We start from the raw sequence: 59663 nt of genomic DNA on the forward strand, positions 1-59663 counted from the left end.
TAATGCTGATGATCTTTTAATTACCCCCCCCCCCCCAGTTTATCAGCTCCCTCTACTTCCATGACCCCCATTTAATTTCTTTTCATTATATTTCATTCATTCATCTCATGATATTTCACTCATGTATTCCTTCACATACCATGTGTTGGGCATAGTGGTGGGTATCTGGGGATTCAATGAAATGGTACCTGCCTTTAAGAAGTTTATATTCTAATGGAAGTGATAGAGGAGGCTAGATGTACTATATATATATATATATATATATATATACACACACACGCATATATATTTTACTGAGATGGGCCACAACATGACTGGCCATGGCTACCCTGACCCCAACTACCTAGACAATGTGCGGGCTGAGCTGGCTGCCCAGGGAGTGACTGAAGACTGTCTGGGCCAGTGACAGAGATGCCCAGGAGCCCCCAGGACTGAGACACTTGCCCAGTGGCCAAGGCTCTCCCTCAGAGAGCTGCTCTCCCCCAGGGAAGGACCCACTTTTGTTGTCTAGCTTGAGCCACCTTACTTCCCCATCTCATCCCTCATCCTGTTTGGAGTAATAATGCACTGGGGGGTTGGCCACTGATCACACAGTCGGTCCACAGGTCATTTTTATCTAAGGTCTCAATATTTTTCCATGACATGGATGACTAACACCCAGGGTATCTCGCTACACTGGATGGCTGGAATTTTTTCTAGTCTGCACATCTTGACTTCTTGATTTGTCCACAGAAAAGGCCATAAGCCTGGGTGATCAACTGGTGGGTCCAAAAGATGCAGCTTCCTTGATTCCTCCAGACCAGTACTGTCTTCAGGTTATGGTTGGCTCCAGATTGGTGGTGCTGCAGATCTGAGATGGCGGGCGTTCTTCGAGGGGATGACCTCTTGCCCACCCTCTTTGATGGGTTCTGGATCAGCCCTTCCTTCATACCTCTCTGCTGGTTTTAGGAATTTCTATACTTTTTTTTTTCTGGCAATAAACTCAAAATACTGATTAAAAAAAAAAAGCTAAGCCAAAATATTTTTCTGGGAGTAGGGCACTAGTTACTGGAGGTAGGGAAGAGGAATTAGAATAGATCTTCTGAGGAGGCGATCAGAGCTGAGTTGTGAAAGAAGCTAGAGTTTTCAAAAGACAAAAGTGAGGAGGAAAATCTTTCCAGATATAAGAGGTAGATAGGTTTGGTCAAGCATAGATATGGGAAATCCTGTGTATCCTGTGTGGGGAACAGCAAGATCATTAGTTTACATGGAATAAAGGGTATTTGAAGGGGAATAATAATATACAGTAAATCTGAAAAACCAGAATCAGATTGTGAAAGATTCTGCATACTAAACAGAGGAGTTAATAGTTTATGCTAGAGCAGTAGAGAACCACTGGAGTTTCTTGAGTTGCAAGCTGCTGTGATTGCTTTAGGAAAATTAATTTGGTAGATACATATTGGATGGATTAGAAAGGAGAGGAAACAATATGGGAAAACCAAGTAGGAGACCATTGCCATTTTTTAGGTGAGAGATTATGAGACCTTGAATGAGGGGAGAGATGAAAAATATGGTGAAAGAGGAACTGCCCTGCCCTCTAATCAAATTGGGAAATGAAGAATAATAGATAACTCTGGTTTCAAACCAGGGTCACAGGAAGAACATGGAGGATTCCCCTATAGATAAACCATTCAACTGAGCATTCCCAAGGTTGTCAGAGCATTTCTTCCCTGAATTAAAATTCATATAAAACACCTTCCCCAGCCCCACTACCCCCACCCCCACAATATTGCGATCCTCCCTTCCTGCTGAAGTTCCCTAATTACCCTCCCACAGCTCTGTAGTGTTCTTTCTCCAGTTCTTGAACCCTGCACTTAATCAGAGATTCCTTTAAGGGTAGAGATATCTTTCAGTGCATCCACAGCTCTCCTCACATTCCTGGACAAGTGCTCCAAATGTGATTCAAAGATAAAAATATTTCTTTTTTTTATGGAGATGAAGCTTTGGCACTAGCTTCATGACTGCTCTAAAACTATGATCTTTCTAAATCAATGATTGTTTTAAAGTAACAAGAATCCTTAAGAGTTTAAAGGAATGAGAGAAAAAAAAACAGGAAGAGAGAAGGAGGAATAAGAGAGAATAAATTAAGGAAGGAATTAGTTTAAATGACAGAGATCCTAAATATGTCTGGGAATATGTATGTTTTTCAAGGAGGCCTGCTTGGACCTGGGTTCGTACTTACCGAGGTCTACCCACATTTCCACTGCTTTTCGCTGGCTGTTATTTGTTCTCAGCTCTTCTCTGTGTTCTACTTCAAATAAACTGATCCACCTACCACAGTTTTGATTTTGCCTCTCTATGAATTATTCCCAAATCTACATATCACTCTATGGAGGGCTTCCTATCTGGCAAGGCCCCTCAGAACTCCAACTCCTTTCCAACAACTCCCAACTGACATCTTTTCATTCACCTCCAACTCAACATGTCCAAAACTGAACTCTTCTTCTTCCCCAAAGTGGCTTTCCTTTCTCTTGTCTCCATTTTCATCATATGCTTTCCTGTGCTGTTGCTTAAATGCTTTCTTCATGCCTGTAATGCCCTTCCTACTGCTTAAAACCCTTCAATGACTTTTGTGGTTCACATTGGTGCAGACTGTTACCCTGTCTGAAATGCCCTGTTCACTTCTCTCTGTCTCTGTCTCTCTCTTTATCCGCCCCCCGCCTCAAATCCTATCCTTGACTAATTAGTTCAAACTTCACTTCCTTCATAAAGTCTGTCATCGATGCCATTACCCACACATATCTTATTTATGAAACCTTTTTTTAAAATCATTGATACCATCTAGATAACCTCCTAATTATTCTTTCTTCCATGAAGGTAATTGGATCAGTACCACAGGGTGAGTCTATAAAGATGAGTCTGGACCTCAATTGCTCACTAGATAGGAGCCATGAGGTGCCTTGTAAGCCCCAGGGCAATAAAGAATATTATCCTAATTAGCAACATTATGTAAATCAGAGGTGGAGTTCATGGCTGTTTTGTTCCTGCAGATTATGTATGTCCACATAGTTCTGTCTGAAATAGCTTTCAGGAAGGCTAGAACAGATATCTCTGTGGTTTAAATACCTCCTTCCCCCAACCCTTCTCCAAGGGAGATTGATTTCTGCCTTGAAGGGAAGCAGAAGGTTAGGACTAAAGGCTGCCTACTGTGCTCTCCAGGGAGAGAAGGGGTGCCTGGCTAGAATTATATCTATTTGTTCCCTTAGATGGATGGTATTTGTTCAGGGGATTTAATCTTTAGGTTTAAGCTAAACTCTTAACCATTCTTCCTTCCTTCCTTCCTTCCTTCCTTCCTTCCTTCCTTCCTTCATTCCTTCCTTCCTTCCTTCCTTCGTTCCTTCCTTCCTTCCTTCCTTCCTTCCTTCCTTCCTTCCTTCCTTCCTTCCTTCTTTCCTTCCTTCCTTCCTTCCTTCCTTCCTTCCTTCCTTCCTTCCTTCCTTCCTTCCTTCCTTCCTTCCTTCCTTCCTTCCTTCCTTCCTTCCTTCCTTCCTTCCTTCTTCCTTCCTTCCTTCCTTCCTTCCTTCCTTCCTTCCTTCCTTCCTTCCTTCCTTCCTTCCTTCCTTCCTTCCTTCCTTCCTTCCTTCCTTCCTTCCTTTCTCTTTTCCATCTTAGAATCAATACTGTGTGTTGATTCTAAGGCAGAGCAGAGAACAGAAATAAGGGCTAGGCAATACTGGTTAAGTGACTTGCCTAGGGTCACACAGCTAGGAAGTATCTGAGGCCAGATTTTAATCTAGGACTCCCCATTTTGGTGGCTGACTCTCAACCCACTGAGCCACCTAGCTGCCCCCAAACCCTAAGTCTTAATGGTGAGGAAAGACCCCAAGATTTATATGTACAAGGTTGCATCCCCTTTCTACCAAAATGCCAGTTCCATAATGAACACAAATAGCAAATAGCAAAGAAACTCACTTATCCAAATAGATAGTGAAACAAGAGTCAGAGAAAATGTGTTAAGTCAGAAAAACCCTGATTCACTCTCCTCTTTTACTCCCCATTGTAGTAAGAGATTTTAGGAAGGCAAAAGGATTACTAGGAGAGCATCAGAGAATGCAGTGAAGCAAGACTGACAGGGGTTAAGCCTGTTAGAGTTTTGGAAGGAGAGGGGATGCTGGGATTCCAACCAACCAGTGGGGGAGTTACTTCTGGACTTTGGAGAGACAGCCAGCTCCCACACCCTGCTCCTACCTTTTGGAAAGTGAAACTCATTCCTGTGTGTGAACTTGACAAGATCCTGAAACCATGACAACTTTCCTGTGACTCAGTGAAGAACAAGATCTAAGAGGGAGCTGATCGAACTCGTTCGTTTACCTTTGGGGGTCATCCCCAGAGGGAGACTGGATCACTCCTGAAAGCCTGTCTCCACTTCTATTCAGTCTATAATCTAGAAACTCATTCCTAAGTGAATTTAGCCTAGGTTTAGTCAAGAATAAAAGGAGTTTATCAGGCAGAGAGAGAGTATAGCATAGCCTCCGCTTTAGTTGAGGTCTGAAGAGACTTGCCATCTGAGTCAGGTGGTGGCAAACAAGTTAGATTTTATTAGCTATAAGGAATAAACCTCAACCCACTTCCCTCATTCCGTGTCCAGTTATCATCATGATTAAACCTTGTTATTCCTGAGAAGCAGTCATATTGGTTACTCACTGGCCCAAGGCCAGAGAGCTCAGCCATCTTTGCTCCATAGTACACTGAGTAATCAATCTTTACCAATAAGGAGAGTTGCTGCTGTTCAGTTGTGTCCAATACTTTGTGATCCTATTTGGAGTCTTCTTGGCAAAGATACTGAAATGGCTTGCCATTTTCTTCTCCAGTTCATTTTACAGAGGGGGAAACTGAGGCAAAGTGAAATTTCTTGCCCAGGGTCACACAGTTAGTAACCTCTGTAGCAATGGGAAGTAGAGAATGCAAGAGAATGATTGACCAGGCTTGAGACTCAGAATCTTCCTGAGCCTGGTTGAGTCAGAACTCCTAGGAACAGACTACCAAATGTCACTCTAGAGCTGTAAGGTGAAGGAGAAAGGTGTGTGGCTGAGACTTCCTGGAAATCCATCCATCCAACAACTGGCCTTGAGGATTTACTGGCTGTACTGAGAGAATATCTCCAGTCTTCCTGGTGGACAGTGTGACTGGGAAAAGATCTCTACCTTGCTGGGACATCTGAGGACATCAGCTGGACTCCTGTACCTGACTCGCCAAGGACCCTTTGTTTGTGACATTCTGGTTCCCTTAGGAAATTTATGTATTTAATTAAGCTATTTCGATGGGTTTAATTAGTGGGTACAACAATTCGATACCACCCTCTCCCATTTTCCTTCCTAATTCATCCCTTCTCTGTTAATAAATTCAAATTTATTTATATGTCATTCCCCTTGTGTTTAACTCTCCTATTTCTCCCCTCTTCCTAAAATATCAAAATAACACCCTCTTTCTATTCTGAATTAGTAACTTCATTGACCTTTAAGTTGTACAACTGATAGGAAATGAAACTCCCCAATGGTGGGAGTTTGCCTAGTCTAAAGTCAGTGGGAGGAGTCTTGCATCCCCAGGGACTGGCACTCCATCCCCTCTGCCTCCTACAATTGGCCTTTCAAGCCAGGAGTTACCATTTACTACTAGTTAATCCTGACCCTCCTCCTGCGCCTTTTGTCCCTCCTCATCAGCTAGTCAAACTTGGGAAGTTTCGCTTTCTTAGCAGTTGATAAACTTAATGGTCAATGAACTCCAGCTGTTTTCATTGGTTACTCAATCAGAGTGCAAAGAGGGATGAAAGTCCACTAGGAAGAAAAAGCTTGTTTTCTCAACCTTTGGCTAAAATAAGAATGCACCAACTAAAGAAAGCCTAGGTCTGCAAGTTAGTAACAATAAAAACTTATTTAAATCCTAGATTTGCTTCTTTTTTTGAATCCAATAGAGAAAAGGGGGCATGTAGGTAGGTGGTACAGGGGATACAGTCCCATTTCTGGAGTCAGGAGGACCTGAGGTCAAATATGGCTTCAGATGCATACTAGTTGTGTGATCCTGGGCAAGTTGCTTAACCCCATTTGCCTCAGTTTCCTCATCTATAAAAGGAGCTGGAAAAGGAAATGGCAAAGTTCTTCAGTATCCAAGAAAACCCCAAATAGAGACATGAAGAGTCAGATGACAACAAAAAAAAAAAAAAGAGGAAAGTTGAGTCAAGCAAAACTTTACATTATGAGAAGAGCAGAAAGTCCGGGCTTTGTGTATGTAGGCACTTTTACAGAGCAAGAGCCCTGCATATTTGCCTGAAAGAGTGGCCAAGATACTGTTCAAAAGAGAGGGAGAGCCCACATGTACCAATTGCTTTTAGCCATCAGAGCTGTCTGTGATTTCTCAATCTCTCCCTCTCTTTTTCTTTAAGCAGACTTGTGGGACATCATTAAAGCCACTCTGGCACGCTCTCAGTCTGCAAAATGACAACAACAACAACAGCAATTTTCTCTCTTTTTTGAGTCTGAACAAAATTTTAGCTCCAAATTTCATGCTATCTTTTTGGAGAATTTTTCTCCTTTTTATCTTTTGTGTTTTAGACGTCTATTGTAAAAGATAGTTTTATGTTTATTCACTGAATGTTTCTGTTCTGTTCTGATACTGAAATCTTTGATTTAAAAATATTCCTTGTCTTGCTTTTGTTTCACTCTTGTTATTCCAACAGGTAGAATAAATACAAAGCTGTGATTTCCATCCTGGCGGTTATTGCATTAAATATATGTTGATGGTTAATGTGTGTGGGATACGAATTTTTATTTATTGGGACCTATTGCCCAGTTATATCCAAATTGTTTACATATGAATGTAGCTACTGTTAATTCTTTCTTATGACCCTATCATTGCCAAGTAGTGTTGTATACTTGGTTTATTTTTTTTTTACTTGCAATCTATTAATTACAGCATTGTTTCATCATGTGGTTGTGGTATAATACTGTCTGTCTTGCTTTAATTTAGAATTTGATCATTCAAAAATTCCTGGCACATTGACCTTAGGAAACAGCACCTGGAGATAAATCTCCATATTCTCTGTCATCTAATAGGAATTTCTTGGGAAAATAAAGACTTCATGAAGGATGGCTGGTGATGAGAACAATATCTACTATAGTCCCAATAGTATCTGGTAGGTTAATTTACCCCTAAAAGTCAGGGAATTTGGAGAGCAATGTAATGTATATAGTGCCAAATTTGATGTCAGAAAGACTTGGGTTCAAATCCCACCCAGACACTAGCTGTGTGACCCTGAGGAAGTCATTTAGTCTCTTTGTGCCTCACTTCCCTCACTATGTATTGGATTCCCAAGAGGACTGTACCCAAGGGCCTTTAAGAGCCCTTCTAGGGGGCAGCTGGGTAGCTCAGTGGATTGAGAGCCAGGCCTAGAGATGGGAGGTCCTAGGTTCAAATCTGGCCTCAGACACTTCCTAGCTGTGTGACCCTGGGCATGTCACTTAACCCCCATTGCCTAGCCTTTACCACTCTTCTGCCTTGGAGCCAATACACAGTATTGACTCCAAGACAGAAGGTAAGGGCTTATTAAAAACCCCTTCCAACTCCAAAACCAAGACTCTATGGTCCATATAGAGATAAAGGACTAAAGGGCTTCATCTACCTAAACCAGAGATGTATTCTTATTGAATTCCATTTCTAGGTCATTGAGTAAATTTCTTTTTCATAAATGATGGATAAATTATGAGAGTCTCAGTGACTGGAAGTACCAATCAAGCAGTGTCAGGCTTGGCCCACAACATTTTGTGAAAATGGATGAAACTGAATGGCAATGAGAACTCACAACAGTCAAAGAGGACATAATTATCAGAAACAATCTTGCCTACTTATATGCTAAAAGAATCAACAACGTAGAGGAAATAGATGAATACTAACAAATATTTAAAATACTCGGACTAGCAAAAGAAGAAATAGACTATTTAAACAACTTAATATCAGAAAGGGACATTGAATAAGCCATAAATGATCACACAAAGAAAAACCTTCAGGATCAAATGAATTTACAAGTGAAATAGAACGTCCAAAAATATTTAATCATTTGACATATTTAAGAAGCTGGTTGTAATAACAGGAAATGAGGATACTTCTTTCTGTGATACAAATATGATCATATGCCTCTGATAGGAAGAGATAAAGCAAAGAAGGAAATCTATAGACCAATATTCCTAATGAACATTAATGCAAAAGTGTTAAATAAAATATTAGTAAGCAGTCTACAACAGTATAATAGAAAGTTATACTCTATGACCAGGATGGGTGCATGCCAAGAATGCAGTATTGGCTCAACACAACTTTATATAGAAACCATGTAAATACAATAAATAATAAAAACATTATTTCAATAGATGCTGAAAAGGCTTTTGGCAAAATCCCACACTCAGTTCTATGAAAAACTCTAGAGGGGGCAGCTGGGTAGCTCAGTGGATTGAGATTCTAAGATGGAAGGTAAGGGTTTACAAGAAAAGAAAAGAAGAACTCTAGAATTCATAGGAATAAACAAAATTTTCCATAACATAACAAATATTTATCTAAATAGCAAACATTGGAGAACAGAAAGATTAATAATTTATGTGGATTTCTTCTCTATCCTGCTACTTCATTGAAGTTAATTTCTTAGTTGACTCTCTAGGGTACTCTAAGCATGCCATTGCTTAATGACACCATCATGTATGGCATGGATATGTAATAGATACTCAATTGCCAATATAAACCTTTTTCTATTCTTCTTTGTACATTGAACTGTTCATGTCTGCTGATATTTATCAGGTTTATAATAAAGTAAGTTCAAAATAAAAAACTTTCCTGTTCTTTCTTTCTTTCTTTTCTTCTTTCTTTCTTTCTTTCTTTCTTTCTTTCTTTCTTTCTTTCTTTCTTTCTTTCTTTCTTTCTTTCTTTCTTTCTTTCTTTCTTTCTTTCTTTCTTTCTTTCTTTCTTTCTTTCTTTCTTTCTTTCTTTCTTTCTTTCTTTCTTTCTTTCTTTCTTTCTTCCTTTCTTTCTTCCTTCCTTTCTTTCTTCTTTCTTCCTTTCTTTCTTTCTTCCTTCTTTCTTTCTTCCTTCCTTCCTTCCTTCCTTCCTTCCTTCCTTCCTTCCTTCCTTCCTTCCTTCCTTCCTTCCTTCCTTCCTTCCTTCCTTCCTTCCTTCCTTCCTTCCTTCCTTCCTTCTTTTCTTTCTTTCTTTCTTTCTTTCTTTCTTTCTTTCTTTCTTTCTTTCTTTCTTTCTTTCTTTCTTTCAATCCTTCTCTTTCCCATCCAGTTGAGCATGTTCATAATCTTCCCTTCCTTGCCAAATTCTTAGTTTCAGTAATTTTATTTTGCTGGGCTCTTTTCCAAGAAGTTTTCTTTCATTTATTCATTCAAGTACCAAAACGAAGCTCTCTGTCTGTCTGTCTGTCTCTGTCTCTCTCTGTCCCTGTCTCGTTCTCTCTTTGCATTTGTAATTTCTTTGGTCCTCATTGTCCCTATTGTTGTACCTCACTGAAAATTGTGATCCATGAAAGATGCTGTATTGTATGGTAGGACATCTGGTCCTATCCACTGCCTGTGGTCAGACTCTACCCCTAAGGCTGTATCATTCTATCTCTGATACTGTTTTCCCCGCTATCTGATTTCTGACTGCCCTTGGAACTCGTTTCACCCTTTTTCTGGGGTGAGATGAAGTTATTTGAGAAAAAATCATTTCTCAGAGAAGGTGATCTCCTAATGTGCAAATTCCCTTTAGACAAAAATCCATCACAGTTTCTTGTCTCTCCCCACAGATGCATGCTTTGGTATTTTATAAAATATATGTTTTATATTTATATTTTATAAAATTTTATAAAATATATGTTATATTATATATATTCATGCTACCTTTCCTTTCCCTCTTTTCCTGTAAAATTCTTCTTTTACCATTCTCACCCTAGCCACTCTATTCCATTGTTCCTATATCATTCTATGCCTTCTTCTCTTGTGGAAAAACTAAAAGAATTTTTATTATTCCTTCACTGACAACCCACTACTCACTCACTATGTTTCACATTCCCTCTCTGCATTCACACATTTTTCACTGTATTTTCCATTCCTATCAAAATATTAATTCACTTATTGGAAATCAAGAGAATATTCATTCATCTTTTTCCTTTTCTTCTGATTCTTCTGCTTAAATCTTGAATTCTTTCATCCTTTTTGTCTCTTGATAATATCCTTCTTTCTTCTTCCCCATAGCTTAATCTCTTTTAACAATAACCTATAAACATGAAAGGACAACTAGGTGATGCAGTGGACAGAACATTGGATTTGGGATTAGGAACTCTTCCTGAGTTCAAATCTGGCCTCAGATACTTATTAGCTGGGTGATCCTGGGCAAATCACTTAACTCTACCTCTATTTCTTCATCTGTAAAATAAATTGGAGAAGGAAATGGCAAACTACTCTAGAGTCTTTGCCTAGAAAAACCCAAATGAAATCACAAAGTTTCTGACAACTGAAAAACAACAGAAACAAGAGACGATTGATTTAATCATTTAGTCTTTTCTTTATAATTATTTGTATAGTTCTTTTATTTCCATTGTTTGAATGTCCCCCAAGTCAATAACTTTAGGGCTCTCTTTTCCTTCCCCTCTCCCTTTCTCTCCCTCTCTCCCTCTCCCTCTCTCCTCTCCTCTCCTCCCCCTATTCTAGTCTGCCTTCAGACATTCTTTTAATGCAGCTAAACAGTTGTTATGTTAGGTCTTTTTTCCCCTTTTTTTTGGTCTTGTAAAACACACTTCTGTGTTGGTCATTGTTGTAAGAGCAAAGTCATATATAACTAAAACCCCCCAAATAAAACCATAAATACACTGATGTGAAAGACAACTGCAGCAATTTTTTCTCTGGAGGTAGATAGCATTCCTTGTCATTAGGATTGTCCCAGATCATTGCATTGCTGAGAGTAGCCAAGTTTTCACAATTGATCATTGTCCAATATTGTTGTTATTATGTATAATGCTCTCCTAATTCTGCTTATTTCGCTCCGCATCAGTTCGTGCAGATCTTTCTAGCTTTTTCTGAAATCATCTTGCTTATCATTTTTTATAGCACAAGAGTATTTTGTTACCAACACATAGCACAATTTGTTCAGCCATTCCCAAATGATGGACAACCCTTAATTTCCAATTCTTTGCCACCACAAAGAGAACTGCTATAAATATTTTTATACAAGTAGGTCCTTTGCCCTGTAGGTCTTTTTTTTTAATGACTCCACAAACTAGCCTGGATTTTAGTTCTAATCTATTTGTTCAGTGTGTGACTCATTTCTTCCCCTTAGTTGCTCCATCTGTTTACATAACTACTAAGAATCATTCTTTCTTCATTGGGATAGTGTGAAAATTAAAGTGAGAAGTTAATAGATGACAGAATTTATACCCCCAGCCGACCCTTCAGAGAGACAATCCTATTTCTTCCGTTGATCAACTACTCTCTATCTTAAAGAGATCCCCTCCTTATCTTAGACTCCAGGCATCCTGTAACTCACCTACAATTGTCCTTTCATATAGATTTAATAGATTTATAAATTTTTCTAAATTTTTGTTGTTTGGTTGCTTTTCAGTCTGTGTCAAACTCTTTACAGATCCCATTTAGGGTCTTCTTGGTAAAGATACTAAGGTGGTTTGTCATTTCCTTCTCATTTTACAGATGAGGAAACCTAGGCAAACAGGGTTAAGTGACTTGCCTAGAGTCACACAACTAATAAATGTCTGAGGCAAGATTTGAACTTCCTGACTTCAGGTCCAGCATGCTATCCACTGAGCCACCCAGCAGTCCCTAAATCTTACTCTTATTATGTTACTCAGTATATTATGTGACTCTTTCCTAATGTAGACATCCAACTGTTAATTATATACACTCTCTACTGTATACAAAATTCAAATGAAAAATGTTAAAGTTGAATTGGGACATGATTTCAAAATCCCAGGAAGACTTAAGTTTAAATCTGGCCTCAGGCACTTACTAGCTGAGTAACCCTAGACAAGTCACTTCTGTTCACTTCAGATTCTTCATCTATAAAATAAAGATTAAAAACCAGCACCTACTTCCCAGGGTTGTTGTGAGAATTAAATGAGATAATAATTGTAAAACACTTAGTGCAGGGTCTGGCAAATAGTAAGTACTATGTAAATCTAAATATGTATATATATATATATATATATATATATATATGTTAACTTTTTATTAGTAATATCTGTCTCCAAGATAATGAATTCCTTTCCTTGCCCTACCTTGCTTTTCTTTTTCTTTTTCTTTTTTTTTAAAGTCTTTTCCTAAAGAAATTGAACAAGCCATCAAGGAACTTCCTAAGAAAAAATCCCCAGGGCCAGATGGATTCACAAGTGAATTCTATCAAACATTTAAAGAACAACTAATCTCAATACTATATAAATTACCAAATTCTTTTTATGACACAAATATGTCATTCCAAGGCCAGGCAGACCAAAAACAAAGAAAGAAAACTACAGACCAATCTCCTTAATGAACATAGATGCAAAAATCTTAAATAGAATACTAGCAAAAAGACTCTAGCAAGTCATCATGAGGGTTATTCACTATGATCAGATGGGAATGCAAGGATGATTTAATATTAGGAAAACCATCCATATAATTTATCATATCAACAACCAAATCAATAAAAATCACATTATTATCTCAGATGCAGAAAAAGCCTTTGACAAAATACCACACCTATTCTTATTGAAAACACTACAAAGTATAGGAATAGAAGGGCTATTCCTCAAAATAACAAACAGTATATATGTTTGAAACCATTAGCAAGTATCATCTGCAAAAGGGATAAGTTAGAAGCCTTCCCAATAAGATCAGGAGTGAAGCAAGCATGCCCATTATCACCTCTATTGTTTAATATTGTACTAGAAATGCTAATGATAGCAATTAGAGAAGAAAACTAAATTGAAGGGATTAAAGTAGGCAAGGAGGAGACCAAGCTATCACTCTTTGCGGATGATCTGATGGTCTACTTAAAGAACCCCAGAAAATCAACTAAAAGGCTAGTGGAAACTTTAGCAAAGTTTCAGGGAACAAGATAGACCCACATAAATCATCAGCATTTCTATATATTTCCAACAAAACTTGGCAGCTGGAGTTAGAAAGAGAAATTCCATTTAAAATCACTCTAGACAATATAAAATATTTAGAAATCTATCTGCCAAGACAAACACAGAAATTATATGAACAGAACTACAAAAAATTTTTCACACAATTAAAACTAGATCTAAATAATTGGAAAAATATTAATTTCTCATGGATAGGATAAGCTAATATAATAAAAATGACAATCCTACCCAAATTAATCTACTTATTCAGTGCCATACCTATCAAACTACCAAAAACCTTTTTTATAGAATTAGAAAAAATTATAACAAAGTTCATCTGAAAAAATAAAAGACCAAGATGTCAGGGGAAATAATGAAACAAGAGTGAAGGATGGGGTCTAGCAGTATCAGATATTATACTGTATTATAAAGCAGTCATCATCAAAAACAATATGATCCTGGCTGAGAGACAGAAGGGTGGATCAATGGAATAGACTAGGCATAAATGATCTCAGCAAGCTAGTGTTCAATAAACCCAAAGATCCCAGATTTTGTGATAAAAACTCACTTTTTGACAAAAACTGCTGGGAAAATTGGAAAACAGTATGGGAAAAATTAGGTTTAGATCAACATCTTATACCCTATACCAAGATAAATTCAAAATGGGTAAATGACTTAAATATAAAGACTGAAATCATAAATAAATTAGGTGAACATAGAATAGTATACCTGTCAAATCTGTGGGAAAGGAAAGAATTAAGACCAAGCAAGAGATGGAGAAAATAACAAAATATAAAATGAATGACTTTGAATTATCAAATTAAAAAGGTTTTGTACAAACAAAACCAATGCAACCAAAATTAGAAGTAAAGCAACAAAGTGGAGAAACATTTTAATAACAAAACTTTCTGCAAAGGTTTAATTTCCCAAATATATAAGGAATTAAGTCAAACTTTTTAAAAAATCAAGCCATTCCCCAATCAACAAATGGTCAAGGGACGTGACTAGGAAGTTTTCACTCATAGAAATCAAGACTAACAATAAGCACATGAAAAAATGTTCCAAATCCCTCCTGATTAGAGAAATGCAAATTAAAATAACTCTGAGGTACAATCTCACACCTAGGAGACTGGCCAATATGGCCATAAAAGAAAGTGATAAATGTTGGAGGGGATGTGGCAAAATTGGGACACTAATACATTGCTAGTGGAGTTGTGAATGGGTCTAGCCATTCTCGAGAGCAATTTGGAATTTTGCACAAAGGGTTTTAAAAGAATACATGATCCAGCTATACTACTACTGGGCTTGTACCCCAAAGAGATAATAAGGAAAAAGACTTGTCCAAAAAATTTTAGAGCTGTATTCTTTGTGATGGCAAAAACTTGGAAAATGAGAGGGTATCCATTGATTGGGGAGTGGCTGAACAAATTGTGTTATCTGATGGTGATGGAATACTATTGTGCTAAAAGGAATAATGAACTGGAGGAGTTCTATGTGAACTGGAAAGACCTCTGAGAATTGATGCAGATTGAAAGGAGCAGAACCAGAAGAACATTGTACACAAAGACTGATACACTGTGGCACAAGTGAATCTAGACTTCTCTACTAGTTGCAATACAATGATCCAGGAAAATCCAGAGGAACTTATTAGAAAGAACACTATCCACATCCAGAGAAAGAACTGTGGGAACAGAAATGCAGAAGAAAAAGAACTGTTTGATCCCATGAGTGGATGGGGATATGATTGGGGTTTTGACATTAAAAGATCACTCTATTGCAAATATGAATAATATGTAAATAGGTTTTGAACAATGATACATGTATAACCCAATGGAATTGCTCATCAGCTCTGAGAGGGGGAAAGGAAAAGGGGTGGGAAAAAATCATAAATCATGTAACCATGGAAAAATATTCTAAATAAATAAAATTTTTAAAAGGATGAAAAGATTTAAAAAGATAAAGAAAAGGATGCTATTAGAATAAAAAAAAAGTCTTTTCCTTCTGCCTTAGTATCAATTCTAAGACAGAAGAACAGCAAGAGAACATGTAGGTGTCAACTTGGGAAAACACAGAACCACTAAAATGGCGTGAATTTTAAAATTACTCCACCCTACTCAGACAATACTTTAGGGGAAGATAAAGTTGTAAACTCCTGATTGAACAATGAAGGTACTTAACTCATACCTTATAGTGAAGCTAGAACTTTAAGCTAAGTCTATTTTTAGATCTAATACAAAAAAGTGTTAAGGAATTATAAAGGTTAAATTAATCACAAAAAGGTCAAGCAACTCACAAAAGGTGAGCTTAACAAAGAAGTGTGAAGCAGCTCAAAAGATATAATCTAACCAGAGAAGGTGAGAACTAAAGAATCGGCAGTCCTGGAGAAAAGCATCTGCTATGATTGGTAGACATGAAAATTTAGGGGAGGTGACATAAGATAAAAAGATCTTTAAAAGGAGGTCTATATGAGCAGCCTAAAGTCAGTTCAAGTGGAACTCAGCCTGGAGGATCTCCCTCAGACAGCTTCCTTGAGACAGTCTCGTGGTGAGTGATAAGACTGACTCCCTTTCCCTTGAGCTCAGGGAGGCCACTTTGGCCAAGGCCTTTAACTCCTGCCTGGCTCAGCCTGAGCTGGAGTAGTTTAAATTAACTCTTTACTCTCCCTCTCTCTTCTTCTTAATTCCTTCTCTCTATATTAATTAAAATCACCATAATTTCCAGGTGACTTGGGTAGTTTATTATTTGGGATTTTCCCTGATGACCAAATTAAATAGATTTTAAGTCACGATGCTAAAATTATCCTTACAATGGTCAGAAAAAATAAATCTTTAATCAGATAAGAGATAGGATCTTAATATTTGGCCACCACACAGAGCCAAAGCTCTGGGACTATGGGAACAATGTCTCTGAGAGAATCACTGCCAAAGATGATTCTCCAAAGAATAATAGAACTAGGGGTCTTATATACCTTTTCAGGGGAACAAAGAGTAGGGAAGAATGATTGACTAACTCCACATTGGATAAAAGGAAAGGAGCAGCCCAGGGCTTGACTGACCAGAAAAGACCGATGTTTTGCATTAGCTACAAAAAGATGTTTCCAGCCAGCAGCTGGCCTACCCAGTTAATGTCAATAAACTTTTAAAACAAAACAAGGATACCTAAGGTTTGATTGACTACTAGTCTTGTCTAAACTGGGATCATGAAGTACCTCAAAGTCTATTGTTCCGTTCAGAGGAAGGGTCAGTCAGGTCAGTTAGGTCAGTCAGGGGCTTCTCCCACAAGGCAAGTTCCTAAAGGACAAGGGGCAAACTTGAGTTTTCCAGAAATAAAGTTGACAAAGGCAATTGTGGTTATTCGACTTGCTCAACTAGACTAGACACAGGTAGGAATAGGAAGTGTCTGAGGCCAGATTTGAACTCAGATTCTCTCAATTCTAACTTGGTGCTCAACTTGGTGTTACCCAGCTGTCCTGCTGCTCAGTCTTAAAGAGTTACCTGGAGGCACTGAGAAGTTAAATGGGATCACACAGCAAATATGCATGAGAGGCAGTACTTGAAAGCAGATCTTCCTAACTTGAAGGCCAGCACTCTGACCTCTATAACACCATGTTTTTCTGTGATTCAAATCATTACAATCCCATAGTTCTGGTCATTTTACCTTCTGAGACCTTGATTATGCTATTTCCCAAAACTTAATTTCATTCTCAGAGTTTGGCCAAATGACCCAGGTAAAGGACTTTCTCATTCCTTTGGTTTACTCTATGATTAAACCATATTTCCAGTTACTTTTCTTCTTAAGGAGGAAGTACCTGAAATTGAAAGAAGTTCCTCATTTTGAGTTTCTTTCGACATCTGGAGGCCCAAAGAAAATTCTTTTCTTCATTTCTTTGGCACACTGGGTCCAGTTCCCTCTTCTTTCTCCAGTTGTTCCTCAAATGTTTTAATTTGAAGACTCCATTAATATTGAAATATATATATTTTTTGTTAGTCACTGGTACTTATAAAAAAAAATATTGGGGAGGGGGAAAAGAGATCAGCTTTTAGGAGAGGGTTAGATTGAGAATATGAAGCTGGGGGCTAGAAGAGTGTAAGATATTACCTCCTTTCTGTACCTCTGCTGTTTTTTGCTTCTCCATGCCTGTGGGTGGCATCATTACCTTGCTCTAGTAATGAAGATCTAATTGGATAAGAAGATGCCTCTTATCTAAAAGTTAGCAAAGGGGGTAGCAACAGAACCCCAAGTTTCTAGTGCTGTCAAACACTACTGGTTAGTCTCCAATTCATAAGTTCTTTAGAGATGCCTCCTGTAATGGGGACAGGCTTGTTGTGGAGCACCTCTGGAAGTCACCTTAAGGAGAGGGAGAGGATAGGAAGTTGGCCTCTGGGAGAATCATGGCAACATGCAATAGAAGTGCCTATATATATATATATATATATATATATATATATATATTTTTTTTTTTTTAACCTCACCTTCCATCTTGGAGTCAATACTGTATATTGGTTCCAAGGCAGAAGAGTGGTAAGGGCTAGGCAATGGGGGTCAAGTGACTTGCCCAGGGTCACACAGCTGGGAAATGTCTGAGGTCATATTTGAACCTAGGACCTCCCATCTCCAAGGCCTGACTCTCAATCCACTGAGACACCCAGTGGCCCCATAAATATCAATATTCTGCAACTTGTTTTGGTCAGCCAATCATGTGAGAAGTAGGAGATCCTTTGCAGAGTCACTCAAAATGGCCTAGCAGACCAGAGCCTCTGACATTTTGTTTGGTCTTTACCTCCTTGTTCTTGGCTTGACTCCTTTGCTGATAGCCTTGGAATGTTCAGGTCATTCAGACTGTTGAGGGGCACAATTAGTGGTATAATCAACTTTCAGGAGCTATCCTTTCTGGAAAGATAATGTAAGGAAAAAGAATTTGGCCCTTATCCTTGTTGAGGCTGATATGTAGTCCCATAACTAAAATCATATGCATTCTGGAAAGAAAAACAAAACAAAACAAAACAAAAAAATTAAACTGTGCAGAATCTTTGATCCAACAATAATGCTGCCAGATACATACCCCAAGGAGATCAAAGAAAAGGACCCATATTTAACAAAAATATAGAGCAGCTCTTTTTGTGGTAGCAGAATTGGAAACTGAGAATATTTGAAACTGAGATCAATTGGGGAAATGGCAGAACCAGTTATGATATATTAATGTAATGGAATACTATTGTGCTGTAAGAAATGGTGAAAGGGAATAGTTTCAGAAAAACCAATGATAATTTATACGAATAGATACAAAATTAAGTGAGACTAAGAAAACAATTTACACAGTAATAAAAATATTGTAAAAATAATCAGTTGTGAAAGACTTAATAACTCTGATCAGTACAATGATCTGTCACAACTCCAAAGGACTCCTGATGTAAAATGTTATCTCTTTCTTTGCTTTTTTAGTGAAGATTAAGGAATTTCTCCCCTTTATTTTCCTTGCTTCCTCTCACCTCAAACATAGCTAATATAGAAATATGTCTTTTATGGCTACATATTTTTTTACTATATTTTTTGCCTTATCGATGGAGGGAGTGGAGTGGAGGGAGGGAGGGAACTTGGAACTGAAAATAAAAACAAAATAAAAAAGACTTCTTCCAGGATGGATGGGTCCTGGAATCTGATTACACCAACAGTAGAGTACTCAACAGCTTGGAAGTCATGGGATTGTTGCTACCATCAGTCTCATCTTCAGCATATAGTTCAAAATACTCTCTTGCTGCCATTAGAAAGATCTCTTTACCTCCAAGCTCAAGACATAATATGGAAGCTCTGCTACATATCTCATAGTTCTTCTTCCTCTTTTCTTCTTCCTCTTACCAGTGTTTCCTACTCTCCTAAGCAATAACTTCTAAGTGGGTTTAACCCAGTGCACTCTGTGAAATGGAATCTTTCTCCATTATCATCATGTTTTGCTACACATTTTGCACATGGTCTCCTCTTGCCTTCTTTCTTTGCTCTTATGAAAAGATTAGGAAAAGGAACTAAAAGGCAGTAAAAAGTATTTTTGCCTGCCTATGTCCAATTCCTGGTTCTTTTTTTTTTTTAATCAGGGAGTCTAATTCCTTTATGGGAAATAAGTGATTGTAGAAACCCAACCATTCTCCAGAGCTATTTCAAAGAATAGCAAATTGCTCAAACTTTTCTCTACTTTCCCTGAGATGAGTTTCTACTAGTCTACTACCTTGTGTTTCCCTGGAACAAGAAGATTTCATACCATTATTCTATAGTCTAGGAAGGGTTCTGTGAATTTTAGATTTACTCCACCCTACTTAATCTTTAGAATTCTAGTAACCAGGAATGTCTACACCCCCACTTAAGGATTAACTGTGAGGAGGATGGCCCATGACTAACAAGTGACAAATCAGAAACAACTGACAGACCCTCTGGGCTGTTCTAAGTCAAGCTTAAGCTACCATTGGTATATGTGAAACACAGGAAGTGATGTAAAGAACTGCTTATTTATTTTGCATCACTTCCTCTCTCTCTCTCTCTCTCTCTCTCTCTCTCTCTCTCTCTCTCTCTCTCTCTCTCTCTCTCTCTCTCTCTCTCTCTCTCTCTCTCTCTCTCTCTCTCTCTCTCTCTCTCTCTCTCTCTCTCTCTCTCTCTCTCTCTCTCTCTCTCTCTCTTGTTTTGGTGTGCTTGTAGGTTTTGGTTCTATAGTGTGGTTTAGGTGAGGCATCTTCCCTGAGCGACCTTGACCTTGGTGAGTGGTTAGGCTGATTCCTCCTTTCCTTGACCTCCTGAAAAGGCACTATCCTCTGAGGAAGCTCCTCATCTTGGAGGAGACCTCATGGAAGCCGAGCTAAATTTAATCTTCTGAGAAGGCCCCTTGACTGAGGCCTCTGAACTTCCCTTGGCTTAGTCTATACTGGAGAAATCTTATACCCTTTCCTCTATCTTCTTCTTCTTAATTTCTTCCTTCTATTGTAATTAAACCACAATAAAAATCCCAAACTGACTTGAGTATTTTATTGGGATTGAATTTAAATCCCTGGTGACCACTAATATAATATATTCAGTCAACAACCCTAATTTTACCCTAACAGTTCCTAACAGCAAAGTAAACACCATACCTTTATGCTCCTCTGAGTTGAGGTCATAGGCAAGGGACTGATCTCAGGTAACCTTTCAGATAAGGTATTGGATGTGAACTGTTATATATGCCCCATTCTTGAAGACTCCAAAGGATAGGTCAAAGAGAGCCATGACTCATGGCTAAACCTGTTGTAAAACCCGTGTGGTCTTTACTGGTGGCATCATGGGCTAACAAAAGAAAGACTGCATATAGAATTCACCGAGACTTCTCTGTGGGACTAAGCATTCCCAGACTAATCAGCAGGACATAACTAAGATGCCCTTGTTATGGGCCTCCTTGCTTATCGATTATCTGCTTCCACTAGAATTTGGCTGATGGTTTTCTTCTCCCCTTCTAGGGACATGATAGCAATGCATATCAGCTCCAAAATTTTGCTGCTGCTCATCCTTTTTCAGTATGCAGTTTGAGTTGGCAACGCTATCCTTTTCATGGGCAATGCACAAGACTCACACTGTCACATACCTGATGCCTCCCAGGACCAGTGGAACTTTTTCTGTACCAGCTCAAGAATTTTCTTTTAGACTTGATACATAGCATCACTGGGGAGAGCTCTCATAGCTATGAATCAGTAGGCTTCTGGTGGCACTGTTTAATCATACTTAATGTAGTAGGACTTATAGTGTGGTACGTTACTCAATATCAAAGCTCCAACTAACTGTCTTGATATTAAAATGTTCTTAGGAGAATTCAGCTTAAATCCCTGAGGCCTGTCTCTCTTTCTAGGTAACAGTTCTCATTCTGTGGTTAAGCTTGCCAATAGCTGACCAGGATCACGTTGGATAGATCTAGTGGAACCTGAAAGGTTTGGGTTCAACTCCTACCTCTGATTCAACTGTGACACAACTAGCAAGTAATTTCACTACTTTACTACTTTTTTTCTCATCTGAAAAATGTAGACGATAATTTCTTGTAGGACCAGCTTCACAGAGTTGTGGTAAAATTCTGTTGTGATACTATATTCTTTTTTTTTTTTAAACCCTCACCTTCCGTCTTGGAGTCAATACTGTGTATTGGCTCCAAGGCAGAAGAGTGGTAAAGGCTAGGCAATGGGGGTCAAGTGACTTGCCCAGGGTCACACAGCTGGGAAGTGTCTGAGACCAGATTTGAACCTAGGACCTCTTGTCTCTAGGGCTGGCTCTCAATCCACTGAGCTACCCAGCTGCCCCCGTGATACTAAATTCTATAAAATATTATCATTTTTATATAAAGCTTTTTTATACAAAGTACCATATATATAGTTGTTGTTTAGTTGTATTCAGTCATGTCCAACACTTCATGACCCCATTTGTAATTTTCTTGGCAAAGATACTTAGTGGTTTGCTATTACCATATCTACATCATTTTACAGCTGAAGAACCTGAGGCAAAAAGGATTAAATGAGTTGCCCAGGGTCACATAGTTAGTGTCTGAGGTCAGATTTGAACTCAGAAAGACTCATCTTCCCAACTCCAGGTCTGGCACTCTATCTACTATGCCACCAGATTCCCCTAATACATATACTATATTTGTATATATGTATCATATATGTTTTAGTATGTACATATACACATACTTAATTTTGTTGTATTTCATTTTATTGTGTTTCACAAATATTATGTTCTTTACAAATTGAAGGTTTGTGATAACCGTAAAAATAGCCTCGAATTCAGGACTCCAATCCCCAGAATCCTTTGCTCCACTTCCCCAGAGTGCTTTGTAATCACACTGAATTCTTGCCTGGGCGAGAACACAAAAGATTATTTAAAGGAGTCCTCCACCTACTGAGGGGTCTTTTTGGACTTCTGTTTTGGAGCAGATGGGGCTCTTCCATGATGTGAGATTATCTTGTCTAGGGCCCTCTGGCCTAGGCACTTGTTTCTTATCCTGTATTTTCTTTAATCCTTAATCTTTAATAAACCTCATAAAAATATAATACTTCTTACAGAGAGAAGCTAATTTCTACCTGCCTCAGTCTCCTAAATTTTAACTGTTACATAACCCTGCTTCGAACAAGTTCAATGGCTGCCAGCCTCTCTCCTTCTCTTTGGATCTCCCTATTCCCTGAGATCCAACAATTTTAAAATTAGACCAGTTAATAACCCTAAAATGACCTCTAAGGTATTCAAGTGAAAGGATGAGCCTATCCATGCAACAAACTTCATTATTGCCTTAGTTTAAGAAATTGCTACAGCCACCTCAAACTTCAGTTCTTACCATACTGTTCAGTCAGAGCATCAAGAACATCAAGGCAAGACCCTTCATTAGATTATAGCTTCCTGAAGGATCAGATGATCATTAGTATTTTTTTTAAACCCTTACCTTCCATCTTGGAGTCAATACTGTGTATTGGCTCCAAGGCAGAAGAGTGGTAAGGGCTAGGCCATGGGGGTCAAGTGACTTGCCCAGGGTCACACAGCTGGGAAGTGTCTGAGACCAGATTTGAACCTAGGACCTCCCATCTCTAGCTCTCAATCCACTGAGCTACCCAGCTGCCCCTGATCATTAGTATTTTTAAGAAATAAAGTGTTTTTAATTGACATACATCATTTTTAGAAAGAATACTGTTGTGGACTTAATAGATTATAGTATAATATAAATACAACTTTTACATGCACTGGAAAACCAATGTGACTATTGAAATATTTACTTTATTATGCTGGTCTAGAACTGAGCCTGCAATATCTTTAAGGTATGCCTGTAAACAGGGCTTTGTAAAAGAAAACTTTCATATAAACTCTAATACAATTATTATGTTGTGTGGAGGGTTCAGGGAGGTCTAGTATCTCTGGTGGAAGAACTTGCCCTTTCTCAGGGCTATTCATGCACCTTTGGTATCAAACTTTTCAACCAACTCTTACCTGTGACTCCAAGAAGTTGTAGCATGTGCAGTAGCCCCGCCCCAATCAAATGATCTCAGCAGATGATATAAACCAGGTTGAAGGTAAATGACAATCCCCCAACCCATTGGTCAATTAGAGTTAATGTCTACACCAAGAATGTGAAGACTCTTCTCTTGACAGAATGGGCAGATGAGAACAATTTATTCTGATAGCCACAAAGGTTGCTGCATAGAAGATGCTATGGAGGATTCAGAGCTTGGTCAGACATCAAAGATGCCAAAGATATCTACTGCATCCCAAGCCATTACCAATTATCTGAATTTATGTCCTGTCACTGAATTTTGATGACTCTGGGAGAGTGAGGCTGATGACTTTGTGCAACTCCACTCTACTTAAATTGAGTTCCCAAACAACTCATCACCTCTTGATGTTACTGGTCCTTTCCAAAAACATTCCAACTACCACATCTGAATTTTACTGGTTCCTTCTCTTGCCTGGAACTATATCCCCTTTTTTACTACTATTTATGATATGCATATCCATACATTTCATTCTTTCTATTTCCTGGCTTCCTTCAAGTCTCAGCTAAAATCTAACTCTATGTAAGAAGTCTTGCTCAGCCCTCCTCAATGCCAGTGCCTCCTCTATGAGTTAATTTCTAATTTTTCACACACATACACACACACATATGTATACACTCACATATACATTTATACATATACATATGCAGTATTATTGTTGAATCCTAATTACTTCTTAGTAAAAGTGAGAGAGAAAAAGCAAGAAAAACGTTACCAGGTCACCCTAACTACCAAAGTCTCCAAGCCTAAAATTGCTTTTTAAAGATCTTAGATTATGGACTTTTAGGATAATTACACAATCTACCTTCAAGAAGATAAGATATTGCTCAAGATCTAATCCTAAAATTAGCTGAATCTAACACATCAACAATAGACTTGGTGTAGGATTTATGACTTATTAAGGCATTAAAATTGTTTATTTTATATATTGTTATAATATATGTAAAATATATTAAATTAGAATTAATTAATTAAAGGTATTAAAAGGATCACTTCTCCCAAAAAACAGAGGAGAGAGAAATTAAATTAAATGTATAAAAATATATAAATAGAAGTATAAATTAAAATCATAACAAGTCCCTGATACATATTCAAGATCTTGTGGAGGTAGTTTGTATCTTACAAGCATGTAGGACAGGTGCAGCAATATTGCAGTTCTCCACCATCTGCCATGACTAAAGGAAGTTGCCATATGTTGGTGATGGAATACTATTGTGCTAAAAGGAATAATAAAGTGGAGGAATTCCATGAAGACTGGAACAACCTCCAGGAGGTGATGCAGAGTGAGAGGAGCAGAATCAGGAGAACATTGTACACAGAGACTGATACACTGTGGTACAATGGAATGTAATGGACTTCTCCATTAGGGTCAATGCAATGTCCCTGAACAAACTGCAGGGATCAAGGAGAAAAAACACCATCCATAAGCAGAGGACAAACTGTGGGAATAAAAACACTGAGGAAAAGCAACTGCTTGACTACAGGGGTTAAGGGGACATGTCTGAGGAGAGACTCTAAATGAACACTCTAATGCAAATACCAACAACATGGAAATGGGTTCAAATCAAAAACACTTGTGAAACCCAGTGGAATCGTGTGTCAGCTATGGGGGGAGGGGGGAGAAAAGAAAATAATCTTTGTCTCCAATGAATAAGGTTTTGAAATGACCAAATAAAATATTGTTTAAAAAAAAAAGAAAGTTGCCATACGAAAGAAGAAAGGGGACAGAAATTGGACAAAAAGCAGAATATGATCCCCTAGTCTGATTTCTACTCTAATCTTCAGGATAACAAGCCAGAGTTAGAACCAAGTAGAACCAAATATATTTTAGTCTTAACTTATAGACTGAAACAGGGAAGTCCAGTTTCAAAAGTTGCTGAACAGTCATTTCCCTGAGTCCCCTAAAACAGCTCCCTTACTTTGGTATTGCTATTTACCACCCCAAAGGCATTGTTGACATTCTTGATCCTGTGCTCATCAGCACTGATCAGTGGCTTGTTAGCAGTCCCTTTTTCTGGAATCAGACACAATATTATGTTATATCAGTTATAGTCCCATAATATTTAACAACCAATAGCAGGTTTCAATGGTCTTGAGCTTTGGGTTTGCAGTGTTCTCAGGACTGTTAGACACTGAGTTACAAGAGTTACAAGAATCATCTCAAGAATATGTAGGGATATACACAATTTAATGTTATTATTGAATGCCTTTTGATTTCTCTTTCCTGTTTACCTTTTTTATGGTTCTCTTAAGTTTTGCATTTAAGAATTAATTTTTCCATTTAGCTCTAGTTTTTTCATCAGAAATATTTGAAAGTCCTTTATTTCTTTGAATATCCATTTTTTCCTCTAGAGGATTATGTTGTTTTGTTGGGTAAGTGATTCTTGGTTGAAGTCCTAGCTCCTTTGCCCTCTAATGTAGAAGATGCTAAATCTTGTGTTATCCTGACTATGGCTCCATGATATTTGACTTATTTCTTTTTTGGGTGCTTGTAATATTTTCTCCTTGACTTGGGAATTTTGTAATTTGGCTATAATATTCCTGGGAGTTATACTTTTGGGATCTCTGCCAGTAGGTGAATTCTTTCAATTTCTATTTTGTGCTCTGATTCTAGAATAAAAGAACAGTTTTCCTTGATGATTTTCTGAAAGGTGATATCTAAACTCTTTTTCTGATCACGGTTTTCAGGTATTCCTAAATTATTTCTCCTATGCAATTAGCATGCAATGCTTAATAAATCAATATGCTTGGAAGTTTGGACCTTTGTTTGCTCAGTCATTTGATCTTTGTCTTCCTCATATGAAAAAGTAAAGATGAATGAACAATGATGAAGGACTAAAATTTTTTTCTTAAATCGAATACCAAGATATGATTCATGTGTCCCTACTATATTCGATCATTTTCAGGGGTTAGATAGTCTAATTAGACAAAAGTTAGAATTGGTTCTATCATGTCTTCTTCTTGAAAAATCCTTACCTTTCATCTTAGGATCAATACTGTTTATTGGTTCCAAAACAAAAAAAGTGATAAAGGCTAGGAAATGGGGGTTAAGTAACTTGCCCAGAGTCTCACACCTAGGAAGAATGTGAAACCAGATTTGAACCTAGCATCTCCTATCTCTAGTACTGGTTCTCAATTACCTAAGCCACCTAGATATCTCATCTATTATGTCTTGATCTTAGGAGAATAATGGAAAGAGGGGGGAAGGGAATATAGTAGAGGAGAAGAGAAAGAAATCTTAGAGGAAACTATCTCACGTAATCAGGGTACATAAGTAGACATCTAAAAATTAGAATGGGGATGGTAGAATTAGTTGAAACTTGAACTTCACCCTTACCTGAACTGGTCAAAGGAGGGAATCATACACATACAGAGTTGGGTCCAGCACATTCTACTCAACAGGGAAATAGGAGGAAAAGAATTGTTTCTTTTTAGTTGCTTGCAATATTTTCTCCTTGACTTACAAGTTTTGGAATTTGGCTACAATACTCCTGAATTTATTTTCTAAGTCAGTAGCTTTTCTTATGAAAGTTTTAACACTTTATTCTATATTTTTCATTCTTTTGACTTTATTTGATTGTTACTTGATGTGAAAGTAAGTCTTTAATGAAATAGAGGACTTATACACACATTCTTGAGGAAAGTCAACTATATAGAAACCTAGAAGTGCAAACACAGGAGTTAAGAGAAATGTATAAGGAAATTGTGGGAACACTGAATCCATCTTGTTACATAATTCTGGATTTTGCTCGGTTCTCTTTCTATTCAATTATGAGATGTGTCCAATTTGTGAGAAAACTTTATAAATTGTGAGAACTATGAGAAAGCTTTATTGTGTTGTTTGAATCTAGCTTCTCCTGGCTGTGGAATAGGACTAGTTCTGTCTGTGGCCTAGAGACCCTTAACTAAGGACCTAGATTATGCTCACCAGGAATCCAGTCAGATCCAAGGATTGAGGCAACAAGCTTTCTGGCATCATAATCTCAAGCAACCCTTATATCTTCTCTGAAAACTTGCCCCATGGAGGACAATCAATTATTGTTTCCATGCTCCTTTGATTGAATACAGATACTTGGGGGGGGGGGGGGATGGGATATCTCTCTTTCTGATCTCAGAGGAATGTACCTCTTCACTCTCTCCTTCCCAACTTGGAAAGCCTCTAATTTTTCCTTTAATTACATATAGATTACCTAATTTTTCATCCTGGTTTGCATCCTGTTAATTGTTTTTAATAAATAAAAATCTCTCTTGTTATATTAAATTTAAAAGGTTTTTATGCAAATAAAACCAATGTAACCAAGATTAGAGGGAAAGTGGAAATCTTGATAAAACTGTTTTTTAACAAGTTTATATAGAGAGAACTGGATCACATTTATAAGAATGTGAATCATTCCCTAATTGATAAACGTTCAAAGGAGGTGAATAGGCAGTTTTCAGGTAAAGAAATTAAAACTATCTATAATTACATGAAAATTTCTCTAAATCACTACTGATTAGAAAAAAGTCAGATTAAAACAACTCTGAATATCATCTCACACCTATTAGATTGTCTACATGATAGAAAAGAAAGAACGGTAAATGTTAGAAGGGATGTGGGAGAATTGGGACACAAATGCACTGTTGGAGGAGATGTGAATTGATCCTACCATTCTGGAGAACAATTGGGAACTTTGCCTTAAGGATTATAAAACTGTATATATCTTTTGATCCAATAATATCACTATTAGATCTATATTGTAGGATTTAAAATTAATATTGAATACTTCTAGTATTTTTTAAAGTTTATTATCTGACCAAATAGAACCATATGACTAAGTTTTCTATCTGCTCAAAAAAGCCTGCTCCACCAAAGCCACCACAGGAAGGAAAAAGAGCTGAGAGACGGAATTCCACTGAATTTATCTCCTGTCTATGTCAGCACATAATGACAGGAAAAGAGTAGGGTTCTGGGAATTGTAGTTTTGTTGGAGATTGTAGTTTTTAGGGTAACAGATTCAAATTGCACAGTATCCCAAAGAGATATTTTAAAGGGGGATGGAGAAGGACTTATTTGTATAAGATACTTGAATTGGAAATAGAGGGGATGATCATCAATTGGAGAATGACTGACAGAATTGTGGTAAATGATCATGATGAATTTCTGCTATAAGAAATAATGAGCAGGATGGTTTCAGAAAAATCTGGGAGGACTTACATGTACTGATACTAAGTGAAATGGGCAGAACCAGGAGAATATTGTATATAGCAAAAGCAATCTTGCACAATGATCAACTATGAATGACAACTATTCTCAATAATATGAGGACCCAAGAAAATTCCAAAGGACTCATGATCAAAAATGCTATTCATCTCCAGAGAAAGAACTGATGGAGTCTAAATGCAGATAGAAGCATGTGCTTTTTTATTTTATTATTTTTGTGTGTTTTTGGTTTGCTTTCTTTTATAATATGACTTATATGGAAATATGTTTTGCATGATCACTTATAACCTATATCAAATTGCTTATCATCTCAGGAAGTGGGGAAGGGGATGGGTTGAGAGGAGAGAATTGGAGCTCAAAAATTTTTTTAAAGTATGTAAAAAATATTTTTACATGTAATTGGGGAAAATATTATTTTAAAATTTAAAATAACCAAGTGGCATTCACTAAGGCTTTTATTTTTTTTTTTCAAATTACCCTCCATGGGAACCATTTGATCTCTAGTTAGAGAACTCTGTGGAAAGCAGTGGGGAAGGAGTAGACCTCAAGATAGGTCACTGTGGGTTAGGTAGAAAGGGAGTCTAAAGGCAGGAGCAAGTTATTTTCTTATCTTTTTCTTTTTTTGTCACTTCCTGACCCATAATCCTTGGTTAGTTATCAGGCTTTTCTACTTCCCTATTTCAACATCTACTTATCCAAACTCATCAGCCCTCTCGAACTCTGATAACTCCGGAGCTCCTCGAATCTTTTAAACCATGGCTATTGGTTCCTTTATCTTACTAACTGGTGAGTTAAGATCCTTCAAAGTAGATAGTTGTAACACCATTAAGTTGGAAAGTTACAAATGAAGGAACAGGATACTTGAATTAAGGGGAAATGGTGGGGGTAGGATGTAAAAGCTAATTGTGGAGGCATAGATAAGGAGTCTGCCATTTCTAGAAAGGTATGAAAAGGAAAACCTTAAAGATAAGATGACTGGATTTTAGAAGAAATTTTAGAAAGTCTAGTATGGCAAAAGGGGTGGGTGGGTAGGTGGGGCAGGAACCAAGGGAGAAAGCTGATTATTTGGATTCTGGTAATAAATTAGCAAGTTTGGGTGTAAAATAGAGGAAGATTATGACCAGCCATCTGTAGGAGTTTCCAGGCAATGTGAGAGCAATTGGAGCAACTCACCAGGGTCCATGCACAGAAAATAAAGCCTACCAGTGTAAGATACTAAATTTTCTGGGAATAAGTTGAATATGAAAAAATGTGGATTTGGGAAGAGAGGTTGAAACTCAGGATGCTTGTGATCCAAGAAAGACAGAAACAAATGAAATTTGAAAGAGAAAAAACTGATTTTTGTGAAGGACAGTTGAGAAAAGCTGGTGGCAAGGAGGATAATCTCTCTTTACAGCCCTGACCTTTTGCTGCGGCTTCAACTTGGATTCAGAACACCCCAAGATCTTCCAGATGGACAGAGATGGGTTTGGACACAGTGTAGTACAGTTTAAAGGATCCAGGTAAGAACATGAGGAAAATTTGACCAGGAGAAACTTCTGAACAATTCCCACTTCTCCACACCCTGTGGCTTCTTCCCTTTGATTTCCTCCTTCTCCCCCTTTTTTCTTTGTGTCTTTCTTCTAAAGTAAAAGTCTTAACCTTTCTATTCTAGAGTGCTATTCAGATGGAACCAGACCTTGGCTGAGAACTGTAGCAGTTCCCCTACTCAGACTTCTCACATCATTATCTGATTGCACAAATTCTAGCTTCTCACAAGTGCTCTGTGTGACCCTGGGAAAATCTCTGAAACTCTCAGTACTCTCAAAGGTGTCAAAATTCAAATAGACATAGATTCTTGCAGGTGAATAGATTTTGAACACCATGAATGAATAACTTCTTTGTTGTATCATACTTTGATTTATTTTGTTGCAGAATTCCCAATTATATTCTAATCTAGTTCAGGCTACACTGGGGAGTGTTAATGGGCCACGTATGGACAGGCAGCATGTATCAAACATATAACCCTGCGTGGCAGTCTCAGAACTCCCAAGTAAATCTGAACCAGCATAAATCAAAATACAATACAACAGATTATATTAATCTGTGGTTTTCCACACCAGTAAGGGGACCAGAAGAATCAAAGTCCTTAGACTTCCTAGAAGTTTCCAGGGGAGCTCCGACACTTGTTCCCAGGGATAGTCCTTGTGGTATCTATTCCCAGCCAAGCTTCCACCTCTACTACAAATAAATTCATAGAGCTGGAAGGGACCTCAGAGGCCATCTAATCCAACCCCCTCATTTTACGGTTGACAAAATTGAGTTCTAATGACTTGCCTATGGTCACATAAGTAACAAACACTCAAGAAGTGGGATTTGAATTCAAGTGCCCTGATTCCATGATCTTTCCATTCTACCATGTTCCTAAAAAATGCCCAAGATCTATCCTGAAACTATGGCAGTGATTTTATTTTTTATCTTTTTAAAGAATTAATTTGATCATCATCAGCAACACGAAAGTGTCAGCACATGAAGACCAACAAAACAATCAGATTGCATGGAAAACCTTGAAGTTTTATTATACTTGAGTTTTTTTCGATATTTAACAAATTTAACAAAAGACAAAATAGCCATCTGCTTATTTCTCCTTCTAAATATCTTTTTGTTTACTTCTGTGTACTTAAATTTTTTATTGTTACTTTTTAAAATTGTTACTTTATGGCAGTGATTTTAGACAGGGAGAGATGAACACAGGAAACTATGTGCGAAGGAAGATGAGGTTTTAGATGTGTCTATCTGTACTTAACCAGAGTTGTGGTTGGAGCCCCCTTGGAGAAGGGATCCCTGAATCAGACAGGACGCCTCTATGATTGTGAATACAGCACTGGAAGATGCCAGCCTGTCCTTCTACAGAGTGAGTAACGGCTTCCCCTCTGGACTCTGGAGTCCGCTGGCTCCAAGCCCCCTGGCCCAGGCAAATACAATTTTGAGTGTTTTTCTCTCTAGTTCCATCCGATGCGGTGAATATGTCTTTAGGCCTGACCCTGCGTGCGACCACCAGTCCTTCTCAGCTCGTGGTAAGCTTGCCAAGAAATGGAAGTTGAAATTAGGCAGCTAGTTGGCATGACAGGGAGAGTACTGGATTTGACGTCAGCAAGACCTAGCTGAAGTAGGTCACTTCTCCCCTTTGTAGAATGAAGGAGCTGGAACTGATGACTTCTAAGGTCCTAAATATATGACTCTAGACCCTTTGGTCCTAAGTCAGTGTGACCTAGGACCTGGAGGGATCCTTCAATCCTTAAATCAGTGTAAGCTAAGGACAAGGGAGAAGAGCTGGGCGGCTCAGTGAATAACCAATGTGGCCTCAGACATTTCCTAGTTGTGTGACTGTGGGCAAGTCTCTTAACCCTGTTTATCTAGACCTTACTGCTCTTCTGCCTTAGAACCAATATTCAGTATCAATTCTAAGACAAGGTAAAGACTTTTTAAAAAGTTAAGGGGGAGAATTCTAGCACTCTTGATCCTCAGTCAGTGTGGAATCTCTGTATCCTTTCTTCTCTCTGCCCCATAGGCATGTGGCCCCACAGTGCACCAACTTTGTGGAAAGAGCATCTTCCTGAATGGTTTCTGCTTCTTACTGAATTCCAGCCTACAAGCTGTCCAGAAAGTCCCTGCTGCCCTTCAGGGTAAGCCTCTGTTAGCCTGGTCCTTAGATGAGTCCTCTGCATCATCCATAAGTCACTGGCTGGTCCCTGACCACAGAGAGAACATGAAACGCCCTTCACTGAGGGGAAAGGTCTGCCCTTACTCTAGAGTAGAAGCCACTGGGAACAAAAAGCAGAAGCTTCTGGCCAGGCTGAGAGTTCTTCTTTGCCCATTTTATTTGAGCCAGGGTGGGAGTATCCCCATTCTAGAAGTGGACAGCTAGGAACTACTTTATTTTTTAAAACTCTTACCTAACAACTTGGAATATATATACTTAGGTATTGTTTACAAGGCTCATCTACTCTTTATAATCTTGATCATTGGCATAGTAGGGCATATTATAAGGGCTCTTAACCTAGGGTTCATAAGCTTTAAATACATTTATATACACATACACACACAAGCACAGCAGCCAGAGTGGTTACAGTGATTTGGTCAGGGAGATCTGAGTTCAAATCCAGCCTTAGATACCTCCTAGCTCAGGGACCCTGGGCAAGTCACTTAACCTTTTTTTGCCTGGCAAAGGGATCCATTGGATCCACTGGAGGAGGAAATGGCAAAATAGTCCAGGTTCCTTGCCAAGAAAACCCCATGGATAGCTATGATCCATGGGGTAATGAAGAGTTAGAGAGGACTGAATGACTGAACAACAATGAATATGCACATAGATAGATAGATAGATAGATAGATAGATAGATAGATAGATAGATGGATGAATGGATGGATGGATGGATGGATGGATGGATGGATGGATGGGTAGACAGATGGACAGACAGATGGACAGAGACAGACAGATAGATAGATAGATAGATAGATAGATAGATAGATAGATAGATGGATGGATGAATGGATGGATGGGTAGACAGATGGACAGATAGATGGACAGAGACAGACAGATAGATAGATAGATAGATAGATAGATAGATAGATAGATAGATAGATACACACATATATAACTACATTTAAATATAATTGTTTTCTTTTAAATTTTATGTATTTTATCTTACAAATTTAAATACATTGTTCTAAGGAGGGTTATATTGGTTTCACCAAACTATTGAAGAGGTCTACAACACAAAAAGAGTTAAGAATCTCTCTTATAGCTGGATTGAAATGATTTCAGCGTCAGGAACACTTGGGGGTGAGTCTTGCTTCTGCATTATGACCCTGAACAACTCACAACTCCTCAGTGCTCTAGGCAGATCTCTAAGATAAGAAAGTTCTGACCTGCCAATAACCTATCAGGGATTTTCTCCTACCAATGAAATCACAAGTCGACTCCTTTTCTGATCCCATTGTCCAGTCTTCCTCTTGTAACCCCAAAGAAAAGACCTGTGCATTGGGGGAGAGAAAGGACTCCCATTCAGAGGTAAGCACCCAGAAGGAAGGAAGTGATTCTTGTCTTTTTTAGGAAATGATTCTTGTCTTTTTTAGGATCCTCAACTCAGTAGTTAGCCCAATGCCTGTCATCTGGAAAAAGTGATAGTTTAGTTTCCTCATTGCCTATTTTAATCCTTTCGATTTATTTTTCTTCTCTAATTGTTACTGCTAACATTTCTAATACAATATTAAATAATGGTGGTGATAATGGTCATCCTTGCTTCGCTCCTGATCTTATTGGGAAAGCTTCTAATTCATCACCATTATAGATGATAGTTTCTGATGATTTTAAATAAATTATTATGAGGGGATTTAATAGGAAGCATTTGATAAAGTGTTCTTGTGATAAATTCTTCTTGACAGACTGATTAACTTTTCTGGTAAATGGAGGTGGATTGTGATGTAGAAGCACGGGAGGATGTTTTCTGCTTCTGAAGTGAAAAAATCAAATTAAAGAAATATTTATTGAGTCTCTGTTGTTGTCAGAGCCCTGCACAGACCAGAGAGGGACAAAAACAAAACATAAATAAAACATCGATGGTTCCTATCTTCAAGGGATGGAGGGGGGAGGTGTTGAGAGGCACATAAAAGTATACAATTAAACGTAATGCAATGTAGAATGTGAATGTATGCGAGAGATACTCTGAACTATGAAAGTTCATGAGAGGACATGTTCTGGGAGAACTGGCACTTATGTTTGGTTTGTATAATCATGAAGAGTAATATCTTCTTTAGAGAGCGATGTTGTTGGTGTCCGCTATGATCAGCCATTTACTTCCTTCAAGAGAGGGGGGACCATGCAAAGAATTGGAAACTAAAGGAATGCCCCTCATTTGGGGAATAGCTGAATAAATTACAGTATATTGATGTGGGCTAACAGTGGGCAGAAAGGGGCAGTAATAGGAATGGGAAACCCATACTCTAAAACCCCATAGATTGTTCAATTATCCACTTGGTGTACTAGATCTGTAACATTCTATACTAGACATCAGCTCTGTTCTTAGAAATAATTAATTACCTATAGTGGTCATCCAATGTACCACATCTCCTCCCCCCACCCCCACCATATTCCCATTCTAGAAGGGCAGCAAGACCTCTTCAGCATTGACAAATGATGACAAGGTGAACAATGGAAGAACATGGAACCTGTGCACTGGGGGCTCTGGCATTCCAGAAGAATCCCCCAATCTTGCACATACTCCTTTTTCCCTATGGACCTCCATCTGGGTTTGGAAAGGGAGATGCTGAGCTATCAGACCCCAATAAATATGCCAACCCTGATCCACAGGATGTGGAAACTGCCACTCTACAATGGGAGCTGCCACTCTACAACAGAGCTGTTACTCCATACTATAAGCTCCAGAGAATCTACTCTACTAGCACTGGGGCTTACCCATCAACCCTAGGGTTACCTGATTAGCTCCTAGATTATTCCACCAGCTATTAGGCTATTATACCACCAAAAACCACTTCATCTTCAAATAAAATTCTTTTCTTATTTCTGGATTGAACTAGAATTTGAGTCTCTCATTCTCAGGATGAGACCCTACAAACCTAGGTTTGTTTCTCCCACATCAATACGATGGTGATGTATGGTGCTATAAGTAATGATGAACAGGATGATTTCAGAAAGAGCTGGGAAGACCTACAAGAAGGGATGCAGAGTGAAATAAGCAGAACCAGGAAAACACTGTACACAGTAACTGCAATATTAGTCTAGTCTAGTGGTAGTCTCTCGGTGACCAAGAATGACTATTGTCTTTGTGCATTATCATCTATTGATGTACCCTCATGTGGCTTTGAAGTCCAAAGGCTGAGCACAGAGTTTGTGGCACATGGGGCATGGGACGCCAGTTGTTAAGGGAGGTGCGGCTGTGGCCTGGTGTCGGCGTTCACACACAGCGGCAAGACGTCGACGTCGCTCATCTTCAAAGGTGATGGCAGCATGGTGAATGTGGGTTCGCCAGCTGCTTCTGTCAGAGGCAGTGAGTTCTAGTTGCTTTGGTGTCATGCCAGCCCACTTCAAGTTGGACTTTAGCTGATCCTTGAATCTTTTCTTTGGTCGGCCTTGTTTCCTGAGTCCGACTGACAGTTCACCATAGAGTACCTGTCTTGGTATTCGCTGTGGGTCCATGCAGATGACGTGTCCAGACCATCGTAGCTGGGTTTGGAGGACTTCGATGCTGGTGGAGTTGGCTCTGTTGAGGACTTCCTGATTGGTGATTCGGTCCTGCCATCGGATTCTCATGATTGACCAGAGAGAGCGTTGGTGGAATTGCTCCAGCTGTTTCATGTGCTTCCGGTACAGTGTCCATGTCTCACAACTGTACAGGAGTGAGCTGAGGACCACTGCGTTGTACACTTTGAGCTTCGTCGCAGTGCTTACACCGCTGTGTTGGAGGACTTTGGAGCGCAGCCACCCCAGTGCCTGGCTGGCCTTTTGGACCCTGGCATTGATCTCATGGTCTAGGGACCCGTCGTTGGCGATGGTGCTGCCCAGGTACATGAAGGTGTTGACGTTAGAAAGCTGCATGCCGTCGATTGTAATGCATGGCTGGTTAGTTGGCCTCCCTGGTGCAGGTTGGAACAGCACCTCTGTTTTGCTGAGGCTGATAGTCAGGCCAAACAGCTTTGTTGCGGTGGAGAACCTGTCCACAATGGTTTGAAGATGATTTTCTTGGTGGGCCATGAGAGCACAGTCATCTGCAAAGAGAGTTTCCAGGATGAGTCTCTCTGTTGTCTTTGTTTTTGCAGTCAGGCAGCAAAGGTCGAATAGTGAGCCATCCAGTCGGTATTTGATGTAGATGCCCAGGTCTAGATCCATCACAGCATGTCGTAATATTTGGGTGAAAAATAGGTTGAATAGTACCGGAGTGAGGACACAGCCTTGTTTCACGCCATTGGAGATGTTGAAGCGATCAGAAGTCTCTCCACCAGATAGGACTTCCCCTGTCATGTCTACATGAAATAGCTGGACAGTTTGACGAATTTTGCTGGGCAACCGAGCTTGCTGAGGATCACCCACAATGCGTTCCTGTTCACTGTGTCGAACGCCTTTGTCAGGTCTATGAAGACAATGTAGAGACTCAGGTTCTGCTCAAGGCATTTTTCCTGCATTTGCCTCACCATGAAGACAATGTCGATGGTGCTGCGATCTGGTCGGAAGCCACATTGTGATTCAGGCAGGTTCTACTCTGAAACAGATGACAGGAGTCTGTTGAGTATAACAAGGGCAAGGATCTTTCCAGCAGGAGCGTAGTTGTCACAGGCTGCTCGTGCGCCTTTGTTCTTGTATAAGACTACAATGGAGGCATCTCTGAGTTCTGGGGCCATGTCTTCCTCTTCCAATATGCTGGTCAGCACTATGTGGAATGCCTCAAGTGCCTTTCCATTTAAGGCCTTGTACACCTCAGTTGGGATCCCGTCTTTACTGGGTGCCTTGCCTGCACTCATTTGTTTAATGGCTTTTTGGACTTCCTCTATTGAAGGAGGGACGTCAAGTTGTTCAATGGTGCAGTTTGGGGGGATCTGGTCAATGGCGCTTTGGTCGACTGAAGAGGGTTGTTTGAGAAGCTGACTGAAGTGTTCTTTCCACCTGTTGCTGATGCCTTTTTTATCTTTCATGAGAGTGTCACCATCAGAGGATAGCAAGGGAGTGGTGGTGGGTTTTAATGGCCCATAGACAGTCTTGAGGGCACTGAAAAATTGTTTGTAGTTTTTCATATCAGCAAACCGCTGGATTTCTTCTGCCTTTTTTTCCCACCATCGGTCTTGCATCTTCTTGATCTCACGCTGCGCCGTGGCTTGGAGAGACTTGAATCTGTCCTTTTTAGGAGCAGAGTTTGGGTTATTTTGCCACTCCATAAAGGCTTTGTTCTTCTCGCTCAATAGGTCTTCAATAGCAGTGTTGTTCTTGTCGAACCAGTCCTGGTGGTTGCGTTGTTTGGGGCCTAGGACTGCCTTTGATGTTTCCTTCACTGCGTCTCTGAACTGGTTCCATTTCTCGGTTGAGCTTCCAGTGAGTGGTCCCCTGGCAGACAGTTTGTCGTCCAGGCAGGACTGGAATGTTTGCAAATAAGATGGATCTCTAAGACAACTCACGTTGTAAAATGCGCGAACTGTCTGGGCACATTTTGGATGGCGAGGCGCAATGCGCATTTGAAGAGTCGCTCTAACCAATCGGTGGTCTGTCGAGCATTCAGCTCCTCTCATGACTCTGGTAATCTGTACATCCTGGATGTCTCGCCGGCGTACAATGATGTAGTCAATGAGATGCCACTGTTTTGATCGTGGGTCATCCACGTTGTTTTATATTTGTTCGCCATTCTGAACACAGTGTTCGTGATGGTGAGTTCGAACTCTGAGCATTTGCTAAGTAGCAGTAGGCCATTGTTGTTCATTTTGCCCATGCTGTGTTTGCCGAGCACTCCTTTCCATCTTTCATGGTCCTGGCCAACGCAGGCATTGAAGTCTCCCAGTAGTATCAGCTTGTCATTTGTGGGCACTGAGTGCAGGACGGCACTCAGGTCAGAGTAGAACTGCTCGATGGTCTCCTCTGTGCTGGTCAGTGTTGGGGCATATGCGCTGATGACTGTGGCATAACAGTATTTGCTGAGAGGCAAACGGATCTTCATGAGCCTCTCGCTGATGCCCACAGGCAAGACTGGCAGCTGTTTGAGCAAACTGGTCTTGATAGCCAGGCCAACACCGTGGACTCTGTCTTCATTTGTGGCTCCACCTTTCCAGAAGAAGGTGTATCCAGTGATGGGTTCTCTGAGTGACCCCTCTTCTAGTAAGTGTGTTTCGCTTAGGACTGCTATGTCGATGTTATATCGCGCCAGTTCTTTACCGATTAGAGCTGTTCTTCTCTCAGATCTTGGGGTATTCTCTCTATCAAGTAATGTCCTGATGTTCCATGCTCCTAGTAGGAGTTTCTTTGTATTTTGTTTCTTTTGATTTCAACAGCTTAAAGGGGATGACCCGCCAGCCGCGGTGTGCTGACCGGGTGTTTGTAGGGCAGGCAATGTTTGGGACACCTTTTCTAGTCCTCTCCCTTGATTAGGGTGAGCAGTGCTGTCCTAGAGAGGGCTGCTCAGTCACCCAGGATGCTGCCGAACGTCCCTGCTGCCCACAGGGCCGAGTGACCACTGGTCTGTGGGCCGCCTACATGCAGGATCATGACTACAACTGCCAGTGGTCACCTCCACCTGTTGCGTCACCACTCCCCCATTGCCGCAGGTCTTGAAGAGGGTGGACTGGACAGGGTCAGGATAGATGAGTGTGCACAAAGATATTTGTGCGTGAAAGAGATTTAAGTGGAAAAGTCGATGCACAGAGACAGTCCGACTCTCTCGGCGTTGGAAGCCTGGGTCCATTGGCACAAAAATTGTTACGTCTGGAGACTTCCTCAGCTGCATTGGGTGGCCATGTTGTCTTTTGTGCTCCAACATGCCCTAAGCACTCCACAGTGCTTTGCTGCATCTCCATCTCAGCCATTGAACCTTCTATGGAACGATCAAATGTGACAGACTTAGCTACTAATAACAGTGCAATGATCCAGAACAATTCTGAGGAATTTGTGACGAAAATGCTATCTACTTCCAGAGAAACAACTGTTTGAGTAGGAATGCAGAAGAAAACATATGATTTATCTCTTGTTTATTTAGGTATATGCTTTGGGATTTGGGTTTTATAAGATGATTCATTTACAAAAATGAGTAATATGGAAATATGTTTTGTGTGATAGTAAATGCATAACCCAGATTTAATTGCTTGCCAGCTCCAGGTGGAAAGATGGAGGGGAGATAATTTGGATCACATAACTTCATAAAAGTTATGTGGAAATTTGTTATTAAAATAATAATAATAATTTTTTTTTAAGAGAGAAGGTCATGATTCTATGCTGGACAATTTTTTTTCTCTTCCCCCTTTTCCAGAGTGTCCTAAACAAGAAAGTGACATTGTATTCCTGATTGATGGTTCTAGTAGCATTCGAAGAGAGGAATTTCCAAGGATGAAGGAATTCGTCAGGACAATAATGGGTCAATTCAGAGGAACCAACACCCTGGTGAAGAAACCTTGGGGTGGATTGAAGGATAGTTGAGTTCTGTTACTAGAAACAAGTGGAATTGGAGGAGGTTTTAGGAGCAGAGAAGTTTTAAGATTGGGTAGGGAAGGGGTCAGCTAGATGGGGACAACTGGATTGTAAAAGTCAGATGTAAGGTCAAATAGAGCTTAATGTTTCTGAGTGATGGTTCTGAACAGGGGACATTTTCTTCAAAGTAATCCCAGGCTATTTTTTCTTTTTTTTCTCCCCAGTTCTCTCTGATGCAGTATTCTAATGACTTCCGGATCCATTTTACCTTCAATATTTTCAAGAATAATCCTGACCCAGGAATTTTGGTGAATCGGATTGAACAGCTGGGGGGGTTGACCTTTACTGCGACAGCCATTCAAAAAGTAGTGTAAGATCTTACCTCTTCCTGTAGACCCATTCAAGGACAGCCCTGTTGTGTTTCTTCTTCAAGTACCAAATCAATAGAATCTTTCCCTTTTTTGGAATTCTTTTTTTTAACCCTTACTTTTCTATCTTAGTAACAACTCTAAGATGGAAGGACAAGCAAGGGCTAGGCAAACAGGGTTAAGTGACTTGCTCAGGGTCACACAGCTAGAAAGTATCTGAGACCACATTTCAATTCAGGTCCTCCTGATTTCCAGGTTTGGCCTTATATCCACTCTGCCATCTAGATGCCTTCCCCTTTAGAATGCTAATGTCAAGACCTAAGACTTACTGATCTTGCATGTTGATCTTAAGAGTGAATCAAGAACTAATAGGAGATACAAATCATCTTCTTTGGCATTTCCCCAGTTCTCTCCCCAAATACTATGGAAACTATATTGGAAACCTGTCCATTTTGCTGACTTCAGGAAAAGCTAGAGTCTGGGACCTCTAGTGAACAGGATAGATTTACATACATATAGAATACAGGGATCTTTGGACTTTGGAATCTCAGGCAACTTCCTCTGCTCTTCTCTCTTTGCTATGAGCACTTGTTTCCTGACTCATCATTGGAACCAGCCAGATTTTAGGATTTCATTCAGCTTTCTGATATGTCCATCCCTGAACTGGTTTCATATTTACAAGGTTGATGTAATTTCCTCACCAAAGTCAACCAGTTCATACTTTAATGGAGAATGATCTCCATGAGATTAAAAAAATAAACAAACCCCTTACCTTCTGTCTTAGAATTGATACTGAATGCTGCTTGTAAGACAGATGAATGGTAAAAGCAAGGCAATTATAGATAAGCAACTTACATGTGTCTGAGGTCAGATTTGAACCCATGACCTCCAATATTCAGGCTTGGAACTCTATCCACCTAGCTACCTAATATATGAGATCTTGAGACTAGAACCATAAACTAGGAGCCAGAAAGCCTGAGACTGACTTACTGGGAAACCCTAGGCAAGTTATTTAACTTCATTTTTCTTCTCCATAAAGTGAGGGTAGTTAATATTTGTCTTGCATTTCTTCTTGGTTGTTAAGAGGATAAAATAAGATAACTGATATGAAAGCGTTCTGAAAGTCAAGATGTTCTATACAAATTTAGTGTTATCATTATTAGAATGTTGCCCTTTCTCTCTTCTCTTTCCATTCCCAGAAGGTATCCCCTTTTTGTATCTCAGTTTATAATATACTATCTTGGGGCATCTCCGAGAATTACAGATTTAGAATGGGAAAGGACCTTAGATATCTTTGAGTCGAATCCCCTGATATTACAAATGAGAAGAACAAAGGCAAGAATTTGGACAACGGTGTCATGGTCATACACCCAGTAAGCTTTACAGGTGACATTGGAAACCAGGTCTTCCTGACACTGAGTTCAGCCTGTTATCCACTAAGCCACACTGATTTCCACAAGTCGGGCATATCTCAGGATTATACTTAGAGGCTATTTTATTCCTCCAGTCTGAATATTAGGAAAACTCAGGTTCAAATCCTACTTCAAATACTTAATAATTGCATAATTCTAGGGAAGTCACTTAACCAGTTTGGATCTCATTTTCAATTGTATAATTCTAGGCAATTCATTTAATTTATTTAACCTTTACCACTCCATTTGCCCTACAAGAACTCAGGACCATGTTTTGATCTCATTTTCTTTGTCTGTGAAATGAAATTGGAACTCAGCGATGTCTGAACTTCTTTCTGATCCCATGAACTAGCTTTGTCTTTATGTACATCACATGACTGAAATTTCCTCCTCAAGTCTGTCATGACTAAGTTTGGCAGGAATATGAGATGTTCTCCTTTTCACTTTCTGGGACAGGAAAGAAATCTTTCAGAGCTGGAATGGAGCTCGGAAGGATGCCGTCAAGATCCTCATTGTCATCACTGATGGGAGGAAGGAAAGCGATAGGCTGGAGTATGAAGACGTCATCCCTCTGGCAGAGAAAGCAGGAATTATCCGATATGCAATCGGAGTATGGGACAAGAAAAGCTTTTCTCTGGCTATTTTCTTTTGGGGAGGATGATCCTCATTATTGCTTCACCTCCCTTGCAACTTCTTTCAGATATAAATATGTCCTTTATATAGTTCTTTCTACATGAATAGCAAACTCTTTCTACTTCATAAGACCATTGAAATAGAGTTGTAAAGGACCTAAGAGGCCATCTAGTCCAATCTCCTCATTTTACAGATGAGGAAACTGAGACCCAGATGCATTAAGTGACTTGTCCAAAGTCATACAGGTAGCAATCATCAGAGGTAGGATTTGAACTTGGTTCCTTTGACAGCACATTTTGCTCTTTCCATTCTACCATGCTGCCTGTCTAGCTATTTTCTCTGGATAGAACTGGCAATTTTGTTTTCATCAGAGATTTCTAAAAGGTAAGAATCTGCTCCCACACTGACCCTGGTTCTGCTGCTGTCCCTGGTGATAGGTGGGAAATACCTTTACCACTCCATCTGCCCTACAAGAACTCAGGACCATCGCCTCCCAGCCATCACAGGAGCATGTGTTTCAGGTGAATAACTTTGCTGCTCTGAGGAACATCCAGAACCAATTGCAAGAGAAGATCTTTGCCATTGAAGGTAAAATGGAATTTCTAGTGCCCAAGTCCAGGTCCAGCACAGCCCACTTCCAGGGGTTAGTGCTCAGGATAGAGCATTGGGTCTTTAGTCAGGAAGACCTAAGTTCAAATCTGTCCTCAGACACACGAGTTGTGTCATAGTAGGCAAGACACTTAATTTCAGTTTGCCTCAGTTTCTTCAACTACAAAATGGGGACAATAACACCTACCTGAAAAGGTTAGTGTGAGGATCAAATTACATAGCACCATATGTATTAGAAAAAGAACAACTGACACATAGTAGGCACATTAATAAATGCTTGTTTCCCTCATCCTATGCCCCCCCAAAGCAACCCATTTCTCAGGCCCTAACTCTTCGTATTTTACTTCCTGAAATTAGCTTTCCCCCACTTCTACCACAATCCCTATGTATTGGTTCCAAGTCTTTTACTGTCCTCTCTAGGTTCCATTTTCTGACTCTAAGAACTCTCAACATACCAAAGGGCATACTAAGAACTTTCAACGTACATTCCCTGAAAATCTAAAGCAACTTTCTGAATTCACAAGTCTTGCCTCCTCACAGGTACCCAATCAGGAAAAAGTAGTGTTTTTGAGCATGAGATGTCTCAAGCGGGGTTCAGTGTTGTGCTTTCTCAGGTGAGTTCCTCCCCTTAGAAGACTGGGGACCCCGAGAGGGGAGAATAGACTGACAAGAGAGACTGAGTTGTGTTTAGGAAACTGTTTCTATTCTGAATAGGAAAAGTAGGTTCTTCCTTGACTTTTTCCTGATGAGGGATTGGGTTGTTGGGGAGCAAATACATTATCTTTGAAATGTAGAATAGGGATTCCCTCCACATTTCAAATTTGTTCACCCTCTCCCCGACCCAAGTCTCATCCATTTTCCTCCCAGGCAGGGCCAGTGCTTGGAGCTGTGGGGAGCTTTGGTTGGTCTGGAGGTTTCTTCCTATACCCCAAAGGTGGGGCCCCTGTGTTTACTAAGACAGAAAAAGAGGATGTTGACATGAGTGCTGCTTATCTGGGTAAGGATGGGCTGAAAGAGAGAAGGGAAAATGAAAGGGAAGGCCATCAAATCTAGAAAAAGAAGGAAGAACAGACGATATCAAGAATGAAGAAAGGGCAAATCCACTGGTCTTTTATCTCTTCAGGCTATTCCATGGAAATGGCTTTTCAGAATGGGGTTCAAAAGCTTGTCCTAGGGGCCCCTCGCTACCAACACATTGGAAAGGTCATCATCTTCACTCAGATTTCAAGTGGATGGAAACAAACAGCTGAGATCAAAGGGATACAGGTGAAGGTGAAAGGGTGAGGTGCAAGGATCCAGTTCAAACTGGCTGGTGAGAGCTGATTGTTAAATTTTCAGGGTAATCATTCACATCTGATAAAGTAGCAATTGCTACACAGCAGGGCTTGATTTATGTTATTGTTGGTTGCCTAGACTTTAAAAAATGATGGAGAAAATGTTAATGATAAAACTTGAAAATGTGGTCAGTATTCCCCTCAAAAGCCAGTTGTTTAACATTTACCAAAGGGTCAGAAAAAGTAAGGGATTCTGAGAGAAAAGGTATTCTATGGAAAATGATGGAGACAGCTCTGGTGCTTCAGGAAACTTTAGGGTTACAGGGATGAAGATGCTTACACATGGAAGAAGTAGACTATGACTACTTTTTGTTGCCAGTACTTCTAGAAGTGCACTGGGGAGAGCATCAGGAAAACATATGATTTCAGCCTCTATCTACTTAGGTTGGTTCCTATTTTGGAGCAACACTCTGTCCTGTGGATGTGAACCAAGACCAAAACACTGACCTGATCTTCATTGGAGCCCCCCATTATTATGAAGAAAACCGAGGGGGTCAAGTACATGTCTGTAGCTTACCTACACAGGTAAGTAGCTGAATGGAGTGCAGGCATTTCTGAGCAGAGAAGAATGTCTGAGATTCATGACGGGAAATGTTACTTGGGTTTTGAAGCCAATGGTCATTTTCATTTTTCAGAGAGCTCAATGGCGCTGTGAGGCTACTGTCTGGGGACAGCAGGGACACCCCTTGGGCCGTTTTGGAGCAGCCCTGACTGTGCTGGGGGACATAAATGGTGATCAGTTAACAGATGTGGCTGTGGGGGCACCAGGGGAGGAAGAAAACCATGGAGCTATCTATGTGTTTCATGGAGTAGCTGGATCCAGCATCAATCCCTCTTACAGCCAGGTGAGGCTTTATGTCCATATTGTTTTATTGTTCAGTCATTTTTCATTCATATCTGAAGCTCTGGAAACCTATTTGGGGTTTTGCTGGCAAAGATACTGGAGTAGTTTGCCATTTCCTTCTCCAAATGCATGTTACAGATAGGGAAACTGAGGCAAACAGGATGAATTGGCTTGTCCAGGATCACATAGCTAATAAGTGCCTGAGGTTAAATTTGAACTCAGAAAGAAGATGAAATAAAAATCCTTCCTAGATGGATGGGAGATGATAACCACCCACCGAGGGACCTCTTCGGGACCAGTAAAGCACAAAAACCCTTGTCTCTAGAAACAAAGTTATTTTTTTAATAATAGGAGTAAAGGGGAAATGATAGGGAGGTTCCTAAAACTATAGATCTAATCTCCACCCACCCTCTTTAACCTCTCCTTTCTTCTTGAGAATTCACTCAAGCTACTCTAAACTCTTTATCTCTAACTAAGACCCAGAAAACCCCCCCAGCTATCTGACTTTAAACTAACCTAATTAATATGGATTATCAAAAGGATAAAGAGGAAGGACTCACAGATTTATTTGAGCCCTTATCTAAAGCCTGGGGTTGGTCCTAAGTGTACCCAGAGTCGCAGATGATCAAACCTGGGGGTTTACTGTCACCAAGTGGATTTCTCCCAGATGGATTTCAGGCAGATGGTCTCTGTACTTCAGGGGAAAAGCAATATACTCTAGGACAAATTCTCAAACCAAGGAAGCACTAATCTTTCCACTAGATTAAGATTTCCAAGGGAATATTGCCAGAGCACAGATCCTCCTTCCAGTTCAGCCAAAACAGGAGAGAGAGTTAAAACAGTCAAAACCCCAGAATCTTTCCCTCCAGGGCTTGAATCCAAAATCCCCTCTTTTCCTCTCACAGCTAATCCATGAAATTTACTCTGTCCCTTACTTAATTCCTACAAAGAGTTGTCCTCACTCCAGACCCAGCACTTTATTCCCTGGACCACTTAGCTGCCCCTATCTGCGTTTATCAATATTCCTAAGTGCTGCTTCCAGATAAATCTTTCTAAAGAAGAATTTCTGAAGTGATCATCACAAGTAGAAAATCCTCATTCCAGCAACAAAGGTCATTGATAATCTTCTGACTGTATTCAAAGCTGGCCCTCTATCTACTAAGTCATGCTGCCTCTCAAAGAATAAGAATAAGAATATACTTGATTATAGATGACCTTTTCTTGCTTTCTAATGATTTCATAGATACTTGACTTGGCTTCTCCAACTAGAATATAGGATCTTCATGGTGGGGATCGCTGTTTTCCACCATGTTTGTATTTCCCATAGTGTAAATAGCATAATATTTAGCAAATACTAGTTGAATGAATCAATGAATGGAGAATGGTTTTTATTAATTATTAATTAAATTCATTAATTTATTTATTATGTTTATTTATTATTTATTAATGTATTTATTAATTGAAGAATGAAGAAACCGACGAGGTTTCTCTTCATCTTTGTCTCTCAAGTAACAAAAAGTGGATAGAGAGCTGGTCTTAGAGGCAGGAAAACCTGCACTTAGGTCTGGTCTCTGATATATAATGGCTTTGTAGCCTAGCTCTCAATGCTCTAGACAGCTCTCTAAGATGCTGCCCGCCTTGGTCAAAGGAGTTTCCTCACTTCAGAATTTCCTTTATCAATAAAAATCTTAATCCGGTCCTTAACCTTATTCACTCTTTGCATTACTAATCCATTGATATACACTAGAGTAGAGATTTTGAAGTCACAGTTCTTATTTTTTTCTGTCTACCTCTCTCCTACATCCCTCACTTTTCTTATCTCCCTATTTTGTCTTTTATTCTCTAAATTGCCTTCCCACGATCTCTGATTCTTTGTGCATTCTCTTCCTAGAGAATTGTAGGCTCCCAGCTTTCTCCCAGAATCCAATATTTTGGGCAGTCGCTGAGTGGGGGACAAGATCTCACCCAGGATGGGCTTGTAGATGTGGCTGTAGGAGCTCAGGGACAGGTACTCCTGCTCAGGTGAGAAAAACCTCACTCCCTCCTATCCTCTAATGCCAAACATTCTGCTTAAGAACACCACTAATTTGGCTCCCCAAACTTAGTTGACATATTCTCTGCCTTTGCTTTCTGTCCCACAGAACACGGCCTGTTCTCAAAGTTGGCATTTCCATGACTTTTATGCCCTTCGAATTGGCAAGGTCTGTGTTTGACTGTCAAGAACAGAAAGTCACCAATAAGGATGCAGGAAATGTCGAAATCTGTTTTACTGTCCAGAAAAGCACTCCAAACTATCTGGGTGAGTCTCTTAACTCCCTAAGACTGAGTTCCTCCATCCTTATACTCTAGTCATGTTTCATCTAGGAAACCTGCCTCATTTCCTAAATGAGATGTGGGAGTTCTAGGCTCCCTGTGTCCTCTCAGTCTTCCTGGATATCTCCATTATCTCTAGGGGAGGTAGAAAGTTCTCTGAATTATGACCTGGCCTTGGACCCTGGGCGTCTGACTCCTCGTGCCATCTTTGAGGAAACAAAGAAGCCAACACGGCATCACGTTAAAATTGTCATAGGGCTTACAAAGTTTTGTCAGAGCTTAAAGCTGTTGTTACCGGTAAGCCTGGGGTAGGTAGGCTGTCTGGTTTTTAAGAGGTAAATGTTGCCAGAAGTATTTTTGGAGGACTGACAATTGGTGGGGCTGGGGAGAGAATGTCTTGCAGATGATTTGAAAGCTTAGTGTCAAAAACTGGAGATCCTGAGGGTAAGAATATTTGATTTATCTAGGTCTGTGTGGTGGATTCAGTGACTCCTATCCTTCTTCGCCTCAATTATACCCTGGAGGGAAAGCCTGTACTGACATCTGGGGGGCTCCGACCTGTACTGGCCATGGATTCTCAGAAAGTCTTCACTGCCTCAGTGAGTCTAGGGGGGGAAATTGCTACAGAGTGGTTGAGAGAAAGGATAAGAGTAAGCAAGATGCCCAAGTTCTAGGAAAGCAGTAAGACCTGGAGGGATTAGAATACTACTATTCCCTCCCCTTCCTTTTCCCCGTACTACAACCCCCCCCCCTTTTTTAACAGTTACCCTTTGAGAAGAACTGTGGCAGAGATAGCATCTGTCAAGATGATCTCAGGATTATGTTCAGCTTCCTGAGGTAAAAAGCATGGCCACCCCTTTCCTCCATCTACCTTCAAGGCTGCTATATTCTAAGATCTAAGGACCATAAAATCATAGCACATTAGGGTTAGAACAGACTTTTAAGGTTGTCCAATCTGACTTCCAATTCAATAGAGGAATCCAACACACATTGCTCAGTATTTTGCGAGGCACTGAGCTATTTGTTGAGAAACACAAAGACAAAACCTGAGAGGTAGATGCTCTTATTAACCTCGTTTTACAGATAAAGAAATTGAAGGAAACAGAAGTTAAGTGACTTGCCCAGGGTCACACAGCTAACAAATATTTGAGGATTCAAAGTTAGATGTTCCTCATTTCAATCCAGCACTCTATCCATTGTACCACCTAGCTGCACATAGTACAGAAAGGAGAGTAATATGAGATAAGGCTGGAAAGGTAGGTTTAAGTCACATCCTGAAAGGCCTTGAATGCTGGATTGGGGAGTTTGGATTTCATTTGGCAAATGCCAATAAAGCATTGAAAGTCTTGGAGAAATGCAATGATGCTCTCAGACATTGACATATGAGCAAATAAGCTTTCAGCTGTGTGAAGCAGCAAGACATGTCGATCTTCTTAAAGAGAGAGGGGGGGGGGGGGGAATAAGGAGACCAGTGAGTAGATTTTACATTGTTTGTGTGAGATATAATAAAGACCTGAGAGGTGAGAATAAATGTAGAAGACACAGTAGAGGTGCCATAGAAATTCCTGAGGCAGAATACATAGGACTTAGTGACTATGTTGGGTGCAAATGAGAAGATGAAGTCAAGGATAACCGAGGCTTCGAACCAGAGTGACTGAGAATATGGTGGTGGCAGTCATGGAAATAAGAAGAGGAGCAGGATGTGGAGTAAGATGAAGAATTTGATTTTTGGAATGACTTTTATTTTATTTTTAACCCTTACTTTCCATCTTGGAGTCAATACTGTGTATTGGCTCCAAGGCAGAAGAGTGGTAAGGGCTAGGCAATGGGGGTCAAGTGACTTGCCCAGGGTCACACAGCTGGGAAGTGTCTGAGGTCAGATTTGAACCTAAGACCTCCCATCTCTAGGCCTGGCTCTCAATCCACTGAGCTACCCAGCTGCCCCCTTCGGAATGACTTTTAAAGCATGCCTAATAGATGGTAGTTGGACCTCTGAGTAGTGATAAAGGATGCAAAAAAAAGCATAAAGAAAGGCACTCATAAATTCAGGAAATAGATTCTAATCCCAACTCTACCATTTACTGCTTAGAATCCTGAGCAAGGCAAACCATCTCACTGGGTCTCAGTTAGACAGCTAGGTGGCACAATGGATAGAACGGCAGGTCTGGGGTCAGAAAAATCTGAGTTCAAAACTAGCCTCAGATGCTTACTAACTGGACAAGTTGTTTAACCTCTTTCTGCCTCAATTTCCTTTACTATAAAATGGGAATAATAATAGCACCTACCTTTCAGTATTGTTGTGAGCATCAAATAAGACTTTTGTAAAGCTTCTTCCCATAGTCCCTGACACATATTAAGTACTTTAATAAAAGCTTTCCCTTGAAGTTGAGTCCTGTCTTTCTTTTTGTGACCTCATTTAGGGATTTCTTGGCAAAGATATTGGAGTGGTTTGCCATTTCCTTCTCCAAATCATTTTACAGATAAGGAAATTGAGACCAACAGTTAAATGACTTGCCCAAGATCACACTACCAGTGTCTTAAACCATATTTGAATTCAGGAAGATGAATCTTCCTGACTCTGGGTCCAACATTCTGTTCACCAGTCACCTAGCTGCCCTTCCTTACCTTGAAGATGATCTCTAAGGTCATTTCTAGCTTTAAATCCTACAGTCCTAGGACCCCAAAAGATGGCTTTAATTGTTCGCAAATTCTTGTGCTGAGCAGAAATTTGCTACCCTGTGATTTTCAACAGTTGCTCAACAATGAGCACATCTATTGTCTCCTTTACATGACAACCATTGCTGTTTTTCAGACATTCTGTTGTCTCCCCTTAATTTTCTCTGAGTTAAATAGATCAACTTCATTCAACTGTTCCTTAAATGACATAATTTCTAGACCCAGCCCCATCCTGGTGACTCTCTGGATATACTAGTTTGTCAGTGTTCTTAAAAGGAGATGCTACAGTAAACATCACACCCCTTAAGGTCCTCTAATAATAAGTGGGGCTATTTAATATACTCCTTGATCTGGACACCATGCTTCTCTAAATACACTCTAAGATTACATGGGTTTTTTTTTTTTTTTTGGTAATCAAGGAATTGCTCACATGAAGCTGGGGATTAATTAAAAGCTCTAGGTCTTTTGTGGAATCTAGGTGGTACAGTGGATAGAGTACCAGTCCTAGAGCCAGGAAGACCTAAGTACAAATCCAGCCTTAGCTTTGTGATCCAAGGAAAGTCACTTAACCTTGTTTACCTCAGTTTCCTCCTCTGTAAAATGAGTTAGAGAAGGAAATGGAAAACCACTCTCGTATCTTTGCCAAGAAAACCCCAAATGGGATCATGGAAAATCAGACACAACTGAACAAGAACAAGTCTTTTACATATGAAGTGCTAGTAAGTTTCAGCTCTACCATCTTGTTCATGTACCATTGTTTGTTTTTTAACTGAAGGACAGAACTTTATATTTATCCCTATATATATATATATATATAATGTATTCTCATTAATTTTGACTCATTGCTCCACATGGTGGACATTATTTTGCATTGTTACCTCTTAACAGTTTTCAGACATCTATTCTGTCTCCCTTTAGTCTTCTCTGAGTTAAATAGACTCATTTTATTCAAGTGTTCCTTGAACAATATAGCTTTGAGACCCAGTACAACCCTAGTACCCTCTTCTGTTAGGGTAATAGCTATTCTTATCAGTTTGGTTTCAAATGATGATTTGAAAAGCATGTCATCTATTTCTTCAAACAAATTGTTTACTTCCTGTCCTACTCATTGTTTCTCCCTTGTCCAAGGTTCTTTAATCTTCTCTTTAAGCTCATGTTAACTCATGACAAGTCTTTATTTCTGACTGACTCCCACATTAACTCTGTAGCCTGAAGACTCTTGTAGTTGGGAGCTCCTTGGTAATGAGTGTTGCAGTTAGAGTATGGAACCAGGGTGAAGACTCCTACAGATCCAAGGTCACATTTTGCTATCCTGTAGGCCTGTCCTACCGGCGGACATCACAGATACAGGTATTTCCAGTTGATCTTTCTTCAGCTCTTTTCCTCTAGACGACTGTCTCTCATATGTTTCTGATTTCCTCCCTTCCTTAGAATCAGTCACCTCAAAGTTTGCTTCCTGTGACCTGTGAGTCAGGAATAGCTGAGGATAAGAAGCTAAGAAGCACCCTCTGTGGTATTAGTCATCCCATCTTTCGAGGAGGAAGTGAGGTCAGCAATACCATCTTTCTCCCCCCCACCCTGTAGTCCTTCCCTTCAAATCTCTTCTCACTTTCCCTCTTTTCTCCCTACTCAGCTCAACTTTAGTATAACATTTGATGTCTCCCCAATGGCTTCCTTTGGAGACAAACTACTCTTCAAAGCCAACATGACCAGGTGAGACCAGTGCCCTTGCTTTCAAAAACCTTATCTCCTGCTAATTGGTGGATTCTACCCTCTGCCAACTTGTTGTTGGGCACACAACCGTTATCTTCAGCCTTCCCTTACTGGGCCTTCTTCTCTTCTCTCCAGTGAAAATACTACACCCAAGACGAGCAAGGCTGCCTTTCAGTTGGAGCTACCTGTGAAATATGCTGTCTACATGGTGATCATCAGGTGTGAGCTCTCTCCCTCAAGCTCCTAGAGGGCTACAATTGTAGCCTACCTTCCCACCCTGCTCAGACTGTCCATAGCTGCAGCACTGTATGTATGGGCTTGTGGCTCGGAGGTCATTTTCATACAATTCTCCTCCCTGGTGCCTATCGATTGCTCAATGTTCCCTGACTTCAAAAGGAATAGATTTAGAGATATTAGGAAAAAAGAAATCCTGTCTTCTGGTTCCCAGTTTCAAGAGAGAAGTCATAGGTTTCCATATTCTCTTCGGGTTCCTAAACGGAGAAAAAGACTGGGAAAAAGTAGACATGTACAAATTAATGAATGTGGCTTCCATTTCACACTCGTGCTTATTCAACAAATATTATTAATTGTGTTTTGCTCAGTGGTGGAGAAAGGATAGTTCTTGCTCTTGAGGTGTTTACATTCTAGTAGTACCACTTATGTTCCATCTGTTTTTCAATCCCTTCTTCCATTAGCCATGAAGAATCTACCAAGTATCTCAATTTTTCAGCCTCAGAAGAGAAGAGCTCCTATGTTGTGGAACACAAATACCAAGTGAGAGTTGGGGGCTGGGGACTGGTGGAGGAACTTTGGGTTTTGAAAATAAAACTAGAGATTAGAATAATGATGCTGGAGGCTTGGAGGAAGCAGGCAGTGTATGAGATGGGGTAGACAATTGGTCCTGGGAAATAACAAGGAGTAGTAATGGACAAATTGGAATACAACGATCCAGAACAATTCTGAGGGACTAATGAGAAAGACTGCTACCCACATCTAGAGAAAGAACTGTTGGAGTAGAAGTGCAGATGAAAATATATAATTTATCACTTGTTTATTTGGCTATATGATTTGGGGTTTTGGTTTTACAAAATTATTCACTTACAAAAATGAGTAATATGGAAATATGTTTTGCATAGTAATACAGGTATAACCCAGATTAAATTGCTAGTCAGCTCTGGGAGAGGGGAGGAAAGAAGGGAGGGAGACAACATGAATCATATAAGTCTGGAACACTTATGTGGAAATTTGCCATTAAAAGTAATGGAGAATTCATATAGAAAGCTGTGACCTCTTGGTCCTAATATCTTAGAAAGAAGTGAATGGTTGACTTTGAGGGAAGTTATCCTCCTTGGTTCTGAAGAAGAGCATTTGAGGAAATCTAACACTCCACACTCTCTATCTGCAGGTGAATAATCTGGGTCAACGGAATCTTCCCATCCAAATTGACTTCTGGGTACCAGTGAAGTTGAACAAGATAATCATTTGGGATAAGCCTATGTTTAACTCCTCTCAGGTACATCAGGACTGATTTCCATTTCCCCTAGCCTCACCTTCACACCCCTAGATGAAATCTAAAAGTCTCTATCTCTGTTTCCCTGCCAGGAACTGTCTTGAACCATTTTGTACACAAGAATTTTTGTTTCCTTTCAGATCTGACTCTGGAGTCCCCCAACTTCATTGATCTCACTCTTGACAATCTCTCTTCTTTCAGAATTTCTCTTGCACTAGAGAGGAAAAAGTCCCCAGAAATGCTGATTTCTTTGCACAGCTCCAGAAGGCTCCTGTGCTGGTAAGGATGGACCTCAAATCAACTATAGTGGCAGCTGAGTGCCAGGGCCACATGCTGCTCCATTCACTTGCTGTTACTCCTTTTTCAGAGCCACATTCCTGATTAATTTGGGCAAATTCAAGCAGAGCACAATAGTGTATTTTCTGATCTATCCATATCTTTCTGATCCAGTCACTGCTTCTTCCTCCTAGAATTGTTCCATTGCTGTCTGCCTGAAGATATCCTGTGATATCCCTTCCTTCTACATTCAGGAGCAACTCAGTTTTACCATCAAAGGCAATCTCAGCCTTGACTGGTTTAGGCAGGTATGGAGATTAGTTAAAAAACAAAAACTTGGCTGTACCCATTCAAGATTTAGATTTTTCCCTATTCTTTTGTCTGTGTCCAAGAACCACTGGTTCCATCTCATTGTCCCCCACTCTCTCATCCTTTTCTCTCCTGACAGACAGCATATAACAATCTATTGGTTACAAGCGTGGCTAAAATATTTTTTAATGAATCCAGATATGCCCTACTTCCGGGACAGGAAATGTTTGTAATAGCCCAGGTAATTTGTCTTTATGGTACATCCATGGAATCATAAGATCATAGATTTAGAGCTGGAAAGGACCTTAGATGTCATCTGATCCACTCTCTTCTTTGAACGGATGAGGAAACTGAGGCCCAGAGAAGTTAAATAACTTGTACACCTGGCAGGGACAGAATTTAAATCCATATCCTCTGACTCATATGTACCACTCTTGTCTGTGTAGAAGGGTATAAATATTCCAAGAAAGGAATGAGACTTGGGTGGAGAAAGACCTGCTCTCCAGGGAACTGGTATGGGAAACAGGGTTTGAGGCCCAGGAATATAGAAAAAGTTAATGTTTGTTGGATTTTGGTGGATATGGGGGAGCCCGAAAAGAGAGGAATTGTATTAGGCTAATAGATTGGATTCCAAAGAAATAAAGTTCTACCAAGAAAAATCAGAATTAAGATAGGGAAGCCCTCAGTTGTGGACCAGAAGAGATTTGAAGGATAAAAGAAAAAAAGTTACTGTGATCTGTTTTGTTAATTGGAGTTTCTTTTTGCTCGATATCACTTCCTTCCAACTGGCATCCAGACAGAGACCAAAGTAGAAAGATATCAAGTTCATTCTCCTATTCCCCTCATTGTGGGCAGCAGCATTGGGGGACTGGTGCTCCTTGCACTCATCACAGCTGGATTGTACAAGGTGAAATTTCTCACCCTCCTGTGCCTAACATCCTCCTTTGATCTATCAGATTTCCCCCCTCTTCTTTCTCTCTCTTTTAAGAATATTTCTATCTGATAACTTCTGTTTTGGTATATACAAACCTTCAACATATTCTTTTTTTTTAATATTTGTAAAACTTTATGTTTTTAAGACATTTTATTTTTCCAATTACATATATAATAACAATCTTCAACATACATTTTCTGAAATTATCAGATCCAAATTGTCTCCCTCCTTCTCATCCCTCCCTCCTCTCAGAGATGGTAAACAATTTGATCTGAATTATACATATATTATCCCAGCATATTCTTAATTAAATACCTGACCCACAATTTCTAATTCCCCTAAACAGTTGTAGCACCCACGGGCACCTCACAACTCCCAAATGGTTCCCCCCAAATAAGTTATTCCAGAAATAAAGTATTCAGAAACAGCTTAAAACTATAGTTTGTGGTCTAGTTCACTAGAGGATGCTATTAATTCAAAGCAAAGGTACATAAGGAAATTACGCTGTCAAGAAATAATCAAGCATTTCCTTCATAATCTTCTTTTATAAGTAGGAGAGTGGGCATATATAGAATATGTAGAGAGACACGTAGGGAACTCATCTGGCCAGGGTATGTATGTTTAGAGAGCACAGAGGAAAAACTCCACAGTTCTCTATTAAAGACAAATGTGACTAGCGTGCACCCAAATAAAAGTAAGGACTACTTGTGGCCAGGACACACTGATAGAGGGGAAAGTCATGTCTGTATCTACTGGTGATGTTATTTTCCTGATCTCTCTTGTCCTCCTCTCTTCTCATCTCATATTCCTTTCTGTCAGGTATTGCTTTTTCCAAAAATAGTTGCCAAATGTGACTCCATTAGATACGATGATATGAGGTTTTTTTTCTGCTTCCAATTTCTGTCTTGCCTAAACCAGATGCTCCCTTTTCTCCATAGGAGGAAATGTAAGGGTCTGCCACCTCTCTTTTATTTTAAAGCCCAGAGACGGAAGCTAGAGTTCGTTTAAAAAAGCAGTTGCTTCATGCATGGCTTGTCTCTCTCAGAAGGAGAATCCATCAGTTCTCACATCCTTGACTATAAAATGTTTTTCTTCTTCAAAAGGAAAGACCTTGTTCTAAGATCCAAGCTCTTTGGAAGACAGGAAAGCAAGTCAGATAAATAAAGCCCTCAGGTCTTTAGTCTATTTTTAAAAATCTCTAAGGGGGCAGCTGGGTAGCTCAGTGGATTGAGAGCCAGTCCTAGAGACGGGAGGTCCTAGGTTCAAATCTGGCCTCAGACACTTCCTAGCTGTGTGACCCTGGGCAAGTCACTTGACCCCCATTGCCTAACCCTTACCACTCTTCTGCCTTGGAGCCAATACACAGTATTGACTCCAAGATGGAAGGTAAGGGTTTAAAAAAAAAAATCTCTCTCTGCTTCCCCTGCAACAAGGGAAGGGTCTCTGTCCAGAGCCACAATCTGACTTGGGGTTAGAAATTCTAAGTAATTTCCTTTTAATGTCTGAGTGCTAAAATATAGCTGTTTCAGCAACAGTTTAGAGGTTGCTTTTCCAACAAACTACCAAGAGTTTTTTGGGTCTGGACATTATAAGCCCCAAGTTTTTGTCAATCCTATGATTCTTTTTGTTTTCACATTCATTTGCTTGAGAAAGGAAATATGCATTTGTATAGTTTCTGTTATGTTTTAGGCAATGTGTAAAGTGCTTTTTACAAATATTGGGTGAACTGAATCTCATAACAATCCTTGGAGGTAAGTGCTATTATCATGACCATTTTACTGTTAAAGAAGCTGAGGCAATCTGAGATTAAGAGGGTCACCCAGGATCACACAATTAGTAAGGTTCTGAAGCAGAATTTTCACTCTGGTCTTCCTGACTGTTGGCTCAGCACTCTATCCTTTGGCCAGCCTAGCTGCTTGGGAGGAAAGGGCAAAGGATGCAATTCCGTGGATAGTGCTGCTTCTGCCATTGCCTTCCTTCCACTATAGCTTGTTTCAAATTACTGCCTTTATTGCGTATATGTAGCTAACTTCAGCACTTTCTAGACTTTGGGTTCCATTTTGTATAATTAAGTAAAACAAGAGCAAGGGCAAATACTTATAATTACAATGAAGAGCTTCAGTAGTTTTCTGTTTATTAAAGAAAGGACAGGAGCATAATATATAAATCTTACATCTGAATTTTGCCTCTCTCCCAGCTTGGATTCTTCAAACGTCAGTACAAAGAGATGATGAATAACGCTGATGACGCAGGACTAGACACAGCCGCCTCTTCTGATGACCACTGAGAGATTTTTATTAGACAAGTGCACCTCTTCTTATTCTAGGACGAATTCACTTATTTTCTTCAGCAGAGGACAAAGATTTGCCATAGGCTTGTCCTCTTATGGAGTAAAATATTTTACTTCCTGCTGATTGGTTATTGAATGAAAGAATATGCTTGAATATCTCACATTAAGAACCACTTAGTTTTTCTATTGTGTGTGCATATTTATGTGGGTGTGTGGCTGTGTCACTCTTGACCCTAGGGGGCTGAAGTTGGCAAAGCCCTTCTGATAGGATAAGAATTGTTCCTGGTTCACATACATGTACATTAAACTGCCATTTGTTCCTCCCTTTGGGGTTATGTGTGTCTTTGGGTATGGGACAGAATGTGGAAAAGTGGGGTAAAGCCTGAGTACCTACTCTTCATTTCCCCCCCTTTCCACATGGGAATGTAGGCCTCTGGGGGAAGATGGACAGGCTGAAATGGTAATGGCAAAGCTGGTGAGGTGAGATGGATGTCAGAGGCAGAGAAAGACCTAACTCGTCATGGGTGAGACTTGTTTGTTTCACTTCCTTTTTTTGTTGTTCATTTTATCTTTATTTTATTTTAATAACAAATTTTCACATATGTTTTCCAAAGTTATATGATCTAAATAGTCTCCTTCCTTTCTTCCCTCCCCTGTCCTGGAGCTAGATGGAACTCCATCTGAGTTATACGTGCATTATCACACAACACATATTTTATTATTGTTCATTTTTATAAGTGAATGATCTTATCAAGCCAAAAATCATATACCCAAATAAGCAAGTGATAAATCATATGTTTTCATCTGCATTTATACTCCAGCAGTTCTTTCTCTAGAGGTGGATAGCAGTCTTTATTTCATAAGTCCCTCAGAATTGTCCTGGATCATTGTGTTGCTGTTAGTAGCAAAATCTATAGCATTTGATCACTCCACAATGTTTCAGTTACTGTGTACAATGTTCTTCTGGTTCTGCTTACTTCACTCTGTTTCAGTCTATGAAGGTCTTTCTAGTTCTCTCGGACATCATCTTATTCATCAGTCCTTACAGCACAATAGTATTCCATCACCATTGTATACCACAATTTGTTCAGTCATTCCCAACCAAGGAACATCCTTTTAGTTTCCAATTCTTTGCCATGCTTGGTTCACTTTAAATGTCACCATATGCAGTTCAATGCTGAATAAATACTTTGGCAGGAAGGTGGGGGTGTACCTGGAATCAAGCACATTCAAAGAGTGGGCAAAGTGTTATCAGGAGATCATGAAATGCATGGGACCATGCCCAGGGAGGGTCCTTATATAAACAAAGTTCTTAGAAAAAGATATCTGATATTACTGTGCCCGACAAAGTCCCACTTTCCCCCTGCCACTAAGGAAGAACTAATGCGAGAAATGATTTTTCCTTTAAATAATCTTTCCCATCAGGATTAGGGGGAATGCATTTATTAAGTGCCTACTATGATAGTAGAGGGTTGGTCTGGGTATAATGGAGAAAGAGTTGATGATAAATGCCCAGAAGGTAGAAGGAGGGTGAGATGGATTCCCCCCTCAGTCTTCTTCAAATATGTCTCTCCACTAACCCTGCCTTTACTCCCCTCTAATAACTGATTTAATGGATGAACCTCTTCCCTTGGGGACAGAGAGAGAAATCAGGTCTCTCCCTCTTCCACTATGACAAGGAAGTCAATTTAGGATAACTGACAATTTTATTCTAACAAATTGTGGTTAGGGGTAAGATAAAGATGGCTGAAGGTTGGGGTCTATTGGACAGAGGGTAAAGGAAGTCCCTGTCTGTCTGAAATATCTTTTTCCCTCCCTCAAGCTTGCCAGCTGGTCTCTAAGAGGTTCAGGTTGTGAGCCCTGGTCTTTGTCCCAGCTGAGCCATTGTCCAGGCCTGCGGTGTCACAGGAGCTGTGCGAGATCTTGTTAGGCTGTTCTTGTTCTTCTCAGGTTTCTGCCACACTTCTTGGTATCTTTGGGGGGGAAGTGGTGGTTAAGTTCAATGAGGGATTTTGTATGGCTCAGGAGAGAAATCTCTGATCAAACTGTCACCTTTGCTGTCTCAAGATAGAGAGATCCAATAGCCTCTCCTTGGAATTTCCTCTTCCCTCCAGATTCCAAGCCTCCTCAACCATCCCCTGCTGTGGATGAATCTTTGCCTTTCTTCCAGGCTCTGTCCTTCAAAGTCTCTGGATTATTCCTCTGTCACACTATTTGTCAGGGCCTTTACATTTACATTTAATCACCACAGCTACTCTCGAGGTAGATGCTATTATTATCTTCATTTTATAATTGAGGAAAATGTGACAGAACTTAGGTGACTTGCCTAGGATCATACAGAGAGCAAGTGACTAAGGTCAGATTTGAATTCAAGTCTTCCTGAATCCAGGTCCAGGAATCTATCCTCAGTATCATCTAAATCCCTTTTAGTATTTACTGAGTTGCTTAAGGGGTATCCACTTCTTGGAGATGCAGGGAATTAAAAAAAAAAAAAACCTGTCTTATCAATACTAATTATTAGTTCCAAGATAGAAGAGCCATAATGGCTAGGCAATTTGGAGTTAAATGACTTGCCCAGGGTCATACAGATGAGAGGTAACTGAGGTCAAATTTGAACCCACAACCTCCTGTTTTTGGGTTTGACTCTATCCACTGAGCCACCTAGCTGCTCCCAATGCTGGGTGACTGGGTGATTCCAACATGATGCCCACCTTTTGATCAGCTCTCCTGTCTCTTCTATATTTGGAGGCCAGGGACCATTAGACAGATGAGTGCAATAAACTTTAACTATCTGATTCAGAGCATTCCATGGCAGAACTGACTAATTCCTTTACAATGGACCTATGGGGATTTGGTCCCAGGGAACTGAGGAAACTGACCACTGCCAGCAGTTACACCACAGGGGAGAAGAAAGGTCTAGTTGGCTCCTGGAATAA

General features: G+C 39.8%; 1 protein-coding gene across 1 annotated transcript; it reads left to right on the forward strand.

Moving 5' to 3' along the window:
• The first annotated feature begins 29032 nt into the window (after positions 1-29032).
• LOC100016871 (integrin alpha-M) lies at positions 29033-57046 on the forward strand. The gene is made up of 30 exons (XM_007497979.2): positions 29033-29134; positions 29745-29850; positions 31138-31241; positions 31334-31404; positions 31899-32013; positions 39349-39479; positions 39731-39876; positions 41743-41896; positions 42357-42507; positions 43069-43142; positions 43396-43525; positions 43652-43794; positions 44247-44387; positions 44498-44707; positions 46598-46728; positions 46848-47005; positions 47159-47316; positions 47487-47618; positions 47783-47856; positions 50904-51045; positions 51127-51243; positions 51329-51408; positions 51544-51627; positions 52104-52182; positions 52814-52921; positions 53120-53197; positions 53389-53502; positions 53643-53744; positions 54300-54410; positions 56635-57046. Exons 1-30 carry the CDS (start codon positions 29104-29106, stop codon positions 56722-56724), a joined length of 3465 nt encoding a protein of 1154 aa, XP_007498041.2. The 5' UTR covers positions 29033-29103; the 3' UTR covers positions 56725-57046.
• Positions 57047-59663: the final 2617 nt, after the last annotated feature.

Source organism: Monodelphis domestica, chromosome 7 (assembly GCF_027887165.1).
Source record: "Monodelphis domestica isolate mMonDom1 chromosome 7, mMonDom1.pri, whole genome shotgun sequence".
Lineage (NCBI taxonomy): Eukaryota > Metazoa > Chordata > Mammalia > Didelphimorphia > Didelphidae > Monodelphis > Monodelphis domestica.

Bases quoted from the DNA above. Each gene is read 5' to 3' on its own strand.
- LOC100016871 (XM_007497979.2), top strand. From the start codon at position 29,104: ATGGCTATTGGTTCCTTTATCTTACTAACTG. The intron at 51,409-51,543 runs GTGAGACCAGTG...TCTTCTCTCCAG, and splicing joins TTCAAAGCCAACATGACCAG to TGAAAATACTACACCCAAGA. The intron at 54,411-56,634 runs GTGAAATTTCTC...CCTCTCTCCCAG, and splicing joins TCACAGCTGGATTGTACAAG to CTTGGATTCTTCAAACGTCA.